We start from the raw sequence: 60,948 nt of genomic DNA on the forward strand, positions 1-60,948 counted from the left end.
GAGACGCGCGTTGCGCGCACGTTAAAGGTCCAGAGGGGCGCAGATCGCACCTCACCGGCTGAGACGGGGACACAAACGCGCACGAGGACTGAAGGCAGCAGAGAAGGAGGACTTTATACCCAGAGAGAGCGCTCTTCTACGGGCTGAGTTTGTGCGTGCTGGTCGCCGCCTGCCTCTTGGTGTGTGTGTGTGTGTGTGTGTGTGTATGTGCGTGTGTGTGTGTGTGCGTGCGTGTCTCCCCTCCTCAGCGCACAGGCGCCCTACACTCCAGTCTGCTGACACGCCAGGAGGACAGTCCGCATAGCACGTCCGTGTCTGTCATTGGACTATATGTGGCTGCACAGCACGAACCACAGCGATTCATGGGGATACTTAAGTGAGAGCTGCAGCGCGCACCTTTTACACGAAAACAGGTGAGTGACTTTCTTTGGAGAGGCTCATTTTGGACAGCATGTCGCCCCCAAAGCTCACTTTAACTCGTCTAAATATTCTTGATGATTAAAATCATTTTGGTCATAGTCATAGTCTCTTATAGCTTCCTATATTGAGCCGTGTTTTTATTGAACCTACAAACTCTTCTTAATGAGCAATTACCGATTTACAATCCATATTCCAATTACCTTAAGAGCTCTTACATTCCTGCTTGGACGCAGTCATCTGGCTTCAGATTGAAATGTTAAGACATAAACTGGTTTGGACTATTAAATCCAGCATATGGCAGAAAGTCGCCAGATGAGCAAGGAGGCACAGTAAGACCGACAGACAATCGGTCTCTTGTGCGTGAACGGTTTTATGATAATGAAAGCAGACCCCGTTGGCCAGGCCAGTCCTGCAACACAAAGGCTTTTCACAAAAAGTCCCGGTACTGAGGGCGTCTGCTGGTGCTGAGACAGCGAGTCTGTGTGACAGCATCATTATTCACCAAGATGCCTAATTGCATTAGACTAGATGGAAACACTGAGCTGAACCCTAATCAAACCAAAACCATTGATTTACCTTCAAATGTAAGGATTTCTTATATGTAAACTATAGCCTGTACACGTGCAGTTCAGAAGTAGAAGACTACAATCTTAAACTAGATTGTGTTGATTCCATATTGCTTTCAGGCATCACACTGCTATATCCTCAGAATTACTCTAAAACTACTGAACGGATTTCCATTTTTACATTGTGGTGATCAAGACTAATCAATGTAAGAAGAAAATAAAAGCTATCATGTTTAGGGGGTTGGTATCCAAAGGGAAATCTGGTTCCATCAGATTAGAATCATTGCTTGTTATAAATCCAGTAATATATAAAAAATAAAAAAAATATTAATAAACTTAAGTTTGATTTTGGATAGGGCCCAATTGAATTAAAGGGGCCTTTAGGATGGGTCCACTCTCCTGAGTACAATAACACTGTTTCATTTTTAGGATTACACAAGATCTCTTTGACTGATTTTCATAAAAAGTTGGATATAAACCAAGAAACAAAATGTTAGAGTGAATCTGGATAATGGAGTAAATACAGACATTTCTTTTTATGTTCTTTTACATATGCAGTGGGGCTTTCCTCATGCACATTTACGTATTTTACACGTAAACCAAAGAACAGATTTTAAAGAAACTTACCAGAAGGTAAGTTTTGTTTTTGGGTTTTTTTCCCTTCGGTTACACTATTGAAGGGACACTGTTGGGAAGGGTGGCCCATGCTCCAATAAATTATCACATTTGGAGCGACTCTGCATACAGGCACAGTTAAAGTGGGTTCTGTCAATATTACAAGAGTAATTCTCTATAAATTACTTGATATAGTTGCATGAAACCTGGGGATGAAGATTCAAGCATTAACATTTATAGTAGATCCAAATGTGGATCCATAATGATGCCTTGTTGGAAATCGGGTTAGTGATTGATTAATTAAAAGGAGTTGTTGTGCCTTGGCAGAAGTATATTCTGTATGTGATGCCCTACAAGCAGTCTTGTCAACATCTCAATTGTTCACCAAGCTTCAATACTTCAAGTTGTTTTACTTTAAAAGTTTGAATTGCTGTGTAATTTGGCTCACATCTTACCACTCTAGCTCTAATAGGATCATTTACAGTCCAGGAGGGAGGCTGGTTCTGACTCCTGGCACAATAGAATCGATAAAAACAGCAACTGATATTGGACCTGCTGATTGATTCAGGAAGCCATAGTCCTGACTGCTCAGAGACATTCATGAATCTTGCATTTGCACATTTAGTGTGTTTACACCCAAACAAAAATGGAAAGCAATGGGACATAAGTGGTGGATTGCGCATTACTTAGGGCGTAGCTATGGAATTCATTTGGATGGGATGAGCTGCATAACTACTTCAATGGAACAAGTAGATTTGTCTTCCCAAGCACATGACTGATCGATAAGAAATATAATTTACTTCTGCCTGTGTGTCTCTGCGTGTGTGTGTGTGTGTGTTGGGGCTGGGGGGGGGGGGTCTGCTTCAGCACAAATACACAATCTATTCCTTAAAGGGGAAAAGGGAATAGGACATAGACTTTGCCTGATGTGAGATACGCATATCTCTTAGAGGGACTCGAGGGGCTGGAAACACAGAGCATCATGTATTGCTGACTCGCTCTCCAAATGCAATTCCTTAATGGACTCTGAGAGCCAGAGATCTAATAAGAAGGGGAAGAGCATCTTCAATAATGAAGCCCCACCTGCATCTCTGCTGCAGAGTGAGGGCTGGGGCCCGCGATGCTTCATAAATAACAGAAAGCAGACCTGCTGCTCCGACATCAGGGAGCTGCAAAGAATCCCTCTCATCTGCCACGGTGCATGTGAGCAAAGAAACAGGCACAGTGCTCAGTTTCATTTTGCGGCCGACCCGTAGAGCGAGATCACCTTTTACAGGCAGAGTATTTCTGGTTATTTTGACTTCAGAAAGGCGAGGTAACAGAATTCTTCCCACCATCAAAATATCCAAAATTATGTTCAGCTGTTTTACGATTCTCTGCAATTTTAAATCAAATAAGTCCCGCATTGCTTCTCCCCTGAACACCCATAAAGTGCTTCCAGACTCTTTGTTTTATGAGGCAAATCTGCATCATCATATTCACTCAGGCATTCATTCACTTGTTGTTATTGCACGGGAGCACTGCTGTGATACAAATTAATTAACTTTCTAATATTTGAGATAGATCCCTTGTAGCAATTACCCTGCATTTTAACAATCAACCTGTGTTTATCATTATCTAATGATTACAGGCTCTTGAGGCTCAATTCCATCTGTTCAAGCTTTCCAGCATACTTCCCTTTAAGTTTTACGATGAAGATGTCTACGTTGTATAAATAAGCCGCAGTTTAAATCCGATCTGCCAGCTTCCACGCAAATGAGCAGCATGGATTCCTTTGTTTTGGAGCTTCTAGGTGCGCGATGAAGAGAGCCTTTCTTCTCAAACAGAATGTGACCCTCGTTCCTGTTCCCAGGACCGACCTTGTGGCTGTCAGAGCTACAGGCTGTCCCGGCTATGAAAAGAGCGTTCTGTGGTGAACACCAAAGATTGACCCGCCAGGCCCCATGACACCCCTGTTGTGTCTCGTGAGTGTGTGTGATATATTTAGTTTGCCCTCAACGAGCAGCTTTCATGGTGCCGACAAAGTACCGGAATTAAGAAGTAAGAATCGTTGCATGCTAACACCTTGGCAGTATGCTAAATAGAGACATTCTTATTAGTGTGTGTCTGTTTTTATATTACAAACAGAAAATATCTTTTTTTTTTACCCCTCCACCCCCAGTTAGTGAGTTCCTCAAATATTTAATAACTAGTATTTTGTGGTTTGTAATGATTATGTAATGTGTAGTTTCAGCTCCACATGCAGGATGCCAAATAACTCGGTTAATAATGTAAACTGTATGATATTGCAGTCACACTGTACAGCACAGTGATAGAGGATATTGGGCAGGACATGGCAGCAAGGACTCCTGCGCAATCAATTCAATTAATTTCCATTTTTAGTACAATGTTTTGTATGTCAAAGAAGCAGGGCCACGCCACATCAGATCATGTTTCACCAGGATATCGATCAGCTCCTCTCTATCCCTCTGGCTGAGCCTATCTCTCCCTTTTCTAAATTTATCTCCCCTCTCGCTCTCTCTCTACTGTTCACCTCCCTCTACTCTCTCTGCTGCGATGTCATATTCTCTGACTCATGCCCTGATGTGGAAGAAGGGAGGAAAGAAAAGAGAGGAAAGCTATTTTATAGAGAGAGAGAGAGAGAATGACCTTCAAGCAGTGAGAGGAATGAAATAAAAGCTAGAGTTAATAGTGGATTCTCCAGCATTGAAAAAGAAAAAGAAAAGCATTCATTATATACAAGTCCTAATATGAGCTCTCTTATAATAAGGAGCATGTCATTACACTCTACGGCAAGCCAAATGGATAAAAAATATCTGTGTAGAATTCAGAGGGAATATACTCAAGAGAGAATTTCTATCTTCAAATAAAGAGAAATGTTTGGAACTGAGCGCTCGACTCATCGGTTGATTAATTAATTATCCGAAAGCAGAATATGATTAACATTTCTGTAGCATCTCTGGTTAGAACTTCTTATTTGTGATTATTGACAGCTCTAAATGGAAACACTGAAAGCTAAATTACGTGTGCGCTGCATGGGCTTGAGCAACACTTACGCCCCTCGTTCTAACTAAAGCCAGTGCACTCACACTGTGTCATTGCGTGTCTGGAACCGGCAGTTGTTTGGGAGATAACAATTGACCCTGTGAGGTTTATTATATGTGTGCTTTAGTTTTGGTCCTGTGGAAATGAGGAGACAGAGGAGGGGACTCTGTTTTGCCTAATGAGGAGACAGTTTTCAGAATGTCCCTGCATCAACATTTGATCAATGCCTGTTTCTGGCACTTTGCGTTTTTACGCGCTTATTAAAAACCACTGAGCCAGAACTAACTTAAAGCTCCTGTCTGACACGCACATGCACCGATGGCTTAGGATAGACTGCTGTAATGGAGTGGCAATTACACCGGTGTTCATTAGCTATTGGATTCACTCTTAATTATGCCGTTTCAGCCACCGGGCTGACAGGATCGTCTTGATTCACTTTGAGAAATGTTTACTGGTGAGAATTAATCTCTCTCTATCTCCAGATAAGATACTTGGATTTCTGACATAGTCTAAAATATTTTGAGCCGATGAGAGATATGTTGCAAATCGTGGCTTCATTTAATAACCAGCTTGATAGTCCAATATATAATGTATCGTAATGAGCAATCTTTTTTTCAGAGCACTACAAATTCAAATGTCATCCAAATTTCAGCAGATTTTAATGCAATTTGCAGGAAATCATGTGTTTTTATGCTCTTTAAATCAGCAGTGACTGTTATTCAGAACACATTGCCTTGGGTTAATCTTATCAGCGTCAGCCCACATTTAGATGCAGTGGCTACACAGCTGCACAGTTGTCCTCCTCTCTTCTGTGGGGAAGCCAATCTGGCTCAGGGGACTGATAACCCTCTCTGGAGCCTGGTGGCTGACTGGCAGCTCGTACTTAAGGCTGCCACAGCTATGCTTATACACTGGATGAAGCCGGAGTCCCATCTGCACCCAAGGGCTGACCCCTCCCATTATATGTGACCGAGCAGCCTGAGAGATGAAACACTGCTCTTTAATTTCAAGCCTCTCCTGTTTCATAACTAAAAGCCTCCTCCTCCTCTCTTTTGTATACAATCGAATGGTGAAGAAGACTTTTTATACTTTAAGTGATATTCTTTTCATTTTGCATTGTCTGCCTGCCACATAGTAGAGATGTATATTGCCCCAAAAATCAGTTTCTTATGAATGAGAACAGAGATGGACCTTGTTGTTGAATTGATTGGTTGCTGTTGTTGTTGTTGTTTTTCCCATGAGAGTTTTTCTAGATGGAATAAAGTGGATACGCTTTAAAAAAAAAAGTGATGCCATATATTTTATTTCATCAACAAAAATACAATAATCTTTGAATGAAACTGTGATGACAGTTTTTCAATCAAGTGCTGTCAGTATCAAACTTCGGGAAATAGTTTTATTTAAAGGGGCCGGAAACTCTTTCAACATCTCAACAGGACTGTGCGTGTCTGCTTGTGTGTTATTGTGTGTCAGTTGTTGGCTCCTTTCATCCAAGCAGCTGAATGTTGGCATGTGTGCACTTTGTTTTAGTGTATACAAACCTGTTAAGGTTTGTGTGAGCGTGTGTGTGTGTGTGTCCTGACCTTACCCTACACGTGTGCACACATTGACACCCTCTCACTTACTGCTCTGTATTTGCCCACCCAGGGGACGCCCTATCCTCGGCCTCCTCCTCTGTGCTTCTGGTGGGCTGACTCTCGATACCCCCTAACCTCCACAGGGAAACCCTGTTTCTATATTTCACCATGCAGGCAGGCACATCCTTAGTCCTTCTTCATTTCCTCTACTCCAGCCCAAAGCCTGTTGCCAGTTATAACCTAATACTGGTTGGAAAAGCCATACACTTTTGTTGTATGGACGTACAGAGTTGTATCAGGTCTATGAAATCAATATTCAGTCACTGCACCACTTCCTGGAACCAGGATTTAAGTCCTGTGTGATAATCAATTGACTAAGGCTCTGCATCTGCAATGCATTTACCGGGACATAGCTCATAATTAATGGGTGTGTCTCCACATGGTGAAGACAGGAAGTGGCATTCAATTCATGTTGATTTTCCAGGACACATAAATGCACGAGCAATGAGGAATGAGGCAACATCTTCAATTATTATTCTTATTGTCATCATTAATCTGGCAGTTATTTTAAAGTAATCAGATTTATGAATGTATTTCCAAACACTCTAGAATCCCTATTATAATTGGGTCTTTGGGGTATTTTTTTTTCTTACTCATCAAGAAGGTCACAGTTTCAAATCCGACTCGCGGCCTTTCTGTGAGGAGTTGGCATGTTCTCCCATTTCTGCGTGGGTTCTCTCCGGGTTCTCCGGCTTCCTCCCACCACCAAAAACATTCACATTAGGAGGTGAACTGATTACACTAAAGTGTCCAGAGGTGTGAATGTGTGTGTGAATGATTCTCTGTCTATTTGTGGCCCTGCATTGAACTGGGGGCTTGTCCAGGGTGTACCCCGCCTCTCGCCCGTTAACTACTCCAGCATGACCCGCGACCCTGTAACGGACAAAGCAGTCAGGAAGATGAGATGAAATTAAATGCTAGTCGGTCAAAGACAGACTCAAGCTTATTGTGGCCATTTGTTTGCAGGGCCTCAATCGGGTTATTAACTTGAATTGATAGCGCATCGGGACCATGGATGGGCTCATGACTCTCCAGTCATGTGCAACTATTTTGGCAGTGGCTCTGCTGTCTGCACTTTGCTAATCTTCTGAGCTACCATCTCTAATTTAGAACAGAGGAGCTCTGTTTATCCTGGAACGCTGCTGTTTGGGATTCTGGAAACGAGGAGTTCAGAGGCTTTCCGCCCTCGCACGGACAGAGCACATGCCTTGTTATCAACCCTCAGAGCGACACACAATGATCCCTCCAACCATTAGCTTCTAATGCAATGCAGTGCTAACATTTTCTCCATGCCCTTCAGGGCTTTAACATAATGACGTTATGTCATCAGTGATAACACGTGCACAGGCCACACCAGTGCTTGAAATCCTGATTACATTGCCATGAATCCTTTGCATCATGTGAAATGTTCCATGTTTAATCTAGTTGTCACCACCCCCCGGGACATTTAAAGATATTTATGGAAAGAGTATGGAGATGAGCTTCTAACCGATAGTTTGTAAATTAATCTGCGAGTTAAGTTTGATTTGGTCCAGTTTAATCCAGTAAACTGTTGCAAACACATTTTGATGGGCTAGCGTGACAGACCATACCATGACCAGGGAGGGGATGTTAAACCAGGCCGCCAAGCTCTCTGACATCTTAAGAAGGACGCGTGTGTGTGCGTGTGTTTGCAAGCATCTAGTGCATAAATAAATCAGTGACGCAGCGAAGGCCTTGTGCACTAAGCAAAAGCAATAAGCCTGCCTACCACCAGTCTCTTAGGAATTGGATCCCATATAAAATAACACCCATTTATTAAACATGATCTTCTCTCCACATCTGCACACAGAATGCGGATTTATAAAACACACACGATGTGTGACTAAGCAATGTCAGTAACGTTGCACCAGTAGGCTGGTATGCGGTGGCACTGTAGGCCTGTTGGATTGCAGATAAAGAAGTGGCCTTGATGAATGAAAAAGGAGAGGATGGGGGCAAACATGCTCAGAGACGAGAAAAGATTCCAACGTCAGAAGAGTGTCAATGTCAGCGCAATTTATCGTTGAGCTAAAAGCAGATATTAGCTGATATCCAACAGTCTCGTTTGAATTAATCCAGTCCTACAAGCTGCAGATTTGCTTCTTCACATTTACCGGTATTATGTCCTTCATTGCGATTTGCTTCTGCTAGTCAGGGCATGTTGCTTTATTTGTATATATGAAATTTAGGGTTTCATAAATTTTTCTGCAGGAAGTAAAATTACAAGAAGTGTCAGAAGCTATTGATGACTGGTAACCAGACTTCTTTCATTTTGGGTGGTCTGTCCTCTTCTAATAAAACGATTCAACTTTGAATGCATCTTTTGCTGATCTGAATTGAAATGCTATTTTTCAATGCATTCAGTTTAAACATTCACACATCTCTCTCTGAGAAGTTTATTGTCAATTAATGAAGGGAATGTGCTCCTCATTGAAGGCTGCCCACGGACCCCCCCTACCCCCCAAAACTCACAGTGCTGACACTGCTGGGGCTTTTTGGTCAATATCCTGCTCACGCAATGGTCTTCATAATGACTTTGTTATGAGTAGCCATCAATATTACGTCGACTGAAACTAATAATGAAGCTCCATGTAGAGATTTTTGATTTCAGTGTTACTTCAAAGACCTCCGATTGGATATTTGTGTTTTATTTTGGCTATGAATTGTTCAAGCCTGCTGTTTCTATCAAATAAACTGTCATGAATATTTTGATCACACAAGCCTAACATTTCTGAAGGATGAGGGAAAACAAAATTCACTTGAAATAATGAAGCAATTTATTTCAACTTCAAACATTCTTGTTCTTTCTCAGATAAGCATTGAAGGATCTCAAAGAGCCAGAGAACGAGTTCTGCCTTGGACTGCGAATGAGCCTTGTTCATGCGTCTCCCTGCATGCCACTCCCACATCACTATGAACTGTGAGCAGGACTTTGGGGAAGGGGGCTTGGGAGTGACCCTCACACTACGACTGCTCATGCATGGAAAGGTACAAGCCTCCTGCTCGCGCTGTTCATGAATGAATGAGTGGATTGCCTGCTACAGCTTTCAGGACTCTCTGAAGCACAAGGCTTCTCTCAGACTCATAAATAAAATGCTACACAAATAAATAATGAAATGTAAACATAAAGAAATGCATGTTTTTCTAAAAGCCGTTTTAAAATTTTATTTCCATTTTGTACTCACCGTATTGTGTGTTTGCCTTTCAGGAGGTTGGCAGCATCATAGGAAAGGTGAGACTTTGTATTTAATCCATTTCTTTCTTATATGACTTAATCATAAAAATGATAATGGTTTTCTATAGTGGAAAATACTTTCTTGATGCTTTTTTTGTGGATCCGTAATTAAAAGCTTCCTACCCTATGACCAATAGTCCAGCCCAGTATCCATGAAGCAGGAATGCCAGTACCTTAATTACTATCGCCTCCTTGGCCATATAACCGTTGGCCCCTCGCGGCCACTTTAAGTTTCCGAAACGGCCTGACTACTCCGCCTATGTTGCTAAAGCTTTTCCCACAGTCATGCTTTGTAATACAAACACCAGCAAAAGACACCTCAGACAATAAAGATGCTGCTATGAAATATCTCCCCGTGGATGCTGCAATTTGTTGCAGAAATCAAAGCATCCAGAGAAAAAGGAGTGGAAGGCAAATTGCTTGATGAGCTAGGCACGTAGCGTGCAGTTTGACAGAGAGAGGCACTTCATCTTCGGCGCGTGGACTAATAAGTTGCCACTCTACCTTCCAAGCATTTTCTCCCTCTCTATCGCTTTGGCAAATCTTTCATCTCTTTGTCATCATTAGAAAACCGGCAGCAGAGAAACGATACGTTTTCTCATCTTAAATTATCTCATCAGTGGATCTGTGGGATGCTGCTGCTTTAGATCGGACTTTAAGTGGTAGTGTGACAGCTAAGAGCAGGCAGCTCTTATCCCCGGTGGGAGTTCTCACACACTCTTCATGTATGTCACCACTGGTGTCTTCTTCACACACACACAAATGCGTCTGATGTCTTTTTTGGACAGCAGTACAAATGGCTCGTTTTGTGATACACTGATCAATGAAACTCCATTTAAAATCAATGTTGCGATTTTTTAATTCACATTTTCAATGTGACGTACACGTGTGATTCTTTCTAAAGGTGTCCTTCATCTTCTCTCTTCCAGAAAGGAGAGACTGTGAAACGAATACGTGAAGAGGTACGGTGCATTAAGCAACTGCTTTTAGAATACTTCATTTGCAATTACTTATTTGTATAAATGGGGCATGAGTTATAAACGGTTAATCAGGGTTTTATTTTGTTTGTTTGTTTTTAATGTGGTCACATCTTCAGGTTCTTCTCCAGATTAAACATAATGCATAATGCTTTTTTCTGGTTGTGTCCATCGTGAATCTCAGCTCTTTGTTGCTCTTCTGGAGCTTTGTGTCTGAAAAGCATGCAGAACAGGTACTGCACTTTGTCGATTGAAATCCTTTCTTCACCCAACCCTCATTGAGCTGCTCTCTCCGACCACATCCCTTTTCCCTTCCACTTGTTCAAAAATGTGAAGGCTGCATCCAAACCGTATTTAAAAGTAATTAGGCTTGATTTCCTCCCCTGCTCCAAAGGTTTTATGTTGAGTTTTATGAGGAAAAGCGGGGTCACAAGACGACGCAGCCCTGCAGAGCTGCTGGATGAACTGCTGACCCATGGCAGCCGTTCATCCATTTATCCAGCCAGCCAGTTATCGCTTTTGTTATCGCTGAACTATATGAGCCTCACCCTGTCATTCATTCCCTTTATGGCTACAGTGAGCGCATGACTCACTGAGTGGAGAAAATGTCCCAGCAGGAGCATCGATGTCCTGTCCCTGGTCAGGGACACACAAGGACACAAAATGGATAGAGTGGGGTGATGGAGATTGATCAGCTGAGGGCAGTGCCTTGTGGAGAAGCTATTAGATTGTCAGTAAAAGAAGAAATGTGGCATTAAATCCAGAAGCTCAAGAAGATGGTTTCATGATGGGTTTTTTATTTTTTGCTTTTTTGTCGATACCATATTCATGTGTGTGAAGTGAATATGAAGTCACAGAACCAGTTAGCTTAGCTTAGCATAGCTCTGATAATTCCTATTGCAATTTTCTGGCTCATAAGTGAAATTGACTGGTCCCAGCAAAGAAATAGATATGACCAAAACACCCCCACAAATGTCTTTTTCCTAACGTTTCATTTATGCCCTGAATGAAACAATCAATTATTATATCAGGTTGTGGGATGTTTTATTTTTGTTTGATTAGTAATTTTCTCTGTTTCTGGCTGTTGAAATCTGATAAGTGAAGTCTATTCCCAAAATGTCCCTAACTGTCAGTGTCGCCTTATAAGTGGCCTAACGACGTCTGTCGCCACAGAGCAGTGCCCGGGTCAACATCTCAGAAGGCTCGTGTCCGGAGAGGATCATCACCATCACCGGCTCCACAGACTGCGTCTTCAGAGCTTTCACCATGATCACATACAAACTGGAGGAGGTACCTGTAGCTCTGATGCATGCCACATACGAGTGAGATCAGCTGACTTTTCCTGTAAAATGTGACCGTTTTTTATTGTGCCTCAGAAGAAACTAGTCTATGTGTTTAGAAAATCTATTTAGTAAGTTGTTTCGGTCGAGTCAAAACAAACTTGTTTGCGAGAGAAGCAATTTCACCACACTACTGCTAGAAATCGTTTCCTGAGTTTTAGCTCAGCATTACCGCTAATGCGCTTTCATCAAACTCGATTATACCGAAGTGATGGAAGAAAAAAGGTGCACAACTAGGGTTGTGCTTTTAGATAAGATGACGCCGCAGAAGGAAAATACAGGACAGGGGAATTTAGTTGCTGTAGTGAAAGCCTTTCTACTGCTGCTTTTGGAATCAATGTGAGTTTGCCCCCCCCCCATAAAATATTTTATGCATTTTTATTTTATGATCATTTGTACCAGACGAGAGGCCTTTGCATATCATCTCATTGTCTACTAACAAAGATAAATGACAGGTTTCCCTCCTGCTAGTTCACATGCCGACTGTCCATCATCACAGTAATTAATACAGCGGAGAGACGTCTTCACTTTGATTTAGCATCACGGCAGACACTGGCAAGGAAACAGGTGCCGCCTGCTCAAGTCGGCAGCCTTCAGTAAACACACACTGACTGCGAGCACAGTGAGGCATTCATTAAAGATCTTTCACACTCACCTCTTTTACACCCTACAACTCCTGAGTTTCCATGGCAACATTGTGTCCTGATTTGCAGTGAGCCGCTTCCACTGAGTTATTGTAAACGGAGTTATTGTAAGTCTGACACCTAAAATTAAAAACAAAGAAGAGGAGGAGTCAGCTTTTTGGCCACCGAGTATTAAGTATGTCTGTCCTACCAGTTTACGAGTCGGACTTGTTCAGTTTCTGCTGCATTTATAAGTTAAATTTTCCCCAACTGCAGTCAATTCCGCCCAGAAACAATGATTTGTGCAAAAGAGGTGATCCAATTGTAAATGTGATGTCATTATGCTTAGTATACTTACAGCGGCATTGGATTTTCAGAGTGAGGTAACATTATTATTGTTTCATGGTATTCAGTATTGCACAGTTATGACTGGTTATTGCCACTGCAGAGATGGGAATGGCTGCCCCTGTGTCCTGTCGTCTTAAGGATTATGCAAATGTTCATGAAACTTGTTCAGAGGATTGACCCATAAAATAAGCTAATAAACTTTTTATACGGATTCGGGTGAAGGGATTGAAATTTTCATGGGTCAATTTTATATTTACAAGAAAAAATAAAGCATGAATATATTAGGGGTTGGTATCTAATATTGTGTCCTACTTGGAACAGAACCAAATACATACCGGTAATCATAAATTGATGGTATATGGACTGTGAGTTTGATTTTGGTTACAGCTTCATTGTAGAGAAGCCTTTGATCCTTTGCGTAGGTGCAGTATGTGCTCTATTGAATGCTATTTAGCTTCTATTTACATTATTATTATGAGTTAAAATGTCAAAACTCAAGTACACCGTGCGATGAAGCAACGCCTCCCCAGGACATAAAATATGACTTTGTAAGTGTGCATTTTAGTATGACCTGCAATAAAACAACCAACAGGAGTTCAAGTAGCTGACTAGTCTACACAGTAGTGCATGCATGCAGTAATAAGAATATTTTAAAACTAGCCAGCAATGCAAATTATATTCAAGCAATGCCGATTATAATTGTACAGAATACTTTGGTTTGACAGCAGCCACAGATCCGGATTATGCAGCTGAAATATTTCTTTAATATCACTGATAGAATTCAGTGCTGCAGAGAAGCAAATGTTTGTAATGAAACTCACATTTTCTTTTCTATTACACGGCTACATCCTTAATAGGAATGTTCGCGGTTGTTAAGATGAGGCTCATATTTTTAGAACAAAATCATGAAAATTATGCTTGTCCCTCGTCTAATGAGACAAGACATCAGAGTGCTTGACCCACCTCTCTAAATATAGATATGGAGGAACAAGAGCCATCCACTTAAAATAAGCTTTGTAAATGTACAGTTTATAGCTCTTAGAAATATATATTGCGGTTTCCTTCATGACTAAAATCCATTTAGGTCAAACATGTATACCAAAATAAATCAAAGTCTGCTAATATTATGCAGAGACCGTTAAAATAAAACATGCTTTGGAGTTTGTTACAAATTTATTGTGAGTTGAACTCTGACGAGAAGAGCAACGGCAGAGTGTATTAACATTTCAAAGCTTCATAGACCCAATAATATTTTGCCGATAACTTATCTTATCCTCGCATAACATAAATCTTACCCCAATATGAAAAGCTATCTTTCATTTAAAAGATCTCATTCACTTGTCCTAAAAAAAATCCTTAGAAATAAGGTCCCAAGGTGACCAGCTTTGAGGCTACATGCATAGCTGGAAACGATGAAAGAGGCTAGCGTTAATTATGCTGCCCCCCCCCCCCCCCGGAAGCCAAAGTACAGATCGGATGCCTTTGGCTTCCGTATAATTTTTCTATTTTCTGGGGCTCTCTCTTCTTCTTCTTCTTTTGCCATTTAGCCGTTTTTTTGCTGGCTTTCACAAAACATGTTATTTTCTTTTCCCCATCTCTCTCTCAAGGACTTAACAGCATTGGTGGCCAACGGAACCATCAGTTGCAAGCCACCAGTGACCCTGCGGCTCGTCATCCCTGCCAGCCAGTGCGGTTCCCTCATCGGGAAGGGAGGGGCCAAGATAAAAGAGATCCGGGAGGTGAATTCTATTCTAGCCGCGTCATCCTTGTGGAACAAGCTGGTCACATGCTGGAATATAAAGAGATGAGGGGGGACTGCAGTTTCATTTCCCTCAGCCACGCCGTTGACTCTGCAAGGCTGCATTTGACCCAGAAGTTTTTAGAGTTTAATATTTAGAAGACCATCTTTGTTTCGGTATTAGCATTAGCTAATTGAACTGTCGAACCTTTGTCCTAAAGATGGCACGGAATTAAAAACCCTGGAATCGCTGAATCAGGATTCATCCTCAGTAAAATATCATGTGGAGCCATCATTGAAATCTTTGTCTCAGTCAAAAGCGGCCCTACTGTATCTGCACTTTGGTTGGCACCAACGTAAAATTGGATTTAGACTTTTAAGACAGGAAGTTAGTCAGGCGATGCAGCTCGGTTAGAACACTTAACACGCCGTATGACTCAGCAGTGGCAGCTATGAAAAAAGCAAATGTCCCAACAACAATGAAGCCCTCTAAAAGCATCCAGATTAACGTGATCAGATCTCATGCCAGAGATGTACGACACTGAAACTGCCGCTGCACCAATCTCCAAATAGACGCTCTCTCATGTAAGCCCTGTCCCTTCACCAGCAAAGACATCCAGCTGGTTCGTGTTGTTAGGCAGATTTTCTTCACTCTTTCACAACCCTGATTTGTTTCAGTTTGTTTGGTTGCCACCAAACTTGCCCACTTACAGACGCATTTTTTGATGAGTGGGGTTCAGCAGTGGCCTCCAAAAAGAGCCAAATTTAGACAGATGATTGAAAACACTTCTTCAGGCCTGCAGATATTCTCCATTACGAATCAGTCCAAAAAAATGCAAGGTAATGCTGATCATAGATGACTGCAATCAGAAACGACTTGCTATAGCACACAATTGCTGTAGAGTACGGTAGTCATCTCCTTATCAGCTGGTCATTGGTTCAGCCCAAGTATCCTCGGGTAAGATGCTGAACCACAAATTGCTCCCAGTGGCTGTTCCACTGGCGTGTGACTGACGGTGTGAATGATGACCACTCCTAAAGAGCAGCTGGTGCCCGTCACCACCGCCGTATGAATGTTCTTGTGAAAAGGTGAATGCTGGCTTGAATTGTAAAGCATCAGACTAGAAACACGCCATCAACAGTACAAAGTCCAGTCCATCCATGTATCCATTTACTATAGCACAAGTTCATTAAAGTAAAAGGTCAGAACGTACAAGGTCAGCAAAGCCTGCAGGGAGGCACAGAAAATGAGCCACGTAGAACCTAACATTATCTTTTTTTAAACCCCTATCATTTGCAGAGTACTGGAGCTCAGATACAAGTGGCGGGGGATTTACTGCCCAACTCCACTGAGCGAGTGGTGACGATATCTGGGACTCAAGACTCTGTAATCCAATGTGTCAAACTCATCTGTACGGTAATCCTGGAGGTCAGAAACATGTCATTCCCATCTTTACTCCACATAGCCTGACCGATCTATCAGCCTTTATGGCTGTGCACCTTCATACATAAAGGAAATGTTTGATGTTGACAGAGGTAATTTTTTATTTCACCAAGTGCAGCGCCAGTTAGTGCTTTTCTTTCTTTCTTTTTTTCATGTAATGGTACTATGACTGTGTATATCACAGTACATTATATTGAGTGTGTTGCTGGAGATGCAATCTGCAGTATTATTTACATCCATTGTCAGCAATAAAAAGTGCACAGCAGTGTTTGAATCTATCGGCCAGCAAGACATCAAGTCGAGTCAGAAGGTGCTGCTTTCAGGTCAGAGCTCGGTCTCCCTAGTTTGCTTTCTACTGAGATAAAAACCTTGCCCACCTTTAGACAACAGTTCTCTTGAGAAAATCAAGCAGGAGATGAGAGAAAAACAACCCAACGCACAGTTTCTCTCTGTGTGTCCGTACACAAGTCCTTTTTGTTTTAGCCATGCAGCTGGACCTGACTGACTAATTGCTAGTTTAATCCAGTTTTCCAGGGCTTTCTTCAAAGCCTTCGGTGTTTCATTAGGATTCTATACCAGCAGACACTGTCTTTCAGTTCTAGGATTTAAATTATGCAAAGTTATACGAAGAAATTGCTGTGATTCCTCCGGCAGGAGAGATGCTCTACTTTTTACAGACAACAATATTGGATTTACTCAATATGATAGATCGCAAAATCTACACTTTACACACATTACTTATTGATATTTGGATGGATTTATCTCCACACGAAAGCTCACAACCATTTTCCCGATAGAGTTGTCACTTTAATCAATACAGTAGCGAGTTCAACACCATGTGCACTTTGTGCCACGCTGTTTTACAGCATTGCTGACATCTTTTAGACTAGATGTGCAGCTTGTGTTCATGTCTGCAAGAGATGTGATGAAGATTTCCCTACTTTTGACTCCCCAGTCTCCTCCAAAGGGTGCCACCATCCCATATCGACCGAGCCCATCACCAGCTGCAGTCCTCATCGCAGGGAACCAGGTGAGGGGATAACATTTAATCCTGCAAGATAAATGTGGAGGTTAGAAGTTGAGCAGGGTTGCAAGATTTTCACAAATAAGGTTGGCAAGTTTTTACTCAAGCGCCCAAACTAAAAGTTAAGAACAAGATGAAGAGAAAGATAGATAGAGTAGATTAATCTGCAACTTTTATTTTACACAACGGAAACGTTTGGAGATGTTTTTCAGATATTTTCAAAAAATAATTAATTTGACTTATTTTATAATTAAATTAATTGAAAAATATGATTTCCAGGAGACCGAGAGCACGGTAGCTGTTGGACTTTCCAGCCAATGCTAATTCTGTTAGCATTGGCTGGATTTGACACAGATGCTCATGTCAGCATGCTAACATGCTCAGTGTACACATATTAATAGTGTGTCTGACATGATGCAGGGACAACACAAAATGAAAGCAGGTCGCCCATAGACCCAGTCTCTGCTTTATTTTCCCCTATCACTGCGTAGCCTTCATTAAAGGCATCTCCCGCTGAGCAGGACCTCATCCTGAGTTTAATCTGGTTCCATTAATGAGGTTATTATGGGAAATATCAAAATTACACAGCCCATTTATAAATTGACCAGAACAGCTGACAGCTATGCAGCATATGTGGCTGCTGCTGTTGCCAGAGGAGACGGCAGGTCTCCAGTCTCACTCGCTAATCTTGTGGCTTGCTGCATAGAAGGGTGAATATCTGTCGCTCCACAAACAGAAAGAAAAGATGAGCTCCTTCACTACCAAGCACTAATATGAATCTTATTTCATTACAAGAGTGAGCATCAATGTCAGATCTGATCAGTGGTGTCTTGCAATGAACATTTGCAACAACCTCAAATGCTACTCCTTCTGTTCTCCAACTTTTTAGCCCGGCAGGAACGCTAATGTCGGAGCAATATGTCAATGAACTCAGCAACTAACGTCTTTCAATCATCATGATTTCTGAGGAACAAGCCAGAAACACTCACCCGACTCTGCGGTGGATGCACTGATCTGTCATGGCAGCATCTGTTTTGTTATCCTTCAAAATAAAAGCATGATACATTACTTGAGACCACTGACCAGAGCTCTCATTAACGAGAACTACTAATGAAACAAGACTTATAGGTGCCCCTTAGCATGTGTGTGAGTGTGTGATTCCTGTGACTACGGCAGTAACCAAATATTCTGCATAGCTGTCAGCCTGTTTGTGCTGCCTCAGACTCCCGTCAATTTACGGAATGGCTTTTTGTTTTTGGTGTTCCCCACAATAACCTATCAAATTAAACTTGGGGTGATGCCCGAGAGAGTGGGAGATGCCTTAATGAAGGCTGAAAAATAATGAGGAGTGTTACTTTATTTTTTCGGGGGGGGGGGGGGGGAATAAAGTAGAATGTGAAAGGCCGTGGGTGAGTCATGGACTATAAGCCTGTTGGGTGTTATAAAGTGCCAGAACTCTTCTCAAAATAAATTTGATCTGTGGTGAAAGCCCAGTGAAAAAAAAGAAATAGAAAATATGTTTTTTATTTTTATATCAAATGTACCACCGAATGTTCCTGAAACGTAACAATCTAATCACAAAAAAGATTCAATTTTTCAAGAATGTTTCTCCGTATTTGTTTGTAGGTGTTTGATGCATCAGAATTTGCGGCCCACCCGATGTACTCAGTCGCCCAGAGTGGCCTGGACCTCCAGCAGGTAGCTGATCTTTATTCTTCATTCCAGAATCAAGTCACATTTCTCAGATCTTAAACTGAATTGCTGAGCTCGGGGATGAGTTTTGGAGCTGTGGAGAGCTGAGCGGTGATCGCGAGCAGGGGGTGTGCGTGGCATGTCCAAATTTACTCAGCCCATCATCTGGCCTGAGGCATTGAAAACAACAGCTGAGCGTAAAGCTGCAGCTATTGTTCTACCTTGTCATAATAGCCATAACCCCTCCTGAAACACGATGCCGTCACACACCATCACCACAGCGCTGCAATCCCTTTTTTAGTCTTGCCTCATCCTGCAAACACTTTGGCTTTCGGGAATATGCTTCCCGCGACAGCGAGGGCAGATAGCGTCATGTTATCAATATGGAAACAGCATAATCTTAACCTTCAAACTCTAAATCTAATTGTCGGCGATAAAATATAAAGAGTTCACAATTTAGATAACTCATGCTGTTATTGACAGGATAATTGTGAGTAATTTGTGCTGTTTTTGTGCGTTCCTCTACGAGCACAGCTGTGTTGTACTTATGCGCTCTTCTCCAATTTGTGACCAAATAGTTCAAGATTGCACAACAGACGATATCGATGGTAGCTGGCCAGATGGCTCGAGTCAGGAGGAATTTAGTTTGGATGGATGGATGGATGAAGACATTGTGACAAATGACAATGAGAGAAAACAAGGGAGAAAAGGGAGTGTTGCACCGGTCAATTAATAAAGATTATATTTTAATATTAAAGATTGATAAACCACCAATATCTTTCATTCTGAATTTTACATTCTACCCAGCTAGGATTGTTCAAATAATCAAATAATTGTAAAATATGTCATAAAGTGAGCAAGGGTTAGCATTTCTAGATTTACTGAGTTTTAAGGTGATTATCTTCAAAATAAAGGAATTTATTTTTTCAAAATTATTATTATTGTTAGGATCTAATCAAGTTGTGGGTCCCAAACAACAGAAATGTACAAGCGGTTGTGCACAAACACGAATAAAGGCTACCATACAAGGCAAACGACTACCATACAATCGCAGGCCTTCACTTTACTGTACTCAGAATCAAATATTTTCAAAAACTAAAAATTAAACCAAAACTAGGATCTCTAAATGTACAAAAATCTCTTTTTTTCTGATGAAAATATGCTCCACTTGCTCAATGCAGCCTCTGTATAAAGTCAGGGCTCAACTATTAATGCTCATTTCTCGTACACTGAAAAACAGGCACGCACTGACAGTGAAGCTCTCCCATTAAGGGTCAGCAGATGTATTGTCTGTGCATGATGTTTGATGGCTGTTATTTTACTTAATGCAGGATGCTGTCTTTCAGGCCTACGCTTTGCAAAACCAATATGGCATTCCACACACAGAGGTACGGGTATTTTTGTTTTTGCTTGTTGTTGTTTTTTTATATGAACATTTAATATAGTGGCTCATTGTTTAGCGTAGACTTCACAAGTTCTGCTTTCTGTTTCACAGCTGGCCAAGCTACACCAGCTATCGATGCAGCAAGGCCTCAGCCCTATTGCCCAGCCTGCTTCGGCTATCATGCCTGGTATGTGTAGCAGTTGCGTTACGCCAGCCAGTGTTTGCTCTGGATTATATCACACTGCTCTGATAAGTGATTCAATTGAGCAAGTTGTCTTAAATAAAAGTGATTTTGCCTTTGACTCAGTTTTTCAGCCTCCTTTCAGAAACGGGAAGTGAGGCTTGCTGTCATCAGCTGCACCGATTATAACGTTCTTCTGTCAGTGAGGGAGGAGGAGAAGAGGCTTTACAGCCCTTTCATAGACATTATTATGTGAAATGATATGTTCCATCTAGGAGGAAGAAAAGAGTGAGTTCTGTGTTAAACATCAATCCATTAAAATGGAAATTAACTGCTTCACTGTGTCTTGCAAGTCCTCAGCTCAGAGCCCTATCCAGTATCTCAGTGGCAGTTTGTGTTATTATTATATTAGGATGTCTATATCAATTTTATTCAGTCAATGCTTCTACTGTGTTTCACCAGGCATGGACTCCAATTGTCAGACATCTCAGGAGCTGCTTATTCCCAATGATGTAAGCAGAAGAAACTCCTTGTTCTGTTAATGTTTTCCTACCTGAACAAAAAAGGAAACATTGCTAGTCTCTCATGGATGCAACGCAGGCGCAGGCGGCGTCAGATGTGGTTGCTCCGGCGACAGAGACGTCTGCTGCGGCTTCAGAAGAGACATATTGGCATCTAACTAATTATCCTCATTATTCTAAACCTCGGCCATCCCAAGGTTAAAGGGATCATGAGCTGATATGGATCCTTTGGCGTTATTGTCTGCGTTGCACTTTCAGTGTCTTCGAGTGACTCCCAAGTGCGCTCAGTAAATCCTCTCATGTTCCCTGACCTACTTAGAGGCTGTCTGCTGTCCAAAACAGCCAATAAGAAAACAGACAAAAATCTTATCCCTCTCCACTTAGCCTCTGCCAGGGTTTGATGAGATGTGTCCACTGAGAGTGGAAATCACGAGGTATAGATTGATTGATTTGAAAATAAAGTCAGCTTGGGGTTTGGCTTGTTTGGACAGAGGGCAAATTCATTTTAATTGTATTTATTCATTTATATTAACTGAGAGAAAATTATACTGTGAGGTAGAAAAAAAAACATTGCCATTGCCAGAGAAATTGAACCATGGAATCCATAGGAATAGAATATTTAGAAAATTACATGAAAAGATTTTCAGTGTTTTTTCTACTTTTCAGAATCAGAATCAGAAGGTGTTTATTGCCATTTTTAGTGAGGGTTTACAGACTAGGAATTTCTCTCTGTGAAGTTGTACTTCTGGTCCGGATGGACCGTAGCCTCCTGCCTGAGGGGAGAGGGTTAGTCTTTCTACCAGTGTTTTCTCACAACATTTCCCAATGTTGAGTTAAAACTTTCAAATATACATTTACATTTTTCATTTTAAAAGCTACACAATTTCCTAAAACATCTGGGCCAACAGCATTTAAAGGGGTTGCTTTCAGCTTTGAATTTATTAGCAGCAGAAATGTGGCTATAAAATTCACTTGAAATAAACCACAGTGTCCAAGAAAAACCAACATGTCAGGCCCTGCAGCCTAACAAAAATGTCATATTAACAGCCTTCATGCTGCATTGCAATTTATGATTTAAAACCCTTTGCTGATTCTGCCAATTTACGGTATAAACAGAGGATGAAACAACTCGGCTGATCAGGTTTCCTTAAATGCAGCTATTGTATAGACTATGGCCACAGCCCTTTAACATTTCTGAAATGCTTGAAGGCTTTCTTCCCCTAAGTAAACCCCCACACGGCGACACAATGCATCAGAGGAATGAGGGCGTCCAGTGACAGGGACAGCTGTGAGCTCCAGCCTTTGTTCCAGAAGAGAGGACTCATCGTCATGACTGAGCCTCCTCAGCCCTCAGGCCAGCAGGAGTCCGACCGCACAATCCCACTCTGTGCTCACACAGTGAACACTGGCGGAGGCTTGTGCACATGCACACGCACACAGTTGCATTGAGAAACTGCTTGCACCCAGTCAGCAGTATGCACTGTACATCTGCGCAAGAAAGATTTAGCCAGAAGAAAAATGGCTGCAACCTCGCCATCCCATTCCTCTTACTGTGTCCTTTCAAATGACTGCCTCAGCAGGATGTGTGGAATATATAGGCCATTAAAATGAATCGGAAGGACTTTGTGTGCTCAGGAAAAAAATAATCACGACCACAGGCATACCTTCAGCGTCTCATCCGTCATTTATTTAGCTCCGGCTGTGTTGTTATTTAAGGTTGTCCATGATGGAACGGCGTTGTCTGAGGTCATGCGCACCGTGGAGGGGCAGCCGTTGACAACTGGACTCTACTGACAGTTGCTTTAAAAGCCAGAGGAGATTCTTGGTCTCACCGGGGGGGTATTATCTGTTATTAGAAGACTATGGTGGCCATTGTCTTCAGAGTTATAAACTACCAAGCCAATAATATTCAGGCAATCGATGTCGCTGTGACACCTCAGATGTTGTGGAATACAGAATGCTTACGGGATGTTGTGTATTTCCAGTGTCAGCTGCCAGTTAAGCCTGCCAGCATAGACACACACACACACACACACACACACACACACAAGTATTTCATCATTGTCTCTTGTTATCTGTGAGTCTAACCTCGTCCCTCGGCCCTGCACTTGAGCTGATACCAAGTCCCGAGCTCCGGCTCTGCTAAATGTCTATTGCACCAACAAGGCAGGAGTCCGGGTCGGGTAATGAAAGCAGATCACGAGTGATCATGTATTTTGGAAAGCAATAAAACTTGTATTGTTGTCTAATGTACCCGCAGCAGAGGGAGCGCTCAAGTTGATGATACTGTATAATACATATCGGGATTATTTTCCCATTATATCTTCCATTAGTGCAGCAATGCGTCTGGCTGGCATGTGTTTGGGAAGTGATTTTATTTTTTTGGGGGGGGGGGGGGTGGATGTCATCACCACTCTAAGGAATCAATAACCTTTTAGCCACTCAGATACATGAGAGGCAAATGTGCCCTCGCTCATCTCTTTCCCTGGTGCAACCACAGAAGCAATTAAGAGAGAGTCGAGGGGAAGAAGTGCTCCCGACATCTGTGATGGATGACTGATCTACTGCAAACAATATCATTGGAATAGTTGCAGTGGTCTGCATTTTCACGTCCTTTTGCTCTTTTTGTTTGAATCGCTTTCATTAGCTGCAACAGAAAACAACGAGTGTCTTTCTGTCAAATGATTTATTGAACCCATTCTGTGTACAGTTATATTCCCTGTCCTCTACGTAATCATTGATTTCCCCCATCAAGCTCATCGGTCTGTCCTGCCTCTGTTCTGCAGCTCATCGGCTCAATCATCGGCCGTCAGGGCACTAAGATCAACGAAATCAGGCAGATGTCGGGGGCTCAGATCAAGATCGGCAGCCAGCTGGACGGGACGAGCGACCGTCACGTTACCATCATGGGAACGCCAGTCAGCATCAACCTGGCCCAGTACCTCATTACCTCCTGGTAAGGCCCAGTGAGCAGCCATCTAATGAATCGCTGCAAGAGAATACTCTGCTTTAAATGGGTCAAAGGTCATGCCATAGAGTGATAAGTGATAATGAGGTGTTTCCTTGAGCTGGTGGTAATTGGCCCAGAGGGAATAAACACAAGCCTGGTTGTATTGTGTTGACATGCAGCAGCATCCACGATACAATATACATGAATAAAAAATATTTATCAAGCATAATAGAAGTCCTTTTGTGCAAATAAAAGTAGCTCGTAAATTAAGAAATGAGGGAAGTACAAGTAACATACAGTGTAAATAGTAAATACTAAAAAAAGTAATGCTGCCTGTTTTCACAATGAGAAAGGTAGAAAGCATTATTCAAAAATGTTTTTACATTCATGGCCTTATTCTTCTACACCTGTAAATCCCCATCAAGAGCTTTAAAGAGTCTTACCCCCATTGTTGCAGCAACAGTATAATCCTCGAATCTCCATCTCCATCTTCTGTCCTCTCTCCATGTCTCTGCCCTCACAGTTTAGAGACAGCCAAATCCACAGCCCAGGCGACCACCATGGCAGGTCCGGTCGACCTCAACATGGCCTTCGCCCAGCAAGGCTCCCCAGCGGCCTCCCCCACACCCACCCTGGCCACTATGGGCACCCTGGCCCCAGCTCATATGCTGGGCAGTCCATATGGTGCCATGCCCCTCTCTGGCCTGCTCGGGGTGAAATCTGTGCCCTTTCTGACACTGTCCGGCCCTGCTCCTGCAATGGCCGTCACTGCAGCGCCCTCTCACAGCACTCTGGCAGCCTACACCGCTAAAATCTCCTCAGCCAACTGTATCAAAAAGCCCGAGAGACAGAAGTTTGCTCCGTACTGAGCCCCAGAGCTCTGCATCTGGAGCGTAAAATGAAGGGCAGCTGCAGCGTTAGTCCACAAATGCCTGATGTAGCCATATCCGCTGGCAGAGATGACTTTTATTCTACAATGCACCAACAGAGAAGAGACCAATGGAGATATAGCTATTAAAACTTATGTATGACATTGATTATATAATTTGTGAGTTTCCCATGAATTGATGAACTGCTTTCATCTTCACCTCATCATCCTTATTATTAATCACTAAAAGAGGGGCTGGAACCTGACCTGAGAAACACATGTTCAAATATACAACTCATTTTTACGTGTGTATCTCAAGTTAGAGATCAGCTATTTATCCTTCAATAAATTTGTAAATTATACTCAGATGACAAATGCTCTACTGTACGATGCTTTTATACAACGTCTAGGTTTGCCTCTTCAGGTTTTTAAGGAACTTTGTAAGTGTCTGTGGGGGGGAGGGGTACTTTTTTTAATCTGTGCTATGATTCTGTACGTTAGTGTTCAGTGTTATGTTCACTTTGGATTTTATTTTGACTGTGCAACTTGTTTAATCTTTATTTATTAGTATTGTTTCATTTATTAAAAGTATTTGTTTCCTGATGTAGCTGATTCTCATCACTTTAAACTAGCAGCACATTGTCGTTCAAAATACTGTCTTTCTTTTCATTTGCTTTGGAAGCATTTACACTGAGAGGACACAACATCTGAAACAAATCAGTGTCACACTGATATAGCAGGGGGGAGACACACACAAAGGGATTCATTACCAAATCGAGGTTATTTTTGTTTCCTTCCAAACAAGGTTTGTGCTGGCATCTTGTCATTCCAGCTGCCAGGATTTATGAGCGGCGCTCTTGTGCCCCAAACAATAATAGCAGAATGAGACAGAGAAAGAAACCCCAGAACAGAGTCAAGCGCTGCCTACATGCCAAACAATCCGCTGACACGCATGCAGCTGAGCACAAACAAGAAACACACAGAATCACGTAGTGCTCTGTGTGGAAAGCAGATTACTATAGGCTACTATTTAATTCACTCCACTGTAAATCCCTTCAGACAAAACAAAGGAACCAGAGGAGTATCTGAGGAGGGCAAAAAAATCTATCTAGCTATGTCTCATCAAAACAACACATTAGAATCTGAATTTAGCAGTAATTTAGGATTTAAAAATAAAAACTTAATTTCAGTCATAATGCTACTTCTTTACCTTAATGACTAAAACTATTATTATACATATCAATTATACTTTTTAATATTTGCAATATTTTCAAATGAGACTCTTGTGGCCTACTCGGGGGTGAAATCTGTGCCCTTATGCCACCTGCAGGCCAACCCAGCACCTCCCATCAGTGACAGATGAAGCCCAAACTCAAGCTGCGTTAATATACTGTACAGTTTACCAAACTAAAATATATGTTATATTTGAATATTGAAAATGGATGTAATAGTAAAAAATATATATATATATATATATATATATATAATCAATGGCTTCTGATTTGTGCATTTGAAATGACATCAGCGCCCTCTCTCGTCGATTTAACATATTGTTCCACCGACAGCGGCATAAGTACGAGAAGGAGTTGAAGCTGATAAAAGATTGTCTTTAATGTTTGGCATAATTATGAATTCCATACCACAGCAGTTATGGGAGTAGGAAAACCACTTTTACAACCAAACACTGTTTGATCATGCTAACACCATATGTACAGGAAAGCACATTGAAAAGTGTATAAAGTATTTATATGCGACGACTCATAGAACGGTGGAGACAGCCACACAGTCTAATGGATTTGTCCTTTTTCAAACACTGATTATAGATAATTACCAATTACATTGATCTCTGGAGTACATGTATATACACAAAACAACGATAAACCTTTTCGGGGGCATCTGCAATTAATTCTCAAAAATATTTCACAATACTGCTGTATGTACAATAACAGAATTTACATTGAAAAATTCTATTGTACCTATATTCTGAGCATCACTTCAGCCAGAACTTCCTCAATACCATCACTCAGTATATATATATCTATATATCTATATCCGCACAGCTTCTGATGCAATACGCAAATGATTTTACATACAAAAATAGATGTTGTCTAGTCAGCTGACAACTTGATGTGCAGTAACACAAGCATCCATCTGCAAAAAAACCAAATAAATAAAAACAACAAGGAAAACAAGTACTTCTGAAAATATTAGCTATATCCTTCCATCCCACTGCATTTCAATAAACGGCGCCGCTCTTCCGCTCCACTAACAGCGAGCAGCTCTCTCCATCCAGGCTAAAGCATTTTCCTGAAACATGTCATTTGTTTTCACATAAAGTTGATCAAGAAAGAGCCGCAGGCAGAACGAGTAATATTAGCGGCAAGTAGCAAATGACAATATGAAACCAAAGCGAGACAAAACCCTACAAAAACATCACTAAGATATCTTTTCTTTCTTCCCCTCTGCGTTTCGTGAAACAGAATGAAAAGAGAGCAGTCGTCACTCAAGGAGCGTCTCACAGTCCGGATGAGAGGTCAAACTGCATTTGAGAGCACTTAAGGCAGGTAGGCGATAACAATGAGTGGGCGAGTCCACTGGCCACTCAGTGGGCAGGGGTCTAGGTCAGTGTTGTCAGACGCAATGTGAAGCCGCTGCAACTGTCCAGGGTTCAGTCCTCACCTTGTAAAAATGGTCTGACAGCCACACAGAGAAGGAATAAATGGAAGGAGAACGAGAGAAGAAACGGTCAGCGAGTTGTTTTTCCAGTGTCCAGGGTTGAGGTGTGAAGAATCCATCCCTTCTTCATCCGCCTTTAACATAAGACGTGGCGGTCTGGGGCCTGTCTGTCATTGTGCTCGGACTCCCCGCAGTCTTCCTCTCCAGATATCTTTTCCACACAAGAGACAAATCCTTCAACACGGACTGAACTTTAAAGCACTTCCAACAAAAAAACCAGAATTGCAGTTTGTGTAATACAATTAGAACAGCTTGTCTGAATACATTCACGTGGGTTTCCATACGCGTGTACGGACAGGAAATCGTCAGTGACTGGAGTTTGTGTTCCTTGAGGTGTCGGCCCAAAAGAAAAGGTGCAAGTCGAACCTGCGCTTCAGGACACCCGGCGGCAACATGGATCAGAATGCACCATTTGATATGAGTCACTATTAAAGGAGCACTTAATAGTGATATGAAAATTATAATGGACATAAGCCTTTGAAAACACTATTATGTATTTTGTGTTGTGAATTTAATATCAAAATAAGGATTCATATATATATATATATATATGGAGCAGTTAAAGCAGAGAAGTCATGTTGTTCCCTCGCATTGTGGAAATGACATGAAAGCAATATTATGGGTTCAGATTATACTGTGTCTGCGATCATGTTGTTGTTTATGAGCACTGCTGTCAAATTTCACAAAACTGTTGTCATATTATTACGAAATGAAAAACATGCTCACAGACAAGTTGTACAAGTACGTACAATCACGATCGAGTTCTGAACAAAGTTGATCCGTCTTAGTTCAGCAGATAATTTTCTTTTAGCTATATCTAAGAGGCCACACGAAGCAGCGATGGCATTTGTGCCTTCAGTTTCTGTAGATTCGTCTCTTCTTTCCTTCACGTGCACCGAAGAGGGACGTCCGGCTTCACGTAACACGTTCACGTTCCTGTTACCGTCCCTAAAGTTCAGTGCAAAATGAAGGAAAGAAGATGAGGAGAACAGCGATCTGACTGAAGCGTCTTCATCACTGGGCCTCCTCGTGCTCCTCGCTGATGCACTGCTCCCAGGCGTGCTTCCCCTGGTCCTCCCTGTGGCTGTGAGGAGAGTGGAATATCCTGCGGGGCAGCGGGATTGGCTGAGGTGCCAGCTCCTCCTCAGGGATGCAGCCCTCTCTCAGGTAGGGTTTAGGCGGGACCGCTGGAGGCTGAGGCCTGCGGTAAGGTATGTGATGAGGCCCGTGGGTGGGAGCGTGGTGGTGAGGTGGCGGCCCATGGGAGTGGTTGTCCAGCCCGGGGTGGGCGTGAGTGTGGGGATGCGGGTGGGTGTGTGGGTGAGAGGCGGGGCTGCGGTAGTGGAAGGGCCGGACCTGGTCAATGGAGTCGATCTCTGGTCCACCGTAGTGCATGTGCAGGTAGGGAGAGCCCAGGTACTCATCAGGGGGGGACCACAGGTGGCTGGGAAGAGGCTCCAAGGCGTCATTCCTGATAGGGCCAGGTTCTGGATACTGGCCTCCAAAGTTGCTCTCACTCAGAGAAGAAACCCCGCTGCTGGCGCTGCCTGATAGGGTGGAGTTACTCCCACCCAGCGCCGACTGAGGGCTGGTTGGGGAGCCAGGGATCGGGTGGAGAGGAGACTGGTGGGACAGACAGAGAGAGACAGTAGGTGCCATGGGTGTACGGTCTCCTGATCCACTATAGGGGACAGAGAGCCCGGTACCGTCATAGCAACTACTCGTGTTGCCTTCATAGGCAGTCAGAAAAATATTGGACCTGGATTCAAGCAGCACTGGACCGCTTGAATAGGGCTTTGTAATAAAGACTTGGACCGGACTGACTTGAGATATTAATAAATGCAATGCGTGGGAGCTTTGATCGAGGCAAGGTTATCGTGACGAAAGACTGCAAAGTTAGACATGGGGAAACACAAAGGAGAAAAAAGGAAACGAAGGATGATGAGGAGGTGGAGGAGGAGGAAGAACAACTCTCAACTATGGGCTTCAGTTATCATTGCAATATTTAGGTTGAGTCACCCAGCTTGGTGTATGCGAGTAAAACTGGAACCGCGTAGGTTTTCTTTTTCTTCTTCATGAAATTTAATTGACAGCTGGGATTAAAACATCTACCGGTAATCTCGAAAACCAGTAGCTATTGGTCACATTTCAGAACTATTTCCCCTCTAAATGTCTCCAGATTGTTGTACTGCTATTATCTAATTATTGTGATTACAGCTGCCAGAACAAGCTCCAGAAAATCTATTGACCTCTCGTACTCAAATCTAGTCTGAAGAAAAGCTTATCTTAATTTATTGAAGCTATAAATCTGATTAATCATCTGTCTTGAAGTCCATATTGTGTTGTCATGGCGATGACTCTTCAATAGTTGTACCTTTCGAAGCGAACGGACTGGCAGGGCGGGGGGTGGGTCGCTGTTCTGATGGTGAAACGCATCACAGTGCATCAAGAAGTGTCCTGTGAAGTGGAAAAAAAAGAATCGATGTGAGAAGATAAGTAATTTTGTTTCATCTATGTCCTTAAATAATCAGAATCTTAGATACCCTAAAATGCATGTCTACATCAGCTTCAAATTGGAATGGATATTAACAAACCTGGTTTGTAATCAGATCAATTAGCTAGTTCATGATTAGCTAGTAAATGTGTGTGATGAAAAGAAAAACCTACCTAGTGGGAAGGACCTGGGTGGGACAGGGGGCATGATTCCCCCTCCAGTAGAAGATGGCATGTAGGACACCTGCTCCCGGTTCTCTCCATCCAGACTCCAGCTGCTGGGAGCGTTAGGAAAAGCTGGAGGAGGAATCATGGCAACATGTCAACATGGATTTTGGTAAATCTGCTTTACATGATGCCGCGTTTCTCCCTGTTCGAGTGGTACCTTTCTCTGTTAGGTTTGTGTGAGGATCGGCACACGGCTTACAGGGGCTCACTTGCTGGAATAAGGCACGCTGCAGGTGGTTGTTCTGGAAAAAGCAACAAAGGGTGTGAATTTAGATTTTAAAAAGACTAAATCTGCAGAAAAATATATTTTAAAGCGGTGTGCTCTCTAAATCTTAGCCTTTGGATTTTCGTTTTATGATAAGGTTTAATTGGCATGGCCTTTGATGTGTTGTATCGCCCCGACCTGTCCATTCTCTGCCATGTTATAGTACATGGAGTTGTTGACCCTCTCACGATGAGACGGCAACAGGATCATCACTTCCCGGTTGTGTTTGGCCTTATCAGGCAAAGATGGAGAACCTTGACAGGAGAGAATATTAAAGATTTCTACTCATCATTATATGTAATACGAATTTCCTACTGTCCAATAAATGGAGGTATTTGGAGGTATTTTATAGGTCTTGCTACCCATTACATCTAGTTTTTGAAACATACCATGAAAGATATTTAATAAATCATGTCCGTCATGGCCATGAAACTCTGCGTCATTTCTGGAACTCTGTTACTTACCTCTGGCACTCGAGGGAGCAGAGTTATTAATCTGAGAGGAGCTGGAGCGGATTGAGCTCAGACTGGAGGAAGAGGGGCTCGGCTGCAAAATGAAATGAAAACTGTTCCGTAAATAAGAAATAATGTTTACTGATGCAAGAGAGTTTTACATTTCATCAAATAGCCAGGACACTAATGATTAACATTTAGAAACACTGAGACATTTTCTTTTTTTTTTAATCAGATCTGAAATATAAATTCAATTAAATTCTCGTTGCATTCATGACTGTGATGGTTTTTACTTCAAGCAGTACCTGCATGTGTAACGCCTCCTCGGGGTGCTCCCCCATCAGGCCGTCGGTCATTATGACGAGGTTTCCCGCCTCGCTGGATGTGTGGGAGGACAGAGAGGAGGACGAGTGACGGATTGAACCCTGAAGGTTCAGAGGGCTGCAGGACAGAGGAAGAATGTTGGACAATGTGAAGCAGTTAATTATGTGCGTTTACCTGTCGATCCATCCACAGTATCCAAGAGGTAAGATGTTTAGTTTATTCATTCAAAAGTTTTGAAGAAAGGATTTTTACTACTCGTGCTTTGTTATAGTGGTTACACACGAGATTTAAAGAGAATATGTTATATAGCAATCTGCATTCAAATTATGGACCTATCAGATCTTTAGATTATGTTAAATATGCTGTTCATATCGTTTTTTAAACATATGCGTAACTGAAATCAGTACAAGTAAATTTATTTATGTTTTATATTCCCTGACTTTTTAATAGTTGTTTTGGAATTGTTGATTCTGTTTCCTGTTTTACTTTGAAAGGCTTGGGTATTTATTGGACTAGTTAGATTTCCTGTTTGGAACTGGTTTTCTGGTTCATGGACGCCTTCATTCACGCCAGCCTGTACGTTTTGTTTCTTTGGATTAAACCGCTGAACTGCTTCTGGGTTCATTCTGCATTTGGGTCCTCAATATTTCCTTAACTATATTTGATTTTTCATGCATGGCTGCAAATCTAAGTACACATTTCCTCATTCGCTCAAAGAAACTCTACTGCAACGGTTTTAAACTATTTGTGGTAACTGATTGATACAGAGTCTATAACATATATCTATATTATAGGCTTTGGTGCCAGGTGACCCAGTAAAGTTTAGAAAATAAGTTTACACCTTTAATACCCAGTTAGAATGTTTATTCTGTTTGAGAGCGGAGCTGCTAACGGGACGTTTGAGCGACCAACCTGTGTCTGTGCATGAGGCGCACACTCTCAGGGCTCATGTGGCTGTGGGAGGAGAGGATGCCTCGGGGAGAGTTGACACCTTGACAGCCTGCAGGCCCGAACCGATCCACGCCAGACACGCCCTGCTGGGACCCGATTATATACTGCTCTGAATATTTACGCTGCTCACAAACGCATTAAAAGAGTTGCATATAAACATATGTTCAGAGACTCGCTACCGAATGCTTTTAGCATTTAGAATTTTAGCTCTCTTAAAAATAGAAATCATAAAAATGAATGCAGAAATGTCGGGCAACTCACATGATGCAACCCCGTCCTCATCACGTGGAACTGGTCTATGAGCTTTTTGTGCAGGGGACGCATCTCGGGATGCACCAGCTTCTCGTGAACAGCCAGCCCCACTCCGAGAATGTGAACCTGTGGAGATGCTGACGTCATTATCACGGGAGGCGGTGAAGCCACCAGCTCTGCATGTGATGAACTTCAGCACGTGTTTGACCTGCTCCTGCATCAGATCCTTCAGATGTGTGATCCTCTCCGTGTCTTCTGGGTGGCTGCTCATGTAGTCCTTATCAAAGAAGGCCTGTTGAAGAAAAGAGCTTTCACAACGCCAGTTCATAAAACAAATGCCTCCAAGCCCGACAGTAAAATGAAGTGCATCTCCACCTCCTGATATCTGGCAATGCCCCCATTCACGGCAGCATCTATGACTCCATTTAGGCACATGCTAAGCGGGTTGATGTTGCCATGGTGCTGCCGATGTTGGTACTGGCTGATCAGAGTCCGGAGCTCCTGGGTCTTATTTTCCACGACGTAAATGGCATTCTCCAGCGGACTCACCTCCACCTGGGAATGAATATATACAGTACATGTATATGGACATAATTCATATGGCTGTCATATTGACTAAAAGTAAAACTATCCTGCACCCATAGGAGGAGAGTATTAAGCACACAATTATTATTAATGAAGGATTGAAATCCTCACCACTTCTCTCCTTTCCACCTCCGCCCAGCGGGAAATCCCAGGAAGGGGTCGGGAGAGGATGAGGGTGGTTCTCTCGATCCACAGACTCTGTTCAGCATGGAGACAGAGAACAGAGGTTATGAACTCTGCTTTCGCTCTAATCTACCCACTATAACCCTGCGGTCCCAAAATGCTTGTCCGCTGTTGGTTCCAAAAAGTTCCAAGAGCAGACAATGGGGGTGGGTGGGGGGGTGTCAGTTATCAAGCTCCTTTATTGTGGAATGTGAGGCAGACACCATCTCTATGTTCAAGAATAGACTAAAGACTTTTCATTTTAAAAAGATTATAGTTAGTCCATATCAATATGCTGTCATAAGCCCAGACTGCTGGCGGAACCTCTTATGACACACTGTTTGCTCTAAAACTGGAAGTAAAAGTATGTTTATAACGAGCGCGCGCATGCACGCTACCATGGTAAACCTCCTATGACACACCGTTCTGTTCTGGGAAACGCATCTTCTTTTGGTTTTCTTCTTTTTTTGGGGGGGTGTTTTTCCTTGTGAATCAAAATATACATGGTGTTGTATATTGTGTACATTTCTGTTATTGGGCTATATAAATGAAATTGACTCAACTCGACGAAGATCATCAGAAAGGCTTGAAAAAAATCAATGCATGAATCCAATCATTTGACATTTTTAAGCAGCGATGCACATCTGAATTCAGTCTTTGTGTAGTGTAGAAACACAGAAAGAGATTGAGAGTTGCGCCGCAGGCTCATGTTACCCTGAACTCGTTGTCGCGGTCCTTGTGTCCTTTGTGGAACGGCCTGTCATAGTGGAAGCGGCTGACGTTGTTTATGCGGTAGAAGCTCTTGATCCTCTCCGGCACACGTTCAAGCTGAGGCACATCAGAGATGTCGGACACTGGAGTCACAGCATAGATCTGCAAGTCTAGAGCCCAAGTGTCAAGGAAGTGACAGACAAACAGACGTGTGTATTCACGGAGGAGAAAGAGTAGGAGGGAGATTCAAAGAAAATGCCTACAATATGTGCTCCCTGTCAAAGTCTGACTGGAAATCTCGACCCGGCTCTTATTTGATGTTTAACAGTGTCTTAGCTCACATTAGGCAAGCAAAAGAAAATTAACTGTCAAATCATTTACACAATATAAAATAGGGCTGAAACTCCCAGATATTCCAGACAATCCAAAATATGATATATTCACGGTTCAAAAATAATTGTAGATGTAGATAGTTAGAATCAGCCCTATAAATTGAGCAGGATACATTGCGCGTCACTCTGTAGGATGGTGTCATCAGGTTGGTTGGGATGCTGCATGGCAATGGCTTGTGGAAATTCTCCCAGCATCCTTTGCTGAAAGTCCTCGAGTCGTTCGTAGTCGTAGCCACGACAGACAAACTCCTTGTTCTATGGCGCGGGGTCAACAACAGATGGGTTAGTCTAAAACTGATAATAACATGTTTACAAGTAAATATTGTACAAGACTCTGAAGCCTCTAAAGAAATAGAAACTAGAAAAAGAGCTGCTAGTTTTTTTTAAATCAGCATTTTCATTTTTTTTTTTTTATCTTATGAGGGAAATAGCTACTAAATGCTGTACTATGTCCAGCAGCTAGTCGTTATCTTTGTCCTTCTGCTCTCTGGTACTGGGCGAGTTGTGTACTGCGTGTTTTTAGAGCTTCATTGCTCCAGCTGCCTGCTGTGCCCAAAAATGATGTGAGCAGTGAACCAAAACATTTAAAGTTGCAGTCAGACAGCCACACAATCCAACTAGACAAGCACTCAGAGAGCGCAGACCTCCACCGAGCAGCTCATTCCCCTCCTAATTGGATTTGCACCGTCCACATGGTGATCTGGATCGTCATCAAAAGGTTATAAATTCATCTTGGTATCTTCATACACCAACCATGAAAATTAAATGTGAATCGGAGTTGATGTGTATTTTTAACTGATTTTTGAATCTGAAAAGGAAATGCAGACTCAATCAAACAGACACATTTTTAAAATGGAAGCAATTTTGACTTGGCTGCACGGAATGGATTCAGCACCTGGCTGCATTTAAAGTTGTGCATTTATTTGAGCCCATTTTCAATGTCAACTTCCCATCTGGGATTTTCATCCTACGCAGGATGTGGTAGCTGACGTTGCCTCCCAGTGGAGCATGAAGGAGCAGTGTAGCTGTCTGCATCAGCAGAATCACGGCTGTGTCAGGGCAGGGCAGACAGCATGAGACGAGATGCAAGCGAGTCTTACCCTCAAGAAGAAAGGAAACTTCCTGCCATAGAAGCCCATTCGGAAGAATTCCGGTTCAATCCTCTGCTGTTCGATGATGTTGTCATAGTATGCTGCCTCCATTTTCTGCCAAAGAATGATAAATATGCAAAAGACAGTGAATCACACACGTCGCTGAGTCTGATGGCTGTGGGTGGAGACAGGTAATGAGGGCATTGTGCTTGATGCCACATGCACCACAGAAGATGTTTGTTTGACAATAATCAAAGCAAGAACAGGAAACATGGAAGACTTTACTCACCCGTATCCAGCTGAGGCTCTGGTAATCATATAATGTCTCGTACTGGAAAGCAAGCTCCCGGCAGAGCGAGATCCCGTATTCCCAGCACTGCATGGTCATATAGAAATGAGATACAGTCTATAAATGTAGTCAATAAAATTACTTTGTAAGGCTGGAAGACCTCAAGCTTTTATTTTATGTATTTTTCCAACTATTATTATTGTTGTTGTTGTTGTTGTCTATTGTGTGTCGTGTATGGATACATTTTAACATTACTGTCCTATCCAAAGTACAAAGACCAGTGGGCTAATTGAATTTTGTGGCTGAATACTGAAGTATTTATATAATATGCTTGCCTTGCCCTTGTTGAAGTAGTGAAGGATTTTACGACTCAGGTTCTCCTTGCGTTGCCACTCGCTCTGACAGGGGTAATGCAGGAAGTCCCTCAAGGGTCGGTCTTCCCACTGCAGCAGCTCCCAGTACAGCAGCAGGGTGAACGCCGCCTCTGTGGTCAAGGGGGGAACGGGGGGAACTCACCATAACAGCAATGTGTCACCAGGAAGATCTACTCTCTGGCACAACTGCAGTAACTGATGTCTCCCACAGTGTTGAACTAGAATTCTCCTGCAACATTTTGGTTGCAGTTTTTGTGAACAGATGGCATATGACGCAAAGCCCAGTCAGAGCCCTGAGCAGAGTGAGTATGTTTGGATATATTGGTCACCAGAGGTGCAAAGTGCACCTGCGCAGCTGTCATCAGATCAGCTGCTCTGTCGTGAGTGCAGTTTTCCTCGCTTGCATCATCTTGGCCATGAGGAATGATTCCCTTATTTACTGTTGCCACACAAATTTAAAAAAGTAATTAGTTGATATATTGTCAGTGAGGATGAAGGGAAAGATCTACAAGACAGTGGTGAGGCCAGCCATGATGGACGACTTCTCTGAGGAAAAGACAGGAGGCGGAGCTCAAAGTGGCGTAGATGAAGATGCTGAGGTTCTCTTTGGGAGTGACCAGGTTGGATAAGATTAGAAATGAGGCAATAAGAGGGAAAGTGAAGGTTAGACGTTTTGTAGACAAGGTCAGAGAGACCAGACTTCGATGGTTTGGACATGTCCAGAGGAGAGACAGGGACTATATCGGTAGAAGGATGCTGAGGATGGAACTGCCAGGGAACAGGGCTAGAGGTCGACACAGGAGAAGATACATGGACGTATCAACAAAAACTAAAAGGTATCACTTGTTACCTGTGAAATCCTCTGCTTGGAGATGCAGGTCACATAACTTGTGGATGTAACGGATGTACATATCCTCCTTGTTCACCTCTGATTTATAAAAGTTCTGTGGGTGCATTGCAAAGAAAAGAAGTAGTTTGATTCTTAATGAAATGAGTAAATAAATGTGTAATATATATATACACTGTATTGAAAAAGGAGTTTCTGAAATCCAGATAATAGTGTCTGGAATGTCTCACCATAAGGTTGACCGAGCCACCCATTTTCTTTGTCTCCATCTCATCTCCTTTCATACAGTCCCTAAACATAAAGAGGTGTTGTTTTTATGGCTGCTCTACATTTTCAGGACAATTTAATGTTATTAAATCCCAGTTGTACCTGTAATCCAGCAATCGCTCAACAAGCCTTGTGACTGATGTGATAAATGAGATCCCCGTCTCTCTCCAAGTCTCCTGCTCTATCTTCTCCAGTAGGCTGCACACAAAATACATGTATTTAGTTCTGAATACAAATGAAGTAAATAGTTATGAATACAAATGTAAGGGCATTGATTTCACCTCACCTTGGATAAGGACCAAACAGCTGAGTCCTGAAGCATCACAGCACAGAGAAGGAGAAGAGCGTTATATATGAGAGCAGCGTTATTTGATCATCTTCAATCAACACAGGTTGGATGCTTACAAAAGGCTGAAGAGCTCTCTGTGATTATCATCGCCTTTCCCATCCGACACCATGCTGTCCAACTTGTCCATCAGCTCTGCTTCCACCTACACGCGCAGACGCATTCAAACACATTCAGCCAAAGGATGTGGGTATGTTACGTGACAAAAAAAGCTGTCCATCTCGCCACGCAAACACAATCTGACGTTAACATCATGAAGTCATCCTGAACCTGTTTGAAGTTGCCGTTTTTTCGCTGCTCCCAGTCCATCATATCATGGAAAATTGGGATCATAATGTTTCGAATCTCAGACTGAGGCACCAGAGTGACACCGAGGAAAGGACCCATCATCCCCGGTATGAAGTGGGGCTTGTTGTCTCCTGGTTACATTCAAATAGATAGAAGCATGCTAATTAACGTCATACAAATCCAAATGAAGGGTACTTGACTGTGATGCATAATCACGCTTGAATCGCGCACCTAATTTTTGCCACATGCTGAAGAGCTCATAAGCCATCATTACTCTCATATCTCCACACCTACAAGGAAAAAGTGTGGGAACAGTATTTTACAAAGTAAATCAATCGTATGGGATTGCTGAGGAATGCACACAAGAATGCAGACTGGTTTCTTTACTTGTCAAGAACTTTCTTTCTCTTAGCTGGGCCGAGTGCCTCCAGCTGCAGACTGGGCTGGTTGATGTACAGTACGCTGAGGCTGAAAAAGGAGTTCCACACCTAAAGAACACCACAAAGTTAATGAGGTAAAAGGCACCATGACATACTGATTTATGGTAAAACATCACATGTTGTGGATTCTCAGCTGTCCAGGCACACACCTTGAAATCAAAATCTGCCTCTGAGAAGTTCTTGTGGAGCGCTGGAGACATGAGCTGTGTTGTCACGACAATGATGCTGCAGAAAGCAAAGGTTACACCATCAGTATACAAAATGAGGTAGCTGCCAAAAATAGATTAAGAAATTTGCAGCGCAAGCGTCACCTTCAGAGCAGGATAATCTGAAGAGAGTCTGATCTAAGTGATGGCTGTATTCTCTTACCACCTCTGGGACTCACACTGCATGGCAGAAATGGAAAAAGGTGGACTCACTGACTAGTTAGAAGTCTCATGACACTCCAGTCCCGGGGAAAAATAGTCAGTTTCATCAGATTGCGAAACACGCAGAAGATCTTCAGCAGGAACTCCTGGCAAGGAATAGATCGTGAGAGAGAATGCAGTCAAGCTACGTAGTTAGTAAATGCTGCAATCCAGACCAGCTCTGTGACTCAACGATCTCACCTTCAGCTCCTCCTTGCTATGGAAGTTGTTCAGTAGATGGTGAAAGTGGATCTCGGTCATCTGTTGGAGTAGAGACAGAAGGCAGGACACATACTCCCCCTGCATGACAGAAAACAAACAGAGACACATATATATATTTGCATTGATCATCTGATTTATTATCACATGATAACCACACTGAGAGGAAGCTGACCGTTATCTCTGCAGTACACTGGGGACAGCGTTGTCCTCTGGACGTCTCCACTGAGTGAGACTTGCTCATAATGGACAGCAGAGTCTGCAGCAACACATCCAGAAGGCTCTCGACCATCATCTCCACCTCCTCCTGAACAGAGGACTCCTGGCAACAAGAGAAAGACAAAAGGAAGGCGAGAAACACCGAGTCAAAACAGAAACGCAAGGGGAACGCCTCACGATTTAATACACTACCAAAGCATATTCTAGTTTTAGATTGATATTGCAAATTCATTGGAACTTTTGGTATAATGACATAGGATTTTCAGTCATACAGGTCGGCATATGATGCAACACTATACCATGGAACTCGTCTTAATTATGGAGAAGATGCTGCTCAGTATCCCAGAACATATGAGCAGCTCCCTCTGCTGGCGCAGATGCAGGTGGATGTGGTGCAGAACCACGGGTAGCAGAATACTACGAGACTCTGTGGATAGAGACAAAGAAGAGGATAAATGAAAGAGAACAAAAATGAAAAGCACTGTGTGGACATTATGAAATTATGGATGGTTGTTTCAATCTGTTAGGGGACACAGTAGAAATGTTTATATTGACACACCAGGGAAGAAGAAGAGGCGACTCTCAACTGTACGAGCAATGGACTGCAGTTTGACTACATCCATAGACTGGCCGATGTCCACAGTACTGGGCATGCTCCCCAGGGTGCCCCTGACATATTCAGCCACTTCCTGGACAGTGAACATCTGCAGCAGCTCATCAAAGATATCAGGGAAACTGTTCAGCAAAGCCGCCTGGGTAGAGAAACATACGACATTTTAAGCTACATGTCTTAAAATATTGCTCTTTTTCAAATTAACCCAAACTAAGGCCTGTAATATATCTTCTAAATGTATTCAGTCCCAAACAATCTGCACTATAGCCAAATGACTGTAAACCAGTTACTTCAGTATCATCCTGTTTGATGAAGCTGGATGATGGAGAGCCTCTGCTGCATTATGGAATAGACACAGGGGGGCACTGTGACTTACTGAGATGGACGACAGCCCCAGAACATGACCACAGACAGGCATGCAGCTGATCACACCCCTAAACTGTCCAAGAGTTAGGCAAGGATGGGACAACAGTAGGGGGGTGGCAGATCAAAGCATCAGTCAATGAACAAGTGGCAAAAGAAAAAAGCAAGAATGAGAGGCGAAAAACAAATCAACAAAAATTAAACAGTGAGTCACGAATGCAAACTAAGAGAATGATAAAAAAAAAATACAATATATATTACATAGATAAATAATGTGGCAAGCCGTGCATCCTGACAGTCCAGATGTTAAAAGGTGAGAAGGATCCGACCTGTGTAAAGACCAGGTTCTCTGAGCTGCGACCGTCCAGACTCAGAACGAAGCGGATCGACTGGAAGAGCTCTTGGATGTTCGCCCTGAACTGTTCCTCCTCCATGCCGCAGGTGGCTCTCGAATAAAGGATGCGGGACTGGACGATGAACTTGAACAGGTACTCCAGGGCCTGAGTGGCGCGTCGGTAGGATGCAGATGGAGAAATACTGTCAGCCAAGGCATAGGTCAATTCCTCATCAATGAGTTGATTATTCCATAGAAAATCAATGCATGAAGGAAATATCTGAATTTGAACAGGAAATCCAAAGATGATGTGGAAGCGTTTAACTCTGCACGTCAGTATCTGCAGAAATCTTTGATATTTCAGCAGGAAACTCACTTAATGAGGTTTTTTGTGACACATTACTCTTGATCATCTTCCTGTTTGACCTTTGCCACTCCCTCTCATGAATTAATCACATTGGAAGCCACCAGGACAGACAAGACAAGACAGGAAGTGAACTGTGCATGGTATGTTACCCTCATCGCTTCCTGGATGTGGTCCTGTCTGACGACCTCAGCCGAGCGGTCCATATACCACTTAAGGCATCGAATCAGCTCTCTGGAGGATTTAAATTAGTACAGTCAATATCAAGCATAGCACTTTAGGTATCTAAATCCAGATTTTTATATTTCCTTGGACATGAAGTCGGTTTAGTAAATGTTTTTGTACTTGTATGCCAAAGCTCCAGCAAAGTGGTTCTGAATGTAGGAGTCCATAACAGGACTGAAGTGGTAGAAACGGCTGTCCCTGAGCAGGTTAATGATGAACACCTAAACACACACACACAGCACCACCATCAGAATGTTACACTTACCGTTTACAATAAAGATAAACCATATAGTAGAGCGTGGTTGAGCTCCTTTCATTGTCCTACCAGCGACTGGAAAACCAGTGGTCCGTATTTATCAGTGTTGTCATCTAAAAGGCAGAAGAGCGTATCCAGGACATCTCGCAGGAACTGCGAGGAAAAGAGGAACAGCAACAACAATCACATCAAAAGCGCTGCTGGAAACTAAAATAGAAACAAAAGGGTAGCCCCTTCATCCAAAAACAAGGAAATCAAATCTCTCCTCAATTCTGAAGAATAATGTGACTTTAGTTTTTTAATTGAGCAATATTTGAAGCTAAATACTTCATGCTAAAGGTTTACGTAGTCAAGAATGCTCAGTAGACCATACAGCTGCACAGAATGTTAATATAGTTTACCAATAGATCATATAGACTAGAAACTAGAAAAGCACTCGGGGAGTGCAAACCTCCGCCAAGTAGCTCATTCCCCTCGTAATTGGATTTACACCGTCCATATCGTGATCTGGATCATCACCAAAATGTTCTAAATTGTTCTTGGTATCTTTCAGGTAATAATTTCAGTGGCAGTGACCTTGACAATCTCCTCTCCGCTAATCTGGCGTAATCGACCGAGAATGTCCAAAACCCTGTCTGGATGGGCCTTCCAGTTCAGGAGAGCCAGGAGGTCCACTGAAAACACAACATGATCAGAATGATCATTGCATAGAGAGTAAAACATGTTATATGAGGAAAGGCATAAATGTTCGATTACCATTTTGGGTGAGTTTGGTGGAGCAGAGTATTGTGGAGACCCAGAAAATTTCTTTGGGGCTTCTCTGGAAGGGCAGATTAGCAGGCAGGTTGGGGCAACTGTTGAAGTCCTCCTTACAGCAGGGCAGACTCAGGTACAGGCCCTGGTTACTGAAGGTGGCATTTTCATCACACTAGAATACAGGATGAAAGAGAAGAATCATTTTTTGATTTGGGCATGCTGTATTCAGGCACCAAAGGTCACCGGGTCACTGGAGACAAGCCTTTTATGCTGCGCCGCTCAATTCTTCTTTACATCGGTAATGTGCGTAAACCTGAACATACCTTGTACACATACAGCTCGTGGCTTTCATCCGACAGTGTGGTCCCATCTTCTCTCATCAGAGGAGTGAAGGCAAAACCAAAGAGTTTTTTCTCCCCTTTGTCTTTAGCTAAAAAGAGGCACATGATGACGTCACGCATTATCATGCAGCGTCTCCGCAGCGCAGGCCACAGTCGCGCCATTTACAGCCTGATCCGTGGACTCACTGGAGCAGTGTCTGAACTCAAAGCGCAGGTGGGAGCCCCTGAAACGATCGATGGGAATCGGCAGCTTGACCATCTCGCTCCAGCGAGGGCTGTTGTTGTGGTACAGGACAAAGGAGCGATATTCACTGGTGTTTGGCTCCCCGCTGCCCAAACTGATGCAATCCTGGGGAGAAAGGAGCATGGCAGATAATCTTTAAATTTCTTTATGGGAGAACTACTACATTCATCGTGACTCGTATGGCTAGAGAGCAGTATAAGTCTTATGTGTCATACTTTGAGTGTGTCCCCGTCAGCGTAGAGTACATAGAGGGTAACTTCAATGTTCTTCTGGACGCTCTTGCCTCCCCTCTCAAACTCCCCCCGCTCCAAGGTCAGATACAGGTCATTGCGTGTGTCGCCTAGGGCAATTATGATAAAACAATGTCAAATACAATTTAAAAAATGTATTTTAAGCATCTGCGTCTCCGGAGCCTGGATGAATCAGAAGTGGATACGGCATTCCAAGACGCTCAGAGTCATGAGAATAAAATTTGCCAGTGGATTAAGTAAAGCAGAAAGGTTTGTTTCATCTTCCAGTATTATGGCCTGCATGTTCCCCCTTGACCAATAGCATAGACTTTATTATAATGAGAAGATGTCACACAAATAAAAACACCTCTTCCAGGATTTTTGAAACTTCTGCAAGTTAAAGAAACAGGCTTGTAAGGGACTATAAAAAAATCGAACATCTATTCATTCAGTTTCATTTTCTTACACACGGTTGGGCTGGAGAGGAAACATCCCAACATTAAAGAATAATTTGGATATAGACAGCCTTCGGTAAAAACTCTGATCATTTCATACATATTTATCTTTTCTGATCACAGCACAGGCAATTACAAAAGACGCAAACGAAAATCTAAATACACACCAAAGAAGAAGAAAGACAGGAGAAAACATGACAAAAACTCTTCATCAACATGTCAACAACGGTCTACGGGGGTGATGGACACATTGTTTGAAACGGATGTACAATAATTGCATTATATAGAGGGCATACAAATGAACCAAATAATATTTAATACCCTAATAAAGTTCTGGTTCTGCTATGGGTTCTCCGTTCAAGTTGGAATTCTGAGAAAATACACTGCAATAAAGGGAGGTGCCATCCTCCTACTGTTTCCTTTTTGATGTGAAGGAGCAGACGCTCCCTTCAGAGCCAAACAAAACAGGTATACTGCAAAAGGTTAATCGTTTAAGGAGTCCTTCAACAGTTTTAAGGATGCCCCTTTTAAAATGTTGATCTTTTATAGGCCACTGGGGATTTTCCCTAAAGTGGAATCCGACTCTCTTGATATATATCGATGGCACGGAGATGGCAGACGTCCGTAACGCACTCCCAATCTGTGCTCTAGATTAGTGTCTTCAGGACACGAGCAACAACTAACCTTATGTACAAATCTCTGACGGAGCTGTGGGTAATGTTAGCACTTCAGATTGAGATTGACTTTATCTCTGATTCCCCTTCAAGCTTGATACGCTAACTATAGTTGCCATATCTCAAAGATTCACAGGCAGCAAGAACAAACATGTTCCGCCTTGGCGATGTTAATATGTTACAGCATGTCAGCCTCTCCTCCGGATGAAGTGCGACGAGTCAGCATAAATGAAGATGTTGTGGAGCAGAGGTGCGCCATGCGTCATTGTTCTTGTCCTGCTGACTGGCAATAAACTGTAGCTCATGAATGCCTCAGCACATTTTGTGAGGTCAGTGTTTAATGGAATAAATATCAGTGGCAATAGTGGGCATTGCAGTTATTTATAAAATCAGATTATAGTTATTTATATCAAAGTTATTTCCTTGGGGACAGATGAGTTGCAAGGGTTGGAAGGAGAGGAGAGGAAGCTGATGAAACAACAGCTTTCTCTCCTCAGGTTATCTCTGAAGACCCCTGACTTAATGTTTTGCTCAACACCTGCCAAGTTCTCTCAAATAAGGAGGGACTAACGGAGAATCTCCAGAACACCAGGGGTGGAAGACATACCCAATGTAAATAACAAAACAACAGGTTTATAGTGAAGTACTTTCCGAAGTACAGAATTACTCACGCACAGAAAAGACCAGCATAAGTGTTACGTTATCGTCGATACTCTTGCATCATAATCTTAATTGGTCGGCCAGCCACTCTGGAAGAGTCACAAACTACAAACTGCTTAAGAAACACGTTCTGATGCACAAACTTATTCTAATCTAAATGTAGCTAGTTTGACAAATGCATGTGAAATATTATCAAATAGAAATGCCAAAGTAAAGAACCTCAAAATTCTACTGTAATACAGTATTTGCGTAAATGTGTTTTTTTGCAACTCAAAAATACATATATAGCATGTGGTGTGAGAGACCAGCTCGCAAATGACGACTCATCACAGCCCACTCTTCTCTCTCCTACATCTTAAGGCTGCTGCCTTTTGTTTTCTTCTATTCATTTGCCAACCCCCAACCTTCCTTTCCTTACAACCTCCTTGTCTCGTTCCTCTCCTCCTTCCTCTGCATGCTGGTACCCTCCTCTGTTCCGTTTACATTCCATCCCTCCATTACACCTGGCCAGCTGTCACCAGTAGCGCCTCCTGCTTTTTGCCTCCTTACCTGGCAAGATGACATCTGGGAAACCCAGTTTTCGGGTCAGTGCCAGAGCCCTGTTGAACACAGCCTGGTTCTCCCGCCTGATCTGCTCCAGCTCACCCCGTAGCAGCTGCAGAGAAATTATGAGACCTAGGGGGGGGGGGGGGGGTCAAACGGGTGTTAAATGAGGGGTGAGAGGCAAATGTAGGGGTTTGTGGTTGTGTGAAAGACAGTGACAGGGATGGAGATGAAGGGAGGTGGGAAAAGGAGTGGGGGAGGTATTTAAAGGACATTAGTCACAATGTGGGGGAGGAGAAAACAAATAGACACAGGAAGGAAAGAGAAGAATATGCGCACCGCACACATCTAGTGACAATTTATTTTGCTGTATTAGTCATAAATTAAACACTGAGGCGCTCATAACAAGGGAGGCAGAAGTGAGGATAATAATTTAATACCATCGACAAAGTAACCTGCATTAATGCATTTCCTTCCTCAGGTGATTTAACAATGTGTAAATGTGGCAAATTTTCATCAGCAATCGGAAGGAACTATATTTCCCTAAAACAACAACACCATGTTGCTAAATGCAGTACTTCAGTGCCTTGAGGAAACCTAACTGTATGGGTGTCTAGAATTACAAAAGCCTGAGTGAAGCTCCTGCTACTCAGCCGATGTCTGTGTCACATGACCTGCTGGCATTTGCCCTTCAGCAGGACCTGGACTCCCTACCTGCTTACCCACTGTGAGATGCTGGATCAAAGCATTAGCAACCTATCGGATGACTTTTTTCTCTTTAACTTCTAACCAGAAGAACAAAGGAAACATCACAGATCTATAACATATTTACCATAATTGGTACTGGGAGCCGAATACTTTGTGTTTGACTTGCGGACGATATTCTCGTGTATCTGGTACCACTCGTTCTCATTGTTACACCTGTAGAGAGAGAGAGAGAGAGATGGATGGATGGGTCGGGCTGTTATCAACAAAACCATTAGTGGGTCCAGATGGAGGGATCAGGACTGTATCCGTGGGGACCAAATGAACAGCATGTGTCCTACAAATGATTTCCCTCTTGAGAAAAGGTAGGAGGGGGGAGGTGCTATCAAGCAGCACATTAGCCCAAACACACAGCTCACTAAGAAAACCTGACAGCCAGCTCTCGCCCAGCCTTTTCCCTTACTGTAGCCCTGTGGGCCCCCGGGAAGGCATGGCGAAACGCACAGACTGGATCGTGACAGGAGCCGACAGTTTGGAGGCAGCGCGGCGCTGAATCACTGCTTGCCTTTTAAAGGAAAGAACTCCTCGCCTCGGCAGACACGTCCAATAAAACTGACAGCTTTCTGTCCTAGAAATCTTTATTCTACACCGACTTGTCCACTTATCCTGAAAAACCTACACACACAACATGTCATACAAGAGGAAGTGCAAAGATACGTGTCTGAATGACCTCTGACCCAGAGCAGACAACCAGAAGGACGGAGGAGATATTCTTGCTGTTGGATGACAAGAGAAAATGCTGAGCATGGTGTTTTTTCGTCCTTTAACTTTGCCTTAAGTGTTCTCACTCACACGCTCTCTCTCTCTCTCTCTCTCGCTTTCTCTCTTGCTCTCTCTCTCGCTCTCTCTCTCTCTCTCTCTCCTCCTCCTCCTCTACCCCTTCCTTCCTGGCAGGCTCTCTCTGCAGAAGCAGCCAGATTCTCAACATGTTGGAAACCCCATCGGGTCTGGATAATTAAGAAGGCGCAGAGGAAGAGGAGCTTTAAACTCACGTATAAACTTTGAGCACAAAGTCCTTCTCCTCTTTGAGGTCTGTGATGGTGTGGAAAACATCACTCATAGCAAGAACAGCGCAGCCATAAGGCCGCCTGTACTGCACATGAGGTGGGCCTTTCTTTGAGTCATTAAGCAGCATGCGGCCTGGAGAGCGAAAATATAGAGAAGAAGAAGAAATGCTGACAAATCCGGAATCTCTATCACTCAACGCAAAGACGTATTTGCACACTTTACTTTATTTACCAGTTCTTACGACATGTGCGACAATGTACAGGTCTCTCTTCAAGTCTTTACTGCTTAGGTCCTGAAGAGGAATGAAACGCATTAGTCTCCTAAAAGCGCTCGACGTACAGATTCATGTCAAGAAAGGGAAACGTATCACCGTGAAGAGAGCGCACAGGCGATCCGCCTTCTCTGGATTCTTTGGTCCTCCATTTTTGTTTAGTTTCACCATGAACTTCTCGCTAGGAAAAAAAATAAAATCCAGGTCTGACTTCAGAGTGTGTGTGTCGTTGACAGAATGCGCCGGTCAATATGCCGGACAGCCCTGGGGCAGCTGGTACCTTATCTGTTTGGCCTCGCGAGTGTCGTACAGAAAGAAAAAGACGTCCGCATCCTCGCTGATGCTGTTGTAAGTAAAGCTCTTCAGATTGATGAAGAGGTGGTGCGACACAGGAACACGGCAGCCGTCGCCGTGGCGCTGTCTAGAGTTGTCACCCTGGGAATTAAAAAAAAAGAAAAAAAAAGGTGACTGCTAGCAAGACAGGTCCCGACTGCCACTCTGTATAAAGATAAGCTTGTTTAACAGATCAATGGGGTGACAACGAGGGAAGAATAATCCGTGCATGTCATCCTGTCAGAAGCACATGCTATTGACAATTAAAGCAATCAGATGCACATCTGTCCTTGCATTTTTATCCTACATTTTTGTCTTCATTTAAATAAATTCTTGCAACCATATTACAAGTTATATTGTTTTAGTCGTGTGCATTCTCATGGGGAATTCGATGTGAGCACCTATGTCGAAATTACATGTAAAAAGAAAAATGCAGCAACGATTTAAACTAAGTGGACACAACCTTACACAAACATTTGTGGCCAACTCTCGGCACATGTGTATACCCAAGGGGAATTGATCCACTCTGGCTGAGTTGGTTTAAGGATTTCATGGAGCATGGCGGTGACACCGTATAATTAAAATTTCATTGCAAGGCTTTATTATCCAACAATGTTTTATCCCCCTCTAGTGCAATTAGAGAAAATTCCAGATCACGACATTACAGGCAGCCAATACCAAATGTGATAACCATAGTGTCGAATATGGAGTTCCCTGGCTTTAGAAAACTAATTCGGTACACAGCATTTGGAAAAGAAAGAGATTAGCACATTGTGAAATGTTTAACTCATTCAATGTAATAGCTTTAGAAGGACTTTACCTGGTTTGTGCTTTGCTGGCCACAGTGTCTGCTGGAAACGTGCTAAAAACAAAAGTGACATTCAAAGAAAAGATGTCACTTGTTCTATTCTTTACTCTTCCCACACTCTTTTTTATGTGATAGCAGCTTCAGACACACACCACCTGAGCAATGCCTTGATTTACATTTCAGATCTACTACTCCCCCCGTGGTGCTAATAGAAGCCCACGTGAGGAAAAACAAGAGTGTGGGAGAAGAGAGGACAAAGTCAGCATCGCCCACACACACACACACACCCCTCTCAGCTGAGGAGCCGAAAAGAACCAAAAAGCAAGCCGACTTCATCAACGTAGTCACGCGGCTTTTTGTAGTTTCTGGGCAAAGTATTTAGTGCAGAAACGATTATGTGTCTAAAACCGTAAAACATGGCAATGGGATAATGGCGGCTACGGAGCAGCTGGAAAGTGTTTTGATCAGCATGTGACGCTTCAACTACTGACTTCCGAGATCGTCTCCAGCAAAGGATTTCTTCACATCTGTGCTGTAAATGCACGTTTCTAAAATTGCCTCTGCTTCAGTAAATCTACTGGTGAAACTCCCATAATCACTCAAATACATTTGAGGCCTGATTTCTGATTTATTCATGCAAGTATGTCTCCAGCGTGACTGGCGGTTTAATGCAACCAATGCTAAAATATTTAATTTATTTAAAATAATAATGTTGAAAAATTCATTTCTCTATGCATTTTTCCCATAGCCTTGTCACTTCACATTATGTCCTCAGATAGGAACCATGCAAGGAAAGGAACATGAGCATAAAGGGTGGGTCACACAAGGTACTTCCAGCAGCTGCATTGTGCCGCCGCTCTCCTGTGAGCCTCCCCTTTTTTTTTGGATGACTTGATAATCAGTGCATTCACACATCTCTAAACAACCATCGACACTTCCTTACAAGCAAAATCGAGCTGCACAGAGAAAAAAAACATTGCAATATTCATAGTGCATAAACATTTGAGTCGAGTATGTACAAGACTAATCCCACCCGACATACCAGTTTGTATAGCTCTGATATGCTGATCTGATCTGCTTCCACCATTTCAAACTCTTTTCTGGGAACAAGGTCTAAGCCAAGGTGCCTGGTGAAAGAAGATTTCAGAGCACATCAGTAAGAAAGCAAAAACGCAGCAACAATGATCAAAACAAATTAAATATAAAGATGACACTTTGCTGTTTAGCTGGGAGTGGCCATGAGACAGAGTATCTGTTGGCTCAGCACAGTAAATCTTTGCTTGTAACCTGGTAACTGTTCAGGGCTGCAAAACAGTCGCAGTCAGAGGTGGCGTATTTCTCAGTGTCAAACGTCTATTTTAAATTTCTATCTGAGTACTGAAGATGCTGCAGTAGTGACTTGTCCGACTTGCTATCCCTACTCTCAAAGGGGCCAATTCTGAATGATGGGATTTTTTTTTTCTCTATTGCCACTGTAATCAGAAATGTAGTAGAGTACAACTGTAATGTAATATAAATAGTAATATACAAGAAAAGTGAATACCACAGTTCATCTAAACTGTACTCCATGCAGCAGCATGTGTATCACACTGTTAACCTTCACTTGAGAACAATTCTGTGCCCTCAAATCATGGAGCAGTATCACCGCTGCTGTGATCTTTTGACCATGAAATTAGATCACAGCATCTCTCATGTTACTGTAGAGCACAGAGCACCGACCTTAACACGACCAGCGTCGAATATAGTGTAGTTCAGAGCCTATATGAAGGTAGCACTTATTATATATGACCAACCCAGTGATGTAATTCAAAGTGAATGTCGCTCTATGTGCAATTGTGCATTGAATCTTATATTAGAGCCACATATGACGCCCTCGTGTTTGTCTCCTTTATGGATGCCTTTCATAGCTCAGTTGGATGGAGTTGGCAACTGTAAGATTATGGTTTTACAGTTCCTCAGGGGGCGCATATCGACTTTAAGCCGCTTGAGATTCACTCATCTGCTAAATAACCATGAAATTACATCATAGAGGACTCTATTACACGCCCACTCAGGCAGTGTATTACGTCTCTCCGGTGCAAAAGAAATATGGCATTGTTTTGTTGCCAGCAACAAAAAAAAAGCTAATGTTTGGTACTCACTCATTGCCCCAGTCGAGCCGTACGGTGATGTGCCGCTTGATCTCACGGGTCTGATCCTGGGCGAGATGACCCTGGATCAGCTGCCGACGCAGGTCGATGAGCTCATTCATCACATGACGCAGCTTATGGAACAGGTCCACCTTGTGTTTCTGTTGAAGAAGCCGAAACAGATTCAGTCTGGGGATGTGATCTCCTCCTGCAGAATTAAAAAGACTATTAATGAATGCACATGATATCATCGGTTACCCTGGGAGAAATGTGCAAGTGGGGGTTTAATATCAGAATCTGTTCATTCATTTTACTGTCACTTAAAGTATGATCTAAACTCATGGTGCCAGTAAAAAAAAAAAATAGTGAGTTTCATCAACATTTCTTTATAGACCAAGGCCAGCAGTTTAAATTCTAGCATTTTCTGTTCTCCCTTTATGGCTTGATCAATCCACATTACTGGCGAGGTTTGTTTACACAAATGCAAAGATTAAGGACCGCCACAAAGCCCATGTAAATTTAATGAGGATAAACACTGCATGTTCTCAGAGGCTGATGGCTGCAGAAACAGAAACATTTTGTCAGGTCGATGAGCCCTTAAAGACATCTACTCTGTGGGGCTAATTAGAAGAGATACACACTTTTGCATGAGGCCATTGCTCCTTGAAGTAATAGCATGAATTGTAATTGGCAACAATAAGGCAATAATGAATCAACATCTAGCCAGTGCTAAACCCTGTTACTATGGGTGCAACCGTAGCAACATGGCCCATATCACACAGGGTGCGAGCACCAAAAAAAGGACTGTTAAATCAGCGCTTCACATTAGTCAAGCTTCAGAGGAAGTTACATCACCACACAAATGCCTCAGGCTCTTTAATTGCTTAGAGCATGAACAGTCCTCATTGAGAGGTTATGTAAAAAAAACAATTCCTGCAGGCTCTGCAACATATCCACTTAGCTCCAAACTCAAAACGTTACCAACCACTTCTCTCTGCCCCCTCAACATGCAGCAGGATTAGGGATGCTTTAGGTTGTCCAATAATCACTTTTGCCCCCCCCCCCCCAAGTAAAGGCTGAGTGAAGGTGGCGGAGCTGTCGGATCATAAGATGATGCGGGAACTATGAGTGGCAGGCAAGGATCCTTCGATAAATGAGTGACACAGGATGAAATTGCATATGACAGGTCTGCAGGCCATTATCTGTGACCGACCACCACGTCTGTTCATCCACAGATCGTGCATGAAAATGTGGGGTGACAGTTAGGATGGTATTCTAGGGGGGGGTATCTATCTATCATTGTATATTTGGTTTGAACCTCAAGATATTTTCTACCCTTCCTGGTAGATTAAGCACCACCAGGTGTTGAATTATGTGTGAGGAAGAATCCCATACTGAAAAAGGCCACTCCATCCCCCTGTAGGCGACGCCAGTAAAAAAAAAACAGCGGGTATAATTTCTTTTTGCAAAAGTTGTTGTACTCACAGCTCCCTTGGAAATTGTGTTCATGTTATTCTCACATTTATTGCTTAGTGTTTTGTTTCCCTATGACTGACATTGGCTGCATCGCCATCGTGTTACTGACCACATAGAGCTGCTTCCACATAACACTCCATTCCTGCAGTGTGGAAGTGGTCTCTGTAATAATCGGGTCCTCGAGGGGCACCACCGTCTCGCACAGCCTGGAGATAGAAACATGCATGAACGTGAGCGCACTACAGGAAACCCTGGAGAGTTGCAGCGTGATAATGGGTCTCTGTCATTGCGGTTAGAATACCGCCACACCGTATATTGGGAGCATTGCTAAATGTGGTCACAGAGCGCGCTGCTTTGTGCACTTCAATTCATCCACACATATGAAGAAGAACGTCCAAACGGCAGACAGAAAACTCCCAGGTCCAGAGACCTTCTTTTTTTATGCAGCAACAGTTCTCCCCACTGCGCCACCATGCCGCCCGCTGCAAAAAGAATTGTCTTTAACATTGTATCTTGTCTTAAATAATTTTGCAACAAGGAAAGCACCTCCTGCCGTTCCACTAGGAGTACGGGTGGTTATCTGAGGCAGCAGATCTTTGAGAGAGCACAGTAGGTATATCCCACCTCATTAACTCCATGAGACAGCAAAGCGGATTTCCTAGAGTGAAACTCCTGTAGTGCGTAAGGACAATAATGCTGTACTTTTAATTGTTCAAGTGCAAGTAAGAGGCCTGCTGCTATTTGCTAGCTCGACTGGAGGGTGATGATATAACAGCAAACTCCCGGTCGACTTTGAGTCACGGATCCCTGCCTACAGATTTACCACCCATGAGTTCAGGCTGATGAAGCGCTCTGCTGCCTGCTTTTCTTTTTTACTTTCATTCCGGCCATGAACGTCCTTTGTGATGGGAACTGAAGATGACCGCTGCTTGCATGTGTGCGCATGCGGTCAGCAGCCGTCTCATCACAACTGCCTTGAAGTTTGAATGATCAGGAATCGTCAAGCCCTGACATTGATCAGAAGACCCGTGTACTGAGAGCCAGAGGAGAATAAAGATAATTGTTTCTGTCATCACTGCTCCAGTGATGACAGAAACAATTCCATCCATCCCTTCATACATAAGTTGGAGAATGATTTTCACTCCTCTTTAGGGTTTGAAATAATTAGAAGGGAGTGGTGGGTTTTAATCCAGGTATTCTCTCTACTCTGTGCCTTCCTTGTGTTATAGTGAGGTATAAAAACATTTCTTAAAGGCTAAAAATGGATGAAAGCATGTTTGATGCAACACATGCCCAAATAAAAGTGCTTACCCTCGGTTGGTCACTGTGGATTTCTTCAAGTGGACATAGCTGACTGGGAAAATACCCTGTGGACAGAGACAGGAGAGGATATGTTATTGCGTCTGATGGGATTATGCATCAAATTCACCTGCAATATCAAACATAACCAAAATGTCGATTTATCCAAGTTCTAAAGTCTTGAAAAAACAAATTCAACATCTCCGATAGCTCATGGTGCTGTAAATTCAAAATCACACTTCAATGTATTCTTCCATATCCGAGTTGCATCAAATATCAATCTAATATTGTTTGCACAATTGTGGAATCTAGAGTTATCAAAACGTGTGTGAGGCCTGTTGTGGATTGGCTTGAAAGCAGAAGGCCAGCAGAGATTGACTGGTGCAGAATGCCTCCCTTGCAGTTCATCTTTCTTGGAATAATCTGCCAAATTGCGAAGAATTGACGACAGTGCAACTACGGTAATTCTCTCAGCACAGAGAGCGTATGGGGGCGAGAGAACGTGGGTAGCGGAGTACGTAACAAAACGGATGGGCGTTAGTAGGAACTGAAAATAGCTGTTGAGAGTAGAGAAGAACAGCATGCAGCTACTAACATCTACATTTACCGGGACTGGATGGGATCTGAGCTCCATAAAAGCATCCTGTCGGCATCGCATATCACGTCGGCTTCTGGCATTATAAAGCCTAATGGACATACGAAACGGCAAAGACAATCTGCTGCCCTCGTGCTTCTCCTAATAACTTGGTAGATGTGTTCATGACAGCATTGTGGATGAAACTTTCATTCATTCATTCATCTTCATAACCGCTTTGTCCGTTACCGGGGCGTTGGTCGTGCTGGAGCCCATCCCATCAGTCAACGGGCGAGAGGTGAGGTACACCCTGGACAAGCCGCCAGTTCATTGCAGGGCCACACACTCACACACACACACCTATGGGCAATTTATTGTAACCAATTTTTCTAATTTGCATGTTTTTGGAGGTGGGAGGAAGCCGGAGAGAACATGCAAACTCCTTCAGATTCGAACCTGTGAATCAGCGCTACCACTACGCCACCACTACGCCACCGTGTTGCCCTGGATGAAACTTGTTCTCCCAAATTTTATGACTCTCCAGATCTGCAGATTACCAAGAATGACGTCTGTCATAAGCATCAGCGATCTCAGACATATATGAAACAAAAAACACTCGCAGAGGATTGATCTCTGTCGGCATTGATGGATCATTAGCATGTCAGCCCTTCCCTGATAAATATAGCACCCCAACGAATGTGCACTAAATCTGTCTTTTCTGATTCCGTCTCTGCATTTTGGTGTCCACACTTCATTACCACTTCATCACAAAAGGTGTGCATTCAACATGCGTTACGCATATACACTTTATCTCTTATTATAATGTATCTTTCTATTATTATATTATTTCAGCTTTTTTTCCCCATTGGTAAAATAATCCCCTGATTCCTGACTTGTGGTGCTTTTGCACAGTGAGGTCAGAAAATTTTCAAAATGAAGTCTTTGTGAAGGAACCTCAGGAAATCCAGGTCAGGAGATTTCTATTTTTGTCTAATCAAAGCTCTCTACCATAAGTTAATCAGTCATTAAGGTCTTTGTTGTCGAGACAAGTTATTTATGGGATGCACGTCCCTCACATCATGTTCACAATCGTGCAAAAGCTTTAAATGAAACCTTCATGAGACTGATTTGTGTCACAAGGTTTCCATGACAAATCTTCTAGTATCTGTCCAACAATTTATTTGCTTATTTGTGAGCAATGGAGTCAAACCAATAATATCTGCTGCTATATTTACCTTGATAGAAGGCTTCTTGGTGGAAAAGCCTCTGTACCAGCCTGGAGGAAGAACAAAGTGCACATCAGACATCCTCATCCTTCATAACGGAAGGCATGTTTATGTACACAGCGTTGTTATGACACTGTTTTGCGGAACGCTACTCTTGTTATAACAGCTTTTCATCTCGATATCTAGCAAAATATTTTAATATCTAAAAATGTTTTGAAATAAAATAGGCATAAGTGAAAATAATCTAACATGTTTATTGCATGTTTTGTTTCTTTTGTTACCAAATAAATTACACTTAAAATAAGAGTGTGAAAACTGAAGAGGGCTTGTGACCATTACTGTAAAAACAGAATACAAAAAGAGCAATTACACTTAATGAATGCAAAAAGGCAACCACATGAGGTGATAAACAAAAGATCCACAATCATTTTAATCAGTCAAATTGACATTTTGACATCTGGAAATGTCATTCCCACTACTTAGAACTAAATTGCCACTACACGGCACAGTTGATTAAATGTTAAAAGGGCTTGCCATTTGACATCTGTGCAGAATTTCCTACATGATAAGACCATCTCTGCATCATAAACAAAAAATCAACGCGCCCTTTTTAAATATCACCATTATTCTCAATACCACTGTAAGGTGCCACCACTAATTCTTCAAAACATTTTAATGAAATTGATTTAGGAATTCTTCTCAATAATTAATGTAAAATAAGGTTTTTTTTTTACCAATGCCGTAAATATTTGGAATTCAATTAAATGGCTGATTACATGGAGTCCTTTATGTAATAATTTGCAAAGCATGAAAACCTTATTTTATATATATTTGGAATGTAAAAAAAAGAAAAAGAATTTAGTACTAAAATATTTTTTACCAGAACATTACCTCTATTTTCCCTGATATCACCATCAGGAGACGTACTTTTAAAAAAAATCTTCCTATGAATTTATTTGATTGTAACTTGTAATGTGAAAAAGTTCAAGGGGGTATGAATACTTTTGCAAGCCACTGTATGTCAAGGATATGTAGTATAATCACTTTTACCTTCACTCTTCTCCAGAATCTGAACAGTTTCCCCAATCTCCAGGATCAGGGCCTGACATATTGGTGACCGGAAGTTGCAGATCACTACAAGAAAAAGATGGAAAAACAAATCATAATCCACATGCTCAATAACCTTTTAAGTGAAATAATATTACCAAAAAGCACCTCAGCTCATTTTCATCATTGCGCTCTCTGATTAAACCAAGTTGCCTCCCGACTACAAGTGTTCAGGGGTTATACAGTAGCAGCACGTTTAATAAGCTGCTTAATGCAAACATCTGAACACGGTGTCGCGTAGGAGTCTCTGCTTTGCATCTGTAAACACATAAACAACCCTGAAGTGGTTAGGCATTTTATTAAGCAATTGTTTCTTAAGCGGTTGGATTTTTGTGCAATCTTAATTTAATTGAGCTTTAAAGCCCGCAAACAAAAGGCCAAGTATCATCTAGATAAATGCTGCTTAATCGTCAGCTGGTATTAGCATAGCTCTGCCATGACACCTTGTTATTGCTTCGTTTCTTCCGTCTTGGATCCTAAACAGAAACATCTTGTCATCTTGGCCCTGTTTTTTTTCAGTGCAATACTGCCCCACAAGCTGCATGAAAGCCTCGCTGCAGACAAACTTGTTTGATATGACAGCGCTCCGCTGACAATTTTAAAAAACCGACAAATGGTGGCCCTTGAAGGGGAGTTTGGTGTGAATCACTACGCTAATGAACTAGCCAGGGGACCCAGTGAGGGGGAGGAAGAGAAGGAGGTGCTTGGGCTCAGCTACGTTGTCTGCTCGAGGATAACAAGCGCTTGATTCCTGTGCTCGGGTAACTATAGCAACAGATCATCTACAAACTGAAGGGCTCTCTTTCTTCACTGCGACTGCTGCAGGGATCTGGGCGTTATAAAATGACAAGCTTATGGATGATACATGGCATCGGAGTTCATGTCAAGTGTGCTCGCCGTGTATTATTACAGGATTAATGGATGAAATGAAAGGGCCTTCCTGGCACCCTTTTCAGGCTGCCTCGGGCCCGGCTACAGCCAAGGCTGACTATTTTCCTACTTGAGGGTCCTATTCTTTAATGGCCCTCTCTTTCATTTGAATTGCAAAACCTGGGCTCACACCATTTGGAAAACTCTTCAGTGAAAGCCGCGTCAGAACAAAATGAGACTGTCATGTTTGAGAGAGAGAGATGAGGCATCGCACAGGCTTGATATTTTCATAGCTGCAAGCTGTGTAACCTGAAAGCAGCTGAACATTAGCATGTTCTCAGAGCACAACCGACTAGCTCATCTTTAGACACGTTGGACGTCGGATGTTGGAAGAACTGACGGAACATGCAGGATTATGTTGGCCAAAGGGAACAACGCTACTCAGCAGCAGTGTGTCCGTCCAGACCATCCCTTTATTTAATCTCATTCATAGTCCATATGGCATTTTATTGTGTAACCAGTAACTCACTGGGAGGAATTATATTATAGGAAGAGACTCCCGCTCCTCTCCACTTTCTCTCCTTTCACCACACCACCATTGTTCTATATATGCCGACTCATGCATAAGGTTAACATAACTCACACATCACATGTAATGATTTACTCAGGTACCATGGAACTTATTTTTCCAGCTGTGGCAAAAGGCCCTCGTTTTTTTTTTCTTGTTGTTGTTGTTTTATGTCGCTGTGGGAAATTTGGCTTGCAATGGAAAAAGAAATGTCATTTTCTTTTCCAGATGCTCTAACAGTCCACAGGTTTGTGGGTTTAATCCACTAACGTTGCGTAAAAGTGAAGTCTAAATATGCTCACATGAGAGGCTGACTCCCTGTAAGGCCACGAGTTATCTGAATTTAGATTCACTCCTCTATGATAAGTATGATATGAATTTTTGAGAGGAAAGAAGTCATCAAAAGTTGCAACTATTCAACAATGTGATGGGGATCAATAATGTTGATGTAAGACTGAAGCTAAAAGCAGAGTGAAGATAATGATGGCAAACTTTAGCTTCAGGATAGCAAGAAAAATCAAGTCTATGCAAACAGTCTGCTGCCACCTTCCCCAGATTGTCCTCCTCTGTAATATCGATTGCCTGCTTGTGTAATATTTGTGGTTCATTTCTATTAACTGCATGTGTTGCCTCTATAAGCTACAGCTCGTACCATGTGGCATTTAAAGCATCAAACATTGTATGGTACAAAAAGATTTTTGTGTTAAATCTACCAGAATGCTTGAAAACAGTTGCTTAAGAGTCACAGTTTTCTGTGTTGGCATGAAGTGAGGGCAGAAGCTTGAAATGATTTTCTATGTGCAAAAATGTTTTTTTTAAATGGCAAAGTGGAGCCATAATGTAGAAAGGGAGAGTTGTAGCGCCGAACACTGAACACCAAGGCACTGGACATCTAAACTATAGCACTGAGACAAAATATCTGTCTTGGATTTCCATTTTGCTGCCGTCTCAATTTAGGCTGAACTGAAGCCCTTTCAGTAACACATTGTGAGTATGCAGTCCGTGAATGTCCTGTCTTTCTGCCGTGAGCAGCCCCGTCCCAAAGCCAGCTAAAAAAAAATAAAAATGCACAACGCTCTTTGGTCTTCGCCCACTGAGTCATATTTTTCAAGCACGACTTGAATGCACGTGCACTTACTCAGAGATATTACTGCGCTGAAGTATTGCCGACCTTGAGGTTTGTGCAGTGGATTCAGAGAAGCATTTTTTTTTTTTGCCATATATCTCAGATCTCAAATCAGACATGACAGAAATATGGGCATTCTCAGCTGCAGGGTGTGTGCAGTTCCAGAATGGAAATGTACCATAATGCCCTTTCAAATGAGCGTATATGAATGACATGAAACATGTACTGTGTGTATCAGTTGAGGTACAGGAACTTACAGAACTAAGTAACTTTCTGGTGCAGTAAATGAATTGTATGTACAACCGGACTAGTTTGTGTCTGAGCAGCGTCTGTTCGGTGACAATGCCAGCTGATTCATTTTATCTCTCTCTCTCTCTCTCTCTCTCTCTCTCTCTCTCTCTCTCCCACGTGGGCAGGTACTGACTTACAAACTCACACCAACGCTGGCAAAAAAATAAAATAATATTACCTCCTTGGCAGAGGAATTAAGAGAATGAAAATGAACCCGTAAAACCAAACATTTGAAGATGATGAGGACTCGTTAGTGAATTACCGGTTACAAGTTTGATCCACAAGTTGTGAAATTCCAAATATATATTTTGGGGTTGCTTCTGACATCCGTAAATCTTACATTACAAATGTTTAATGCATGTACATAGGATAATTTGATGGGTAGCATGACAATATAATGACAACAACAGCCATTTTGTTTCATTTTGAAGAGATTTTGCGCAGTGCCTCATTACAATTTTCAACTAATTAGAGTTTAACTGGATTAAAATAGTCAACACAGTGTTGAAACGGCAGTGGCATCACAGACTGCCACGGATGATGCAGAAGGGACGGCAGCAGGACTCCTAAATCAGCAGCAGCTCGGCCTCCCAGGATGCTGCAGAAAGACTGAACCTGGAGCCTGGACATGTTACATATGAGGCTGGGGGGGGGGGGGGGGGGGGGGTGGTCTGCCTTTGCAAGGTACTGCATGTACTGCGGAGCAAATGTGTCCACGCAATTTCAGCACGGTGGACAGCGCCAGGTCGCTCTGCAGCGACGGGTGCGTGGGCAGAGCCGAACTGTTGCTTCACCACGCGAAATACCTCCGCGCTCACGAGTCCACTCTGAACGCCTCAACAGTAATAAAGAACTGCAGTGATTCAATGATGGATGGATGACTGCAACACAATAACCATGCAATGATGAGTGTGCTGCCACCATCCTGCAGTCTTTTAGAAACGATCGTGTCTCTAAACACAGTGTGTGTGTGTGTGTGTGTGCGTGCGTGGGGGTATCATGGGCAAACCCTTCAAGCAAACAGCCGTGGAGCATCATGACGTGCCCCCCCCCTTCTCTAGTACAATCATGCGCTTTGCGCGGCGGCTGTTCAGCGTTTAGCTGCCGTTCTGATGACGCCGTTTCTCATGTAACGCCTCTGCTTTCATACATTTGCGATGTTTGTTCTCTTGTCGGGGAAACATGCGGGCAGGAAACGCAAGGGAGTCCGATTCCTGTTCGTAGTTTTGCGTCTACAGGTAAATTCAGATGGACTCCAGCCTGCACCTGTTGGAAGGGACACGGACCAGACGCCCCCTGGTGGTTTCATCAGGAATCCCCCCCCCCCCCCCCCTTTCCTCTCTAGATATAAGAAGAAAGGGCTAGAATGCCCACATTAACGCATTTTCCCCACCGCAACAGCAGAGTGGACGCTTGATTTATAGCACCGCCCGGGGTTGTTTTCAGACTGCGATGGCATCTTTAACGTGGCGGGTTGGAGGCTGCATCATCCCACGCAATTTCCCTTTCTATGCAGACACTGGCCTTTACGCATCAGCCATTATTATAAGTGTGTGTGTTTTTCACCGGGTGTGATGGGAATGGAACAGGAAAAAATGTCGAGGAACAGACTGGATGATAATCGCACAGAATCGCCACGTCGGATGATTTAGATAAGCAGAAAGCACAGCCTCGTAAAGGAACAATAACATCGCAGTTGACTCACCAACTCCGATCTTCTCCTCTTCTGTAGGAATCCACATGATTGGCTATTTGCCCTCCGGTGGAGCAAACCAGGAACGATCCAGGCTCAAACTACATGTCTTGACCGGAATCCTGACGTCGGTGCGCGTAAAAGGAGGCTGCAGCGCCATCCACGCCTCAGCAGCTCCTCTCCATCATGTCCCCCCCGGTGTGTCTCTCAGTCTGATGCAGTCTCCGTGTCCACCTAATAAAGCGCGCGCACACACGCACGCTCCTACGCACAGAGATTATTTTGCTCGCCACAAAAGGTGTTACTGCAGCCGCATCTCAACTGAGACGGAGAATTATTTTCCTTGAAGCTGATTTTTTTCTCCCTCTCTCTCTGTCCC

The 60,948-nt window shown here is 42.8% G+C and overlaps 2 protein-coding genes across 4 annotated transcripts; one reads left to right on the top strand and one right to left on the bottom strand.

Annotated features, from left to right (window-relative positions):
• The first annotated feature begins 9,184 nt into the window (after positions 1-9,184).
• LOC137909793 (poly(rC)-binding protein 4-like) lies at positions 9,185-24,717 on the top strand. 3 transcript variants are annotated; one of them, XM_068754225.1, is made up of 13 exons: positions 9,185-9,292; positions 9,513-9,536; positions 10,469-10,501; positions 11,690-11,806; positions 14,435-14,566; positions 15,866-15,994; positions 16,965-17,039; positions 18,660-18,731; positions 20,057-20,113; positions 20,221-20,296; positions 20,753-20,802; positions 23,598-23,767; positions 24,285-24,717. In XM_068754225.1, the coding sequence occupies exons 1-13, from the start codon at positions 9,185-9,187 to the stop codon at positions 24,628-24,630; spliced, it is 1,389 nt and encodes a 462-aa protein (XP_068610326.1). In that variant the 3' UTR covers positions 24,631-24,717. The 3 variants fall into 3 exon arrangements, with proteins under 3 accessions (XP_068610326.1, XP_068610317.1, XP_068610334.1); XM_068754216.1 differs by having other exon boundaries at positions 20,072-20,113; positions 20,221-20,326; XM_068754233.1 differs by having other exon boundaries at positions 20,072-20,113.
• A 3,662-nt stretch (positions 24,718-28,379) lies between these two features.
• LOC137899537 (dedicator of cytokinesis protein 3-like) lies at positions 28,380-60,618 on the bottom strand. The gene is made up of 54 exons (XM_068743578.1): positions 60,582-60,618; positions 55,965-56,048; positions 54,924-54,964; positions 53,127-53,182; positions 51,925-52,021; positions 50,352-50,500; positions 49,253-49,337; positions 48,223-48,264; positions 47,350-47,504; positions 47,169-47,250; positions 47,030-47,090; positions 46,783-46,930; positions 45,858-45,946; positions 45,032-45,157; positions 42,679-42,803; positions 42,406-42,568; positions 42,202-42,308; positions 41,879-42,050; positions 41,699-41,796; positions 41,192-41,275; positions 40,987-41,087; positions 40,794-40,875; positions 40,273-40,443; positions 39,527-39,719; positions 39,267-39,394; positions 38,924-39,070; positions 38,731-38,829; positions 38,542-38,636; positions 38,272-38,347; positions 38,070-38,170; positions 37,914-37,972; positions 37,665-37,813; positions 37,454-37,539; positions 37,335-37,361; positions 37,151-37,246; positions 37,012-37,072; positions 36,785-36,878; positions 35,896-36,044; positions 35,561-35,647; positions 35,281-35,385; positions 34,294-34,435; positions 33,792-33,958; positions 33,027-33,113; positions 32,706-32,885; positions 32,539-32,622; positions 32,340-32,456; positions 32,040-32,182; positions 31,109-31,244; positions 30,816-30,897; positions 30,484-30,605; positions 30,244-30,328; positions 30,033-30,155; positions 29,740-29,822; positions 28,380-28,988 (listed from the first exon to the last, which is right to left on the bottom strand). Exons 1-54 carry the CDS (start codon positions 60,616-60,618, stop codon positions 28,380-28,382), a joined length of 6,267 nt encoding a protein of 2,088 aa, XP_068599679.1.
• Between the last annotated feature and the right edge of the window lie 330 nt (positions 60,619-60,948).

Source organism: Brachionichthys hirsutus, chromosome 2 (genome assembly GCF_040956055.1).
Source record: "Brachionichthys hirsutus isolate HB-005 chromosome 2, CSIRO-AGI_Bhir_v1, whole genome shotgun sequence".
Taxonomy (NCBI): domain Eukaryota; kingdom Metazoa; phylum Chordata; class Actinopteri; order Lophiiformes; family Brachionichthyidae; genus Brachionichthys; species Brachionichthys hirsutus.

Coding starts and splice junctions, on each gene's coding strand:
- LOC137899537 (XM_068743578.1), bottom strand. CDS start 60,618: ATGTGGATTCCTACAGAAGAGGAGAAGATCGGAGTTG. Junction 56,049..60,581: donor AGAGGAGAAGATCGGAGTTG/GTGAGTCAACTG, acceptor TTTTTCTTGTAG/TGATCTGCAACTTCCGGTCA. Junction 34,436..35,280: donor AGTTTCCTTTCTTCTTGAGG/GTAAGACTCGCT, acceptor CCCGCGCCATAG/AACAAGGAGTTTGTCTGTCG.
- LOC137909793 (XM_068754216.1), top strand. CDS start 9,185: ATGCGTCTCCCTGCATGCCACTCCCACATCACTATGAACTGTGAGCAG. Junction 11,807..14,434: donor TCACATACAAACTGGAGGAG/GTACCTGTAGCT, acceptor CTCTCTCTCAAG/GACTTAACAGCATTGGTGGC. Junction 14,567..15,865: donor AGATAAAAGAGATCCGGGAG/GTGAATTCTATT, acceptor TATCATTTGCAG/AGTACTGGAGCTCAGATACA.